The sequence below is a fragment of the Rutidosis leptorrhynchoides genome, chromosome 4 (assembly GCF_046630445.1).
Source record: "Rutidosis leptorrhynchoides isolate AG116_Rl617_1_P2 chromosome 4, CSIRO_AGI_Rlap_v1, whole genome shotgun sequence".
Classification (NCBI taxonomy): Eukaryota; Viridiplantae; Streptophyta; class Magnoliopsida; order Asterales; family Asteraceae; genus Rutidosis; species Rutidosis leptorrhynchoides.
The window spans coordinates 499,865,899-499,937,987 of record NC_092336.1 but is presented as its reverse complement, the minus strand read 5'-3'; the positions used below and the strand labels follow the sequence as shown (position 1 = coordinate 499,937,987).

At 34.1% G+C, this 72,089-nt stretch overlaps 1 long non-coding RNA gene and 2 pseudogenes across 1 annotated transcript; all 3 read right to left on the bottom strand.

The window, feature by feature from the left end:
• Positions 1-24,637: 24,637 nt before the first annotated feature.
• LOC139844752 (uncharacterized) lies at positions 24,638-25,197 on the bottom strand. Its single transcript, XR_011758086.1, has 2 exons — positions 25,017-25,197; positions 24,638-24,924 (listed from the first exon to the last, which is right to left on the bottom strand). It is a non-coding gene; the product is annotated as an uncharacterized lncRNA (long non-coding RNA).
• A 7,448-nt stretch (positions 25,198-32,645) lies between these two features.
• On the bottom strand, positions 32,646-33,767 carry LOC139844751 (probable inactive purple acid phosphatase 29; annotated as a pseudogene).
• A 27,914-nt stretch (positions 33,768-61,681) lies between these two features.
• LOC139842427 (probable inactive purple acid phosphatase 29) lies at positions 61,682-63,771 on the bottom strand (annotated as a pseudogene).
• Between the last annotated feature and the right edge of the window lie 8,318 nt (positions 63,772-72,089).

Genomic DNA, 72,089 nt, shown 5'->3' with positions numbered 1-72,089 from the left:
AATTTCAAACTCCGCGACTCGCGGAGTTTGAAGAGCAAAAATGCCGCGAGTTGCGGAGCTCACCTGGACTCAATTCCCTATAAAAGCAAACGCAGTTTGATCGCAAAAACCATCAAAATTCAATCTCTCTCTATATATGTATACGTAAATATATTTATATTTATATTTTAATTTTAATTTTAATTATAATTCTAATAATAAGGGTATGTTAGCGAATGTTGTAAGGGTGTAAGTCGAAATTCTGTCCGTGTAACGCTACGCTATTTTTAATCATTGTAAGTTATGTTCAACCTTTTTAATTTAATGTCTCGTAGCTAAGTTATTATTATGCTTATTTAAAACGAAGTAATCATGATGTTGGGCTAATTACTAAAATTGGGTAATTGGGCTTTGTACCATAATTGGGGTTTGGACAAAAGAACGACACTTGTGGAAATTAGACTATGGGCTATTAATGGGTTTTATATTAACTAAACAATACCTTGTTAATTTAATATACAAACTTATAATTCGACGTATTTATATATAACCACATACGCTTGACTGGGTACGGTGGGCGGGATATCTATAAATACCAATAATTATTCATTTTACCGGACACAGAACTGGATTAATAGTTAATAGACTTGTTGAAACAGGGGTGAATTACATTCAAGGGTAATTGGTGTAATTGTTAACAAAGTAGTAAAACCTTGGTTTACACGCAGTCGATAACCTGGCGTATTCATTAAACAAAGTATTAAAACCTTGTTACAATTCGAATCCCCAATTAGTTGGAATATTTGACTTCGGGAATAAGAATAATATGACGAAGGCTTTCGCTCTTTATATTTATGACTGATGGACTATTATGGACAAATCCGTATGGACATATTAAATAATCCAGGACAAAGAACAATTAACCCATGGGCATAAAACTAAAATCAACACGTCAAACATCATGATTACGGAAGTTTAAATAAGCATAATTCTTTTAGTTCATATTTAATTTCCTTTATTTTATATTTAATTGCACTTCTAATTATCGCATTTTTATTTATTGTTATTTTATTTAATTGCACTTTTAATTATCGTACTTTTTAATTATCGCAAGTTTATTTTATCGCACTTTTATTATTCGCAATTTCATTATCGTTATTTACTTTACGCTTTAAATTAAAATCCTTTTAATATTTTACATTTGGTTTTAACTGCGACTAAAGTTTTAAAATCGACAAACCGGTCATTAAACGGTAAAAACCCCCCTTTATAATAATAATATTACTTATATATATATTTGTATTTTTATAAAAGTAAACTAATATAGCGTTAAGCTTTGTTTAAAGATTTTCCCTGTGGAACGAACCGGACTTACTAAAAACTACACTACTGTACGATTAGGTACACTGCCTATAAGTGTTGTAGCAAGGTTTAAGTATATCCATTCTATAAATAAATAAATATCTTGTGTAAAATTGTATCGTATTTAATAGTATTTCCTTCTAAAATTTTATAGTATTTTATACCCCTTAGCTCTAACTATCATATATATAAATCAATTGAGAGAGTTTAGAGAAATATATTTTCAAGTTTCTAAGAAATAATGAAAACTATTGAATTCTATTTATAATAGATTTTTGAATTATAAAAGTGAATTATTAAAGTATGAATTATTAAAGTGAATTATTAAAGTATGAATTATTAAAGTGAATTATTAAAGTATGAATTATTAAAGTAAATTATTAAAGTATGAATTATTAAAGTATGAATTATTAAAGTGAATTATTAAAGTATGAATTATTAAAGTTAAAGTAAAGTAAAAGTAAAGTAAAGGTAAAGTTAAAGTATAGTAAAAGTATAAAAAACTATGTATGTATAATACGCGTATAAATATATATAATATTAATTTAAATCGTTATATATATTTAATAAAATAAAATATAAATATCGTTATATTTATTATACTGGTTAAGTAATGAGTTGTCAAAAGTGATTCTAGATATTTATACAAGTTATATACGTTTTAATAATAAAGTTCTTTTTAAACTGAAAACGTCTTTGTACGTTTGAAAATAGATTAATAGAATATTATGGAAACCAATTCTCCACTAACTTTTGTCTAACTTTCGTAAATGACACTTTTTGTTTTTATTTATAAATAGTTTTACAAATTATTCTGAATATCGTTAAGAGGAATAGATTTTCTCAAATCATAGTGAACCTCTCAACAGAGACTTGTAATCATAATTCAATGTTTCTGATAATTCAATCATTTAATATATTATTTTTTTTCGTCGAAAATCATATTGAAACAAATACATTCGTGTAAAGTATTATACGTTTAATACTTTATTAATATTCTCAAGTTATAATATATATATACATATACATATCTATTTATATATAACGGTTCGTGAATCGTCGGAATTTGGTCGAGGTTATAATGAATGTATGAACACAGTTTAAAATTCTTGAGATTTAACTTAACAAACTTTGCTTATCGTGTCGGAATAATATAAAGATTAAAGTTTAAATTTGGTCGGAAATTTCCGGGTCGTCACAGTACCTACCCATTAAAGAAATTTCGTCCCCGAAATTTGATAGAGGTCGTCATGACTAACAATGAGAATGTTATTATAATGATTATAGAGTTTTATCATGTTAATGAAGAATGGATAAAATAATTCGATTACTCAAAGCGTGTGAGTGAAGTTATCGTAAATGAATGAAATAAGATAATAGTGATTCGTCGTATCTTTTGACGTCATCACGATTGATCTCCGAAAAGAAAATCTTTGTAATCTATATTGGATTTGATTATTCAGCGATTAAGGAAATTATGATCCTCTTCGAATTAATGCGATAATCCATTTTGATTTCTCTGTCGGATATTTCACTATAAATCCACCTCATTTGTTTTCTTACAACTCACACCTTCTCAACTCATATTTTAAAGTATTTGTCAATATGCTTCATCCAGTGCTGATTCTTGATATACTCCTCACTTTCATATCTGTCGATCTTCTTTTTCATCTGCCTCCGGAAGAATCTATTTACTTCTACTATACTCTTGGTTTTATAGTGTTTTTAGTTCTCCCGTGTCTTTATATTGCTATATGCATTGATATATACGGTTTGTGATTTCTGGGTTGTTGTTGGGTTTTATATCTTCCCTTATATTTCAAAGTCCTTGCTTCTTCTATAATCATTGTCATCCACAGTTAACGCTCTCTTCTATTTGCTATGATTTATACTCCCATTTCTAGTTCGGAGCTTTGTCCTTTCGTTTCTTCTTTTTGCGATTAAGCACCGCTTGTAATGGTCCAGAATTCGCAGATATAAATTTCAGAATGAACATTGTTAATGTTCTAGGAAGAAAATTGTAATGACACGATCTTGACTTGTCAAATTACCAGAATACCTCGGAAAAGGCCGAATCATCAAGAAATATTTTCTTGATATTTAGAGATCAAAGAGAATACAAGAGTCGTGTAACATAGCACATGATGACGTTATGATCTGTGAATCATCATGCTCCATTTAGAAACTCAGCATGAATTACTGTAATATAATCACGTTGATCAAGTGTCATTATATTATACTAACTCATGCTTCAGCTCCCAACACTTCTTCAAGAATATTCCTATTTTAAACTCGAATGTTTCAGAATTTAGAAACTAAAATAGTTTCTTTTATGATATAATACAGATAGCGCGAAGAGGTAAATGATTTCAGATAAGAATAATTATAAAAATATCTTCAGAAGTATGGATGATATTTATAATGAAAGATACGATGATATCTTAGAATGTCTAATATCAGAGGATGATGAAGGATATTGTCCGCAGGAATTTAGAGTCTGGAGCAAGGTATTCGTTAATGACTTTAACAAGTACTGAATCATTTGGATTCTTTGAAGGCAGGTTCAGCCTTTGTGATTTGTCCACAGCCTCCTTCATACTTTGCTCAATCCGTTTTCCAGTTCCAAAGCTTCTCTTTTTCTGAGCTTTGCCAATATACTATCCTTTATCATCCAACTTTTTACTGTTAAGGTCGTTTACAGTTTTTGCTGCTTCATCAGCATTTTTCAAAATTTCGAGAACTGGTTCGCAGTTTAGGGTGTTTTTCAGAAATTTCTCATTCAAAGAATGTAAGTCTTGGAGGTAGACGTTGTGTGTATATGTAATTGTTGATGTAGACATGCTGCGAGGTTTCAAAATACTGATTGCTGATTCTCAATAATTGGTATGGCAATTCTTGTTATAAGGTACGAATGAGTATATGATAGGGTTTCGATAATTATAATGATTTTTTTTTTTGGAAAGTCAAAGATCAATGAAGTTGTTGGTAAGTTTATTGCTAATGTGGTGAATATAAACAATTCCCCGGTAATGTTGGCGAAAGGGCAACGTATCTATCGAGGTTATAATAAGACTGTTTTGATTGAGAAGTCAAAGATGACTTGCTGGAGCTGTGACAAAACTGTCTATTTTGAAACGGAATTGAAAAGTTATTTTAGCTAGTAAATGCCAAAGGGTCTAACACGGATACGTATCGAACTATGACTTAGGTTTTGAGAGTTTTTCAGGTGTATAACTGTGGATAACATGTGGTTGGATCATCATCTCGATTGTTCCTTAGTTGAAGTGTCTTCAGGAATTTCGAAGGGTTTGAGCACATATTGTAATCATTAATACATATGATGTTCTAACACAGTTTTGAAGTCAAAGTATAGCTTTGAAAGATATAGGAATCTAAGAGTGATGATACTGGTTATATTTCGAATTGAATTATGCGATTTCAAAATCAGAATATGTAATTAAATTTGAATGAGTATGATTGTTTTGATTTATATGAAAGAATGGACATTGTTGTGAAAGTAGGGAGTGTAGTTGATGATTGCTGAATCAGTTTCGAAAAATGTAATATATTAATTGTGAATTTATATATCTCTCGGGTATTACCTACCCGTTAAAAAAAATTTCACAATTAATATTTTGTACAAAAGAAGTTTATTACAGTCTTTATGAAAATATATGTGTATATTTTCTTTAGATGTAATATAGATTTAATGAGTTAATATTAAATTAAACTCATTTGTTTTATGGTTGGAACTAGATTTGAGTAATCCCTAAAACTTTATAAATTGCATAAGTATTTCTTCAATAATATTGAAATTATGAATCATTACTTTGTTACTTGTTGGTTTTCGTGAAATTCTTGTGAACTTCGCAAGGTACGAATGATGTTATTTGAAAAGTTTCGAGTACATCGATGATGAAAGTGTAAAATCAAACATATATTCGAATAATACACTTGATTTATTATGAATTGGATTTTTTATTGAATTGAGACAGAGATTGTAATTAACGATGGTTAAGTTGCGGACGAAGGACGTACATCATTGCATATTTGTAATATGAATTAACTGAGTAGTTAAGATTCACACATAATAGCTTAGTACGGGAAGATTTATTATGGTTTAAAAATTTATACATATAAAATATACATATAAATCTTTCGATTGGAAATGAGTTAATACTTCATAACTCATTGATACAATATATTTGTTGTTGATTCGTAATGATGTATACAATGATTCTTGAACTGACAGAGTTTGTGATGTTACAGGTGCTGTTGATTCTGACGATACTGACGGCACTGACTGTGTTGATGAAGCTACGGTCCTGTTGATGCTGTTGGTAAAACAATTCTAGCTTGTAAATCGTACACCATTTTCGATCAAAGTTTCTACTCTACCATCTCTGTTCACTCATCCGATTTATGGTCAGAATTAAATAATCTCTAAGATTTTGGAGATTACATAACTGCCGCAGAGATATCTCTTCAATGAAGTTTATGAATTAATACTTCATCGTTTGTTGTTGTTGATATTCCTGGATATTTACAGGGCGTATGACGTTGATGTTTGAGATACATATTGTGATGTTGCGGTGTGGGATGTGGATGTTGTTGTTGGTGGTGGTGATGGTACTGTTAGTGTTGCTGATGGTGGTACTGTTTATGCTGCTGGTGCTGCTGCTGGTGTTTGTAACCTTTGCACCATATTCTCCAAAGCCACTACCCGAGCGCGAAGCTCGTTGACTTCTTCTATTACATCGGGGTGATTGTCGGTTCTGACGAGCGGATAAATAAAATCTAGAATTTGGTGTAGTATGTAATCGTGATGAGATACTCTAGAAATAAGAGAGAAAATGGTGTTTCGGATAGGTTCGCCGGTAAGTGCTTCAAGTTCTTCGCCAAGAGGGCAATGTGGTGGATGGAAGGGATCACCTTCTTCTTATCTCCAATGAATAAGGAGGCTACGAACCCATCCCCAATTCATCCAGAATAGATGATGACTAATTGGTTGATCCATTCCGGTCACACTGCTTTCGGAACTTGAGTGGGATTCCATTTCGGAATCCGAGGGACTTGAACTAATGACGAATTCCATTTCGTACGATTGAATAAAGAATTTTTCGATATGAAATGATTTTTCGGCTATCGTGTGGTATTCTAATTATATAGAGCAAAAGGTTTCGTAGATTACGGAGGAATTTACGGAATATGTCAGGCAAAGTTTATAGTAACAGATACGCTAAGATATGAATTAGCAGATACGCTAAGATATGAATTTTGTCTATACACTATTCATGCAATCAATGCAATAAGATGTGTCTAGACTAAGAATGATAAGCAGGTAATTTCCGACAAGAATGATGAGCAAAACTTTTGAAATGCAGACACGGTCGAAGTCCAGACTCACTAATGCGTCCTAACGACTATCAGTTAGACACACTAATGCAGACCTGGTTCGCTAAGACCACCGCTCTGATACCAACTGAAAGGACCCGTTCATATACATTATAAACGATTCACAATAGTTGATTACATCGCGAGGTATTTGACCTCTATATGATACATTTTACAAACATTGCATTCGTTTTTAAAAGAAAAACTTTCTTTACAACGAAAGTTGACGGCATGCACACCATTTCATAATACATCCAACTATAATTGGCTTTATAATAATCTTGATGAACTCAATGACTCGAATGCAACGTCTTTCAAAATATGCCATGAATGACTCCAAGTAATATCCTTAAAATGAGCTAATGCACAGCGAAAGATTTCTTTAATACCTGAGAATAAACATGCTTTAAAGTGTCAACCAAAAGGTTGGTGAGTTCATAGGTTTATCATAACAATCATTTCAATATATTAATAGACCACAAGATTTCCGTTATAAATATATGTACACTCGCAAGTGTATAAAAGTATTCTATAAGTTGTAGGCACCCGGTAACAAGCCTTAACGTTCATGTTTTACCCTCTGAAGTACACCAGATCAGGTGTGTTTAAAATAACCTCGAAGTACTAAAGCATCCCATAGTCAGGATGGGGTTTGTCAGGCCCAATAGATCTATCTTTAGGATTCGCGCCTACCGTACATAGACAAGTAGTTTAATGTTACCAAGCTAAGGGTATATTTCTGGTTTAAACCCACGTAGAATTAGTTTTAGTACTTGTGCCTATTTCGTAAAACATTTATAAAAACAGCGCATGTATTCTCAGTCCCAAAAATATATATAAAAGGGAGCAAATGAAACTCACAATACTGTATTTCGTAGTAAAAATACATATAACGTCATTTAATAAGTGCAAGGTTGGCCTCGGATTCACGAACGTATCAATATTGAGATTCAATATTGCAGGAAAGTACGTAGAAGCAACGGAGATGATAAACACTAGATTGACCTCACGAGCATACCCATGAACCATACCCATCACCTCCATAGCTATAACCCATAATTTCCTTAGCTTCGACTCATTCAAAAAAACTATTTTGAAATCACTCGGATAGCACTCCGTCGTAATATTTTATGTATACTAATAATATCTTGAAATAATATAGAGCATATATATATATATATATATATATATATATATATATATATATATATATATATATATATATATATATATATATATATATATATATATATATATATATATATATATATATATATAAATCAATTGAGAGAGTTTAGAGAAATATATTTTCAAGTTTCTAAAAAATAATGAAACCTATTGAATCCTATTTATAATACATTTTTGAATTATAAAAGTGAATTATTAAAGTATGAATTATTAAAGTGAATTATTAAAGTAAATTATTAAAGTATGAATTATTAAAGTGAATTATTAAAGTATGAATTATTAAAGTGAATTATTAAAGTTAAAGTAAAGTAAAAGTAAAGTAAAGGTAAAGTTAAAGTATAGTAAAAGTATAAAAAACTATGTATGTATAATACGCGTATAAATATATATAATATTAATTTAAATCGTTATATATATTTAATGAAATAAAATATAAATATCGTTATATTTATTATACTGGTTAAGTAATGAGTTGTAAAAAGTGATTCTAGATATTTATACAAGTTATATACGTTTTAATAATAAAGTTCTTTTTAAACTGAAAACGTGTTTGTACGTTTGAAAATAGATTAATAGAATATTATGGAAACCAATTCTCCACTAACTTTTGTCTAACTTTCGTAAATGACACTTTTTGTTTTTATTTATAAATAGTTTTACAAATTATTCTGAATATCGTTAAGAGGAATAGATTTTCTCAAATCATAGTGGACCTCTCAACAGAGACTTGTAATCATAATTCAATGTTTCTGATAATTCAATCATTTAATATATTTTTTTTTTCGTCGAAAATCATATTGAAACAAATACGTTCGTTTAAAGTATTATAAGTTTAATACTTTATTAATATTCTCAAGTTATAATATATATATATATATATATATATATATATATATATATATATATATATATATATATATATATACATATACATATCTATTTATATATAACGGTTCGTGAATCGTCAGAATTTGATCGAGGTTATAATGAAGGTATGAACACAGTTTAAAATTCTTGAGATTTAACTTAACAAACTTTGCTTATCGTGTCGGAATAATATAAAGATTAAAGTTTAAATTTGGTCGGAAATTTTCGGGTCGTCACATACGAATATCTCTTAATATGATATATATATATATATATATATACATTAAATGTTGTTACAACGATAATCGTTACATATATGTCTCGTTTCAAAATCATTAAATTAGTAGTCTTGTTTTTACATATGTAGTTCATTATTAATATACTTAATGATATGTTTACTTATCATAATATCATGTTAACTATATATATAACCATATATATGTCATCATATAGTTTTTACAAGTTTTAACGTTCGTGAATCACCGGTCAACTTGGGTGGTCAATTGTCTATATGAAACCTATTTCAATTAATCAAGTCTTAACAAGTTTGATTGCTTAACATGTTGGAAACACTTAATCATGTAAATAACAATTTCATTTAATATATATATAAACATGAAAAAGTTCGGGTCACTACAATCACCTTCTTCTTGTCTCCAATGACTAAGCAGGCTACGAACCTATCCCCAATTCATCCAGAATAGGTGATGGCTGATTGGTTGATCCATTCCGGTTACACTGTCTTCGGAATTCAGGTGAATATCCATATCGAAATAGCTGTCGGAGTTTAAGGAATTTGAACTAGATACGGGATCCATCTTGTATAATTAGGGAGATGATTTTTGATATGAATTAGATTATAGAATTTAGTTTGGTATTCTTCAACACATAATTTACATATGTATATATAATACCAAATTCCATAAATCACGGAGAAATTTTCGGAAGATGTCAGGAAAAGTTTACAGTAACAGATACGCTAAGATATGAATTTTTGTCTATACACTATTTATGCAATAAATGCAGGAAAACGTGTCTAGACTTAAGAATGATAAGCATGTAATTTCTGACAAGAAATGATAAGCAAAACTTTTTAACATGCAGACACGGTTGAAGTCCAGACTTACTAATGTATCTTAACAACTATCAGTTAGATACACTCATGCAAGACCTGGTTCACTAGGACCAACGCTCTGATACCAACTGTGACGATCGCTCCAAATCCATATGGACGAACACGTCATTCATCGATTTCATTGCGAGGTATTTGACCTCTATATGATACGTTTTGTAAACATTGCATTCTTTTGAAAAGGCACACCATAAATGAATATTTAAATCAAAGGTTTTCGACATCTGATGATTTCTACATATAGACAATTATCGTAAATAATAGTTTACAATAGTACTTCCATTGACAATGCAGTCAAAATAAGATACATGGTGATGATTTGGTGAATGCAACGTTTTCTTGATAAATATGCCATGTAAGACTCCATGCACATAGCTTGTCTAATATATAAGCAAACAGCGGAAGACTTCTAGGAACCTGAGAATAAACATGCTAACAAGTGTCAACACAAAGGTTGGTGAGTTCATAGTTTTAGTGTTTCGCATAATCTGTATATAAAGGTGGATCACAAGATTTCAGTTGTTTCATCCAGAAACGTTTATCAAAATATTCTACAAGATTGAGCACCCTGGTAGCTAAACTTTAACGTTATAATAAGTACCCCTGTTTTAACATACATGCAACCAACATGTACAATACACGCAAACCAACGTGTACTAAACTCAAATAGCATACGTCTGTTTTATAGTTCAGGCTAGGGTTTCTATACCTGGAACAGACGGGGATGTCAAGCCCTATGGATCCATATATAACTACTCGCGCCCACCAGTTCTTATAACCGGCAGTTACTAGTTACCAAAGCTAAGGGATTTTCGGTTCAAACTCGGTGTAGAATTTAGTATGTACTTGTATCCATTGCGTTTAAAATAAAGTGCATGTATTCTCAGCCCAAAAATATAGATTGCAAAAGCAATTAAAAAGGGAGCAAATGAAACTCACCTTAGCAGCATATAAAGTCGTTCACCAAAATGTGACTGAAACTCGGATTACCAAATAATTGTAGATCTCAACCTAGAGAACATATGTTGGTCAATAAATGTCTATTAAGCTAGGTCAGGTCATGGTGTATCACAATCCTAATGCTCGAGATCGACATACAAAAGTTATCCAAAGTTGTTTCAAAAAAATCAATTTTGACAATAGTTTAACAAAACGAGACGTGCATTATATAAGATTTCATTTACTCGGCTGGTAATATTTAAAAATCCATTTTATCAATCTTGTAAACAAGTTGTTTAAATCTTAATTGCAGATTCAAAAGTAATTTCAATTAACGTCAATCATAATTCAGTTGATCATATCTTTTAATCCATTCATCGAAACTATTCGATATCTAAATGAAAAGTTATTGATTTTTCGCCAGCTTTCCAAAAACATGCATATCATATAACTTTTATCAGTAATATATGTATTTACTTCGTGATTCATCATAACTGCTTAACGACGAAATTTAGCATACAAGCATGTATAAATATATATACTCGAGCACTAGACATGGATACACAATTAATATATAAAAGATAAAATATGAGTGCTTACGTATCAATATTGAGATTCAATATTGTAGGAAAGTATGTAGACGTAACGGAGATGATAAACACTAGGTTTGACTTGCGAATATTACCCATAACCTCCATAATTATAACCCATAATTTCCTTAGTTCTATCCCGCTCAAAACCCATTTTGAAAGTGACACGCTCATAACCTCGTCGTAGTATTTTATGTATAATACTAATTAAAAATACAATAATAATAAGATTAATAATAATAATAATAATAATAATAATAATAACAATAATAATAATAATAATAATAATAATAATAATAATAATAATAATAATAATAATAATAATAATAATAATAATAATAATACGAGAGAGATAGAAAGATGTGTAAAAGAACTCGAGCAGAAACTGACCTTTTATAGGTAAATTTTTGGAATCTGATGCCCATGCGATCGCATGAGTTTTATGCCTATTTCTCATGCGATCGCATGACCCCAAAATCCAGCTCACAATTTTTTGTTGTTTTGTTTGTCGACATATTTTTATAATATATATATATAATATATATAATTTATATTAATTAATTATATATTATATTATATTCACATGCATAGTTGACTTTTAATTTTTTGTCCGATGACTCGTACGTTTACGCTCGACTAATGTCTCAGTTCCGGTTTCTCGAATGCATTTTTGTATGCTTAGAAAACTTGTACTTTACGTTTCGTGATTCGTACCTTTTTCAAAATATAATCTTAAATTATCAATAAACTATATTACTCAAAGTATAACTTATACATTTTAGTAATTTGGTCATTTGCTTCTATAAATCAACTCCTCGTTGTTTATTAAAATATATTTAATAATATCGAAACGTTTTATATCTAATTCAATTCTATGCATTATCACATTGTAAAATATATATTTTCGTTTAGAAAAATATAAATTTGTATATAATATTTATTTATCAAATGGAACAATAAATGGGTGTTACTATTGTTTACAAAAATAATTTCGAACCTTAATATATATATACAATATATATAAATACTTTTTCTATACACGTTGCAAGTTATTTATATATCAAATACAGTTAAAAAGGAAAGATTTCTTAAATCAAGGTGAACCTCTCAACAAAGACTTATCACAATATTTACGGGATTTATAATTGTTGAAATATCTACTAATCCAATCGTTGGTATTATCTTCTAATTCCGTAGATGAATATATTAAGCATATCTCGAGACAAATACGTTTAATGTAAAATATTATACATTTAATAATTTGTTAACGTTTCCTAGTTATAATATATATATACATATATACATTCATATCCATTTATATATTCGTTCGTGAATCGTCGAGCATAGTCAAAAGGGTAATTGAATGTATGAACATAGTTCCAAAATTTTCGAGACTCAACATTACAAACTTTGCTTATCGTGTTGGAATCATATAAAGATTAAGTTTAAATTTGGTCGAAAATTTTCGGGTTGTCACACCTGGCCGTCCATCTCTTCCCATTTTTCATCAGTGACTTCGGCAGAACGTCCACTGATGGCTGCCAAACACTTATCCTTTCTCAGGATAACTTTCATCTTTAATTTTCATAACGAGAAATTACTCCCGTTAAATTTTTCAATTTCAAATTTTGTAGACATTGCTATAATTACAATCTTCTTTTCGACAATACTATTTTTCGAGAAATAGTACTTGAGAACTTTTATCGAGTGAAAATAACCTTACTTATTTTCTGATGTGAAAGTCCACCAGCGTGGAAACCATAGAGCATACGATAAGTAGATTAATACACACCAGATATTAGGACCTTAGCTCTGATACCACTTTGTAACATCCCGTTTTTCCCGTACGTGACTAAAGGTACATATTTAACCATTTGTACGTTATGATTCGGAAGCTTATGCGTAATTGTATAGATAAACGTATATATATAATTTATTGTGTGCTAGTTAACATGTGCGTATATAAGTGTACAAATGAGCTTGTGTAGTGTTAGGTCTCGTGAGACTTAGATGTGAGGCTTAGACGTGTATTGGGAACGAGAATGAAGGAATTAGTTGTGAAAACCTTGGAAATTTGACTAACTAGTCGAAGTGGCCAGACCCAGGCGTATGTCGCGCCGCGACAAACGGGTCCGCGCCGCGACCCATCAAGCGTTTCCAGATCAGAACAGGACTTAAGCATGGTGAATTTTACTTTGATTCGTCGCGCCGCGACGTTTAGTGCCGCGCCGCGGTAGGCCTGCTGGCCAGGTCCCGGTTTTAGGTTAAATTAAGAGATTTTGAGGGGCAAAATGGTAAATGGACGTATAGATCAGATGGGAGCATTAAATCTGGTCCACTAGTTCATTTATTTCATTTTCCTTTTTCATTTTCTTTCAATTTCTCTCCCAAAACTCTAACACCCATTTGGATTCAAAGTGAGATTGAGAGAGGAAGGATTTAGGGTTGATCTTTGGAGCAAGTATTAAAGTTGTTCCTTGTGACTCTAGCTACGTGGTGATAGTCTCGGTAAGTTCTAACTCTAAGTTTCGAGTTTTAATTGATTATGGCTAGGGTTTTGGTTAATAGAAGCTTGTATGACCCATTTGGGAGTAAAATGGGTGAATTTGGGTTAGGTTGTTGTAATGAAACCCTAATGGCCATAATCTAGGGTTTTGGCCTTGTAATTGTGAGTTGAAAGTGTTAATGATATTAAAAGCATTAAACATTTGTTAAAATTAAAAGAGATGTCATTTGGGTTATGTTTGACTAGTTTGGATGTGAAAGTGTCAAAATGGGTCAAGAATGTACTAGTTGACCTAGTTTGGGTAAAATGGGTGTAAATTACCCTAGGTGGATGTCAATTGAGGCTAGTAGACTTTAATGCACTAATGTTGGTAACTAAAGTCGAGTCTTGGCCATTACGAGGGCGGTTGTGATGTAGTTGGGTCATTTAATGCGAATTGAGTCATTAAATGCCCAAGTAATTGTAATGTGGTTAATTCCACTAGTTTATGTATTGAATTGGTACTTAATGTATTAGGTACTTGGCTTTGAGTTTGGAAGCGAATATTCATCATCCTTGTGTCAAGGTGAGTGGAATAATTATGCGTGAACGTATATAATGTATTTATTTGTGTGGTATGAATGTGGAAGTGTCGCGGTGTTCAAGACACCACATTCTAGGTAACGAGTAGTATTGTCGCGGTGCTTAAGACACTACTCCTTGTGTAATTGACTTGTGGGATTGTCGCGGTGTTTAAGACACCACAATGTCGTGAGAGTGGAAGTGTCGCGGTGTTCAAGACACCACTCATTGTATTGAATGAAGTGTGGATTCGTCGCGGTGTTTAAGACGCCACATTGTTGTAAGGGTGAGTTAGTCGCGGTGTTTAAGACATCACCTGGGGGACTAGTGATTACGTGGTGTATAAGTAACACTAGTGGATGTTATGAACTCCAACGGACTTACATGTACCGTTCTCTTGTATACTTGGTTAACCATGGTTGTGCGAATTGTACTTAGCATATTATATTGTGAACTATATGCTATTATTGTTGCTAGCATAATGTGGAACGTGGATAGTAGTTTATGCATGATGGATTGCATGTTTGTTGAATTGCTAGCTCGTATGTGGTATTGTGTAAGTGTATGCAAGTAAGTAGGTTATATATGATCATGTATAATTATTGCATTCACTAAGCGTTAGCTTACCCCTCTCGTTGTTTATCTTTTTAGTTGCAGGCGAGGATAAAGAGAAGGGGATTGCCGGACACTAGATGTCCTTGATGATGTGCTTGTAGGAGCTTTTGGAAGTTGACCACCTTTTGGGTAGTTTAGTCCCAAACCATGCTCGTTGGGTCGTTTGGTTTATAAACTATCATTGTATTCGGTCAAACTTATATTTACTTAACTAATGGCCTTTGTGCCCTTTTGTAAACATTGGTAATGGTTGTATGGTTTAATGGAACTTGTGATTTGGTCTACATATTTAATTGGCGCGTAAATGTGTATTATAAAAAAAAAATTTATCGTACGGAGTACGGGTTGGGTTGTTTCAAGTGGTATCAGAGCATGGTCTAAGGGATTTAGGCGACTTGAGATAGGTGCCTAGACTTAGACTTTTATGTGTATGCGCTTTTAGGCGGGACTTGTACGACTTCGGGTCGAATCGGGAATGGTAGTGCGTAGGTTTATATGGACTAACCATGCACTCATTGTTTTGTGTTGTAGTTGGAATCATCAAGCGAGATAGACGTTGTACTAGCAAGTTAATGCGACGTGTTCGTGTAGCAATGACTAGCTACCCTTGCTACGGGTGCAAATCGTGTCAAACGAGCGATGTATGACGATTGTTGAGCGAGATGGGGTGGTATGGTATATATGTGTCATGTCTTTGGTTTCGTTGTTTAATCTTTCCCGTTTTATAGAATGAAGATGAGAAACGGACACGACACCGATAATGGGGGCACGAGCGAGGACCCCGAGTTCACGGCCAAGGTTGAGGCCATCTTTCAACGCCAAAGGGCGGATTTTCTTGTTGATATTAAGAAGATGTTTCTAGACACTATTGAAGAACAAGTCGTCGATATGGTTAAGGAACAAATTAAAATTGTTCTTCAAGAAGAGAATGTGGGGAGGCGAGACTTTTTCTTTAAGAACTTCAAGGATGCTCAACCTCCTACCTTTGATGGTGAACGGGACCCACTTAAGAGTGCCCGGTTTATCTCCGATATGGAGGGGGCTTTTCGTACATGTGAGTGCCCTAACGATAAAAAGACAAGGTATGGTTGTAGCATGCTAAGAGGTGATGCCAAGCTATGGTGGGATGCAAAGATTCAAGTCTATGGCGAAGAACAATGCATGAACTTTTCTTGGGATGAGTTTAAGGTGGAATTTTTCGAAGAATACCGAACTTCGGCTAATCTCACTAGGCTAAAGGACGAGTTACGTTCCTTGAGGCAAGGGTCGATGGACTTGAACACTCTCAAATCCGTGTTTTTGTCTAAAACTCAATTTTTCCCGGAGTATGTCGGGAACGACAAGATGTTAAAGGAAGATTTTTATCGGATCTTGAATGATAGTTATCAAGAGAAGATAAGTGTGAATGTGGTGAAAAGCTTTGATGAATTGTTTAACATGGCCAAGGGTTTCGAGGCGCTTGTGATGAGGAAGAATAGCCTTACCTTGGGCAAGAAAAAATTTGAAGCTACTAGTCAATCTAATTTTTCTAGCAAGAAGTTTAAGAAAGGCTCCGAGAGTGTGGGGAGTGTGAAGAAAGGTGCTTCGGGGGATTTCCCCTATTCTTGTCATAATTGTGGGCGAAGGGGACATATGGCCCGTGATTGCACCAAACCATCTTCTACTACAAAATTCACTTGTTACAATTGTGGGAAGGAAGGACACAAGAAGACCGAGTGTCCCGAGTTGGTTAATGATCATGTCAAGCGGTTAGAGAAGGAGGCGGGTACGGGCCGGGGTCGAAATTATTTGATGACTAATGATGAAGCTAAACAATCGAACGAAGTTGTCTCAGGTACTTTCTTGGTTAACTCTAAACTGGCCAAGATATTATTTGATAGCGGTGCTAATTTGTCTTTTGTGTCGCCTCGATTTGTATCTAAGTTAAATAAACCGCTAGTTAAGTTGAGCCGTCCGGTTGAAGTCGAAATAGCGGATGGCAAGACGGCGCTAGTGGTTGATGTTTGTAAGAATTGTGATGTTGTGTTTGGTACCGAAACGTTTAAAATTGACCTCATTCCGATGACTTTGGGTGAGTTCGATATTGTTGTTGGTATGGATTGGCTCGATCGTTATAGAGCCGATATTGCATGCCATGATAAGTTCATTCGTGTTAGGACCCCAAGTGGGGGAGAGTTGATTATTCATGGCGATAGACGGAGAAGACTCGTACCATTGTGCACTTATGCAAGGGCACGACGTTTTCGCAAGAGCGGTGCCTTGTTTTATCTTGCTCACGTAGTTGATACTCGTGATGAGCCACCACCTATTCCTAAGATTCCGGTGGTTAACGAATTTGAAGATGTCTTTCCGGATGAATTACCGGGTGTTCCGGAGGAAAGATAAGTCGAATTTCGCATCGAGTTGGTTCCGGGAGCTACTCCCATTGCTAAAACCCCTTATCGTTTAGCGCCGACGGAGATGCAAGAATTGCTTAATCAAACCCAAGAGTTGCTTGAGAAGGGTTTCATTCGACCAAGCTCCTCGCCGTGGGGTGCTCCGGTTTTGTTTGTGAAAAAGAAAGATGGAAGCATGCGAATCGTTATCCATTACCTTGGATCAACGATTTATTTGATCAACTCCAAGGTGCCACGTATTTTTCTAAGATCGATTTACGGTCCGGCTATCATCAAGTGCGGGTCCGTGAGGAAGACATCGAGAAAACGGCCTTTCGAACGCGTTACGGGCATTATGAGTTTGTGGTTATGCCTTTTGGTCTCACAAATGCACCGGCGGCATTCATGGATCTAATGAACCGAGTGTGCCAACCTATGTTGGACAAGTCGGTAATCGTGTTCATTGACGACATACTCGTTTATTCCAAGAGTATGAAGGAACATGAACACCATCTACGTGAAGTGTTGAAGACGTTGCGAAGGGAGAAATTGTATGCTAAGTTCTCCAAATGTGAATTTTGGCTAAGGGAAGTTCAATTCCTTGGTCATATTGTGAATCAAGAAGGTATTATGGTAGACCCGGGGAAGATCGAAACGGTGAAAAGTTGGAGTCGACCGACTACGCCTACGGAAATCCGAAGTTTTCTCGGATTGGCCGGTTATTATCGTCGGTTTATTCAAGACTTTTCTAAGATTGCTTCTCCTTTGACGAAGTTGACGAGGAAAAATGTTAAATTTAATTGGGAAAAAGAACAAGAAGTCGCCTTTCAATTGTTGAAAGAAAAGTTATGTCAAGCTCCGGTGTTGGTGTTACCGGAAGGGATTGAAGACATGGTGGTTTATTGTGATGCTTCGTTGAATGGGCTCGGGTGTGTTCTGATGCAAAGAGGTAAAGTCATCGCTTATGCCTCTCGACAATTAAAAGAACACGAAACGAGATACCCGACTCATGATCTTGAGATGGCGGCGGTAGTGCACGCGTTGAAAATTTGGCGCCATTACTTGTATGGTGTCAAGTGTACGATATATTCGGGTCACAAAAATTTGAAACATCTTTTCACTCAACGAGATTTGAATTATCGTCAACGTAGATGGATGGACGTGGTGAAAGATTATGATTGCGTGATACTTTATCATCCGGGTAAGGCGAATGTTGTTGCGGACGCCTTGAGTCGAAAGAGTACACATCCGGCGATAAAGGTGGGATCGTTACGTTTGATTATCACTAATGACTTTCTTGAAAAGATGGGTGAAGATCAAATAGAGGCTTATGTTCATAATAAGCACACGGAACGAATCGTTGGCCAATCGGAGTTCATTACAATGGGCTCGCGTGGCTTGTTGTCCTTTCAAGGAAGGGTATGGGTACCTAAGATGGGGGATTACCGGCGAGTGCTACTTGATGAAGCACATAAGTCCAAATATTCCATTCATCCGGGTGCAACGAAAATGTACTATGATTTGAAGAAAGATTATTGGTGGCCCGACATGAAGCGTGACGTGGTTAAGTATGTTGAACAATGCGTCACATGTTTACAAGTCAAAGCCGAACAGCAAAAGCCTTACGGTAAGTTACAACCATTGGAAGTCCCGAAATGGAAATGGGAGCACATTACCATGGACTTTATTACCAAGTTACCGAAGACGGCGCGAACCCAATACGATACGATTTGGGTGATTGTTGATAGATTGACGAAGAGTGCCTTGTTTCTTCCCATTCGGGAAACAATATCATCGGAGACTTTAGCTAAGTTGTTTATAAAGGAGGTGATATCAAGACATGGGGTTCCGGTATCTATTGTTTCGGATCGAGATACTCGCTTTACATCTCGGTTTTGGAACAAGTTTCATGAAGATATGGGTACTCAATTAAAAATGAGCACGGCGTATCATCCTCAAACGGACGGTCAAACCGAGCGTACTAACCAAATGCTAGAGGATATGTTGAGGGCGTGTATTATTGATTTTGGTGGAAGTTGGGACGAGCACTTACCCTTGATGGAATTCTCATACAATAATAGTTACCACGCTAGTATTGGGATGCCACCATACGAGATGCTCTATGGGTGTAGATGTCGAACTCCCATTTGTTGGGGAGAAGTGGGTCAACGAGAAATCGGAAGTTCCGATTTGGTTTTGGAGACGAATAGTAAAATTGAAATGATTCGGGCTCGACTTAAAGCGGCGCAAGATAGACAAAAGTCTTATGCCGATAAAGGTAGAAGAACGATTGAGTTTCAAGAAGGTGATATGGTGATGCTTAAGGTTTCTCCATGGAAGGGTGTGATTCGGTTTAGAAAGCGAGGAAAGTTAGCTCCTCGGTTTATTGGTCCTTTCAAGGTATTGGCACGTGTTGGTGAGGTTGCTTATCGATTAGAGTTACCCGAAGAACTTGTGGGAATTCATAATACGTTCCATGTTTCCCATCTTCGCAAGTGTCTTGTGGATGACTCGACTTGGGTGCCATTGGATGAGATTACTTTGAATAACAAGTTAGAGTATGTGGAAGAACCGGTTGCAATCCTTGATGAAAAGGTTAAGATGTTGCGGAACAAGGAAGTTAGAACCTTCAAAGTGCAATGGCGACATCGAAAGGGTTCCGAGTTTACATGGGAATCCGAAGAGTTTGCTTTGGTTTATCTTCCGGCTTGTCATGCGGCTTGGATCGCGAGGACGCGCTCCGATCTAAGTGGGGGAGAGTTGTAACATCCCGTTTTTCCCGTACGTGACTAAAGGTACATATTTAACCATTTGTACGTTATGATTCGGAAGCTTATGCGTAATTGTATAGATAAACGTATATATATAATTTATTGTGTGCTAGTTAACATGTGCGTATATAAGTGTACAAATGAGCTTGTGTAGTGTTAGCTCTCGTGAGACTTAGATGTGAGGCTTAGACGTGTATTGGGAACGAGAATGAAGGAATTAGTTGTGGAAACCTTGGAAATTTGACTAACTAGTCGAAGTGGCCAGACCCAGGCGTATGTCGCGGCGCGGACCCATCAAGCGTTTCCAGATCAGAACAGGACTTAAGCATGGTGAATTTTACTTTGATTCGTCGCGCCGCGACGTTTAGTGCCGCGCCGCGGCAGGCCTGCTGGCCAGGTCCCGGTTTTAGGTTAAATTAAGAGATTTTGAGGGGCAAAATGGTAAATGGACGTATAGATCAGATGGGTGCATTAAATCTGGCCACTAGTTCATTTATTTCATTTTCCTTTTTCATTTTCTTTCAATTTCTCTCCCAAAACTCTAACACCCATTTGGATTCAAAGTGAGATTGAGAGAGGAAGGATTTAGGGTTGATCTTTGGAGCAAGTATTAAAGTTGTTCCTTGTGACTCTAGCTACGTGGTGATAGTCTCGGTAAGTTCTAACTCTAAGTTTCGAGTTTTAATTGATTATGGCTAGGGTTTTGGTTAATAGAAGCTTGTATGACCCATTTGGGAGTAAAATGGGTGAATTTGGGTTAGGTTGTTGTAATGAAACCCTAATGGCCATAATCTAGGGTTTTGGCCTTGTAATTGTGAGTTGAAAGTGTTAATGATATTAAAAGCATTAAACATTTGTTAAAATTAAAAGAGATGTCATTTGGGTTATGTTTGACTAGTTTGGATGTGAAAGTGTCAAAATGGGTCAAGAATGTACTAGTTGACCTAGTTTGGGTAAAATGGGTGTAAATTACCCTAGGTGGATGTCAATTGAGGCTAGTAGACTTTAATGCACTAATGTTGGTAACTAAAGTCGAGTCTTGGCCATTAAGAGGGCGGTTGTGATGTAGTTGGGTCATTTAATGCGAATTGAGTCATTAAATGCCCAAGTAATTGTAATGTGGTTAATTCCACTAGTTTATGTATTGAATTGGTACTTAATGTATTAGGTACTTGGCTTTGAGTTTGGAAGCGAATATTCATCATCCTTGTGTCAAGGTGAGTGGAATAATTATGCGTGAACGTATATAATGTATTTATTTGTGTGGTATGAATGTGGAAGTGTCGCGGTGTTCAAGACACCACATTCTAGGTAACGAGTAGTATTGTCGCGGTGCTTAAGACACTACTCCTTGTGTAATTGACTTGTGGGATTGTCGCGGTGTTTAAGACACCACAATGTCGTGAGAGTGGAAGTGTCGCGGTGTTCAAGACACCACTCATTGTATTGAATGAAGTGTGGATTCGTCGCGGTGTTTAAGACGCCACATTGTTGTAAGGGTGAGTTAGTCGCGGTGTTTAAGACATCACCCGGGGGACTAGTGATTGCGCGGTGTATAAGTAACACTAGTGGATGTTATGAACTCCAACGGACTTACATGTACCGTTCTCTTGTATACTTGGTTAACCATGGTTGTGCGAATTGTACTTAGCATATTATATTGTGAACTATATGCTATTATTGTTGCTAGCGTAATGTGGAACGTGGATAGTAGTTTATGCATGATGGATTGCATGTTTGTTGAATTGCTAGCTCGTATGTGGTATTGTGTAAGTGTATGCAAGTAAGTAGGTTATATATGATCATGTATAATTATTGCATTCACTAAGCGTTAGCTTACCCCTCTCGTTGTTTATCTTTTTAGTTGCAGGCGAGGATAAAGGGAAGGGGATTGTCGGACACTAGATGTCCTTGATGATGTGCTTGTAGGAGCTTTTGGAAGTTGACCACCTTTTGGGTAGTTTAGTCCCAAACCATGCTCGTTGGGTCGTTTGGTTTATAAACTATCATTGTATTCGGTCAAACTTATATTTACTTAACTAATGGCCTTTGTGCCCTTTTGTAAACATTGGTAATGGTTGTATGGTTTAATGGAACTTGTGATTTGGTCTACATATTTAATTGGCGCGTAAATGTGTATTATAAAAAAAAAAATTATCGTACGGAGTACGGGTTGGGTTGTTTCACACTTGTTGAGAAAAGCGACACCGAATTATAGCAAACCGCTAGTAATAAATGAAATAGCGACAATAAAGAGACACCGAGATTTAACGTGAAAAACCCCAATAGGGTAAAAATCACGGGCAAGGAAAGAAACGTTTCACTAATAAGAATAATAGGAATTACACTTCTCTCTAATTACAAGGATAAACACTAATCTTTATATCTCTTGTAATTAGGAAATTAATACTCACTAACTCTCTATTTAACTTTTTTAGTATACAATGGAGAATGTGTTTTTGAGATGGATTGAATGTGCTTCATGGTGTCTGTATTTATAGTGCTAGAATTGTGGTTGGTGAGAGTTAGGCACGTACAAATCTTCAATGGAATGTGGCCTCAATATTTGACCACACCTACCATCGTTCACCAACCATTCACCAACCTTCACTTATTATTTTAACAACAAGCAAGTGGTACTAAAATTCAGAATGAACTCGGTTCCTGATTTAAGCATAACCAATTAATCTAACCAAATATGTGAAGAAGCGGTAGTCGCATTATATCACTCCTATCCCACACAACAAATAGTATATCGATCATTTTTTTTTTTTCTAATTCAACAAATTATCTTTTCATTGTCTAATCATCAAAAGTTTTTCCATATAAAGTCTAATCAACAACAACAACAACAAAAAAAAAAAAAGATTTAGGGGGTGTTTGGATTTGCGTTTTAAAAAATAATTATGCGTTTTAGATACTTATAATCAAATAATTAACTATACAAAACGGGTTATAGATTAATAGTGTTTGAATGTGATTATGTTGATTGAAAACGCAATAATCTAATATTCAGTTTTGTACGTGTTTGGTAAATCAAATTATTTGATGAATTAACAAACAAATAGGAACAAAAATAGGTGAAAAAGGAAAGAATCGGAAAATCTAAAAATCACGTTTTGCTGTAGTAAGGGGTGACTTACTTTTTCATTTTCACGTCTCGAGCTTCCCAAATCGCAATTAACTGATTTCAAAGTTAAATTTGCCAAACACTCTTATTTAATTATTTGCGATTTTAAAACGTAATAATCAAATAATTACTTTCAAATAGCTATGCCAAACACCCCCTTAATCATTTATATTTATTTCATAATCGTACAATCATCGATGCTTCATCGCTTAATCTTCAATAGATCCTCCAAACGAACCTTGATAAACTGAAACAACTCAACTTCAAAGCTGTGAAAATCAATGGTTAAGAATCAATTCAATCTTACCAATATATCAATTCAACAATTAACATACTTTGATTCGGGAAGATAATCGATTACACGAGTAGTTCCACATACAGAATCGATTATTGTGAAATATTTTAGGGAATCCTTGAACGTACTATATTGTCGATTGTTGATGATATGAGATTACATGACAAAATCAATTAACAGTCGAAATCATAGTCAATAGTTTGAGGCAAAAGCTGATTGTTAGGGTGACCAAATTTAAATTTTGATTTTCATTAAAATGATTTGCTCATATATAATAATGAATGAATACACATTCTCCGTATTACCGTAGAACCTATATAAATTAATAACGTTGAGACCGTGATATTTCATTAATTTAGCGACATATTATTATATCGATAAATTAATAAATTATTAATTTAAAAAAATTGGCTTATATTTGTGAGCCAGTCTCAAATTAATGTATCAACATTCAAAATTACCATGTCCGTTCACTTTACCTATTTGAATAAAATATAAACAAGGATCTTCAAAAATCTCATGTATGTACATTCATACATTAATGAACTCGTCAAGTTCAATGTACATTGAGATTTCAAAAACAATTAATAATTATTAACTTTTAATTTCGCTGGAACTAATATATTTACATTGAAATTTTAAAAAAATTATTATCTTATTATTATATCGATTGAGGTCCAATTTTGTACTAGTCTCAAATTATTAATTTTATCGAGGTTATTAATTTATCGAGTATTAAATTACAGAGAAGTTCTACTATAGTTTAAATATTTAAATACTTATTTTATATTTTAAATCACTAATCTAAATTTTCTGCTAGCTAATCTTGTGAATGAATGGTTAGAATTATTATAATTCTTCTAAGGTAATTAAGGGTTCCCACTATTATAAGAGATGGATTTAAAATCCTCTTTTAATATATAAACAATACAATAATATAATACAATATACAATAAATAATATAAAAGAGTTGTATAAAAGATCTTCAATATTTTATGTTCGATCTCGCGTATTGAGCCACTCCTGCAGCGGTGGCAAGAACACCCGTTCCCAATACATGTAGACCAACATTAAAAAATATAGTAACACCTGCTTGGTTAAGTACCCCCGGGTCCCGATCCTAACAGCTGTAAAAAATAAAATAAAAAAACAAAAAAAACGGCTTGTATGCTCGATGAAATTCAGATCCCTCTTCAATTAGCGAAATGAAAAAAGAAGATCTGCAATCCAATTCAAAAAACCAATCGAAATTTAACAAGATACATGATATTGGAAGAGAACAATATGTTGCTTTTGGAAATAAAGAACGAACCATCTTGAATCACAAGAGGATAATCCGAGGCACTAAGGTTTATAAACCAATCCCAATCCCAATACTTATATTTCTTGAGAAGAATGGCACACGCGTGAAGTGTATTCGACACCATCGTGAGCCGTCTATATGTAACCATATTAGCTTTCGGGATCACATAAACGTTCCCGACCGTAGCAAAAACGGAATCATTCTCAACTCGTGAAGCAAACTCCGTTATTTCTTAAAGTGGAGACTCAGGATCAAGATGAAGAACATAATAGTTCCATGGATATGATACAACGCACTAAGTGTAACTATCATCAAAGATTGTATTTTTTTAGCATGCACCTCTCATTTCCAATCCTAAAATTATTTATACTTTAAAATTTAATATTGAGTCTCAGCTGTGAGCGGTTACATTAAGATCATAAACCCTTAAATAAAAATAAAATAAAATAAAATAAAAAAAGAGAAACTATTTAATGACGTAAATAATTCCAAGGCATAGTCGTAAATAAAAAAAGAGAAACTTTCATTTATATATATATATATATATATATATATATATATATATATATATATATATATATATATATATATATATATATATAAACAATACAATAATATAATACAATATACAATAAATTAAATAATAAATAATATAAAAGAGATATATAAAAGATCTTCAATATTTCATGTTCGATCTCGCGTATTGAGCCACTCCTGCTCCGGTGGCAAGACCACCCGTTCCCAATGCATAATGATACCGCAACCCGCATGCGCAATGAGTGTGTACGCGGGCACTCGCTAGCATGCGTATGTGTGCACTTGTATGCGGCATGCGGTATGCGGATTCGTATCGAATGCCTTTGTCCCCGGTACAGCGGTTACTTGGTTACCAAGTAAATATCTTTTCCATAATTATATCCGTGATTCAGGGGAGTTTGTTATGGAAAGGATTACCATTATCTCGGATGGTTCTAGAATTAGGGTTTGCCTATATATACAAACCCTAATTATCATTCTAACCACAATCACGTTACGTAACCATCATCTACTACACGTCTTACGTAACCAGCATCATCTACCATCTTCTCAAGGTTAACAGGTTAGTTTCTCGTTAACTAGCACCTACAACCTTACTTGGGGCCTTCTGATCGACGATCGTTATCGAAGGTGGACTTAATCACTTGGCCACCCCACCGACATCATCATGTCGGCCAGGGTTATTCACGGTAGCCGGACCGGAGAGCCTTGTTCTAAGATCCTTAAACCCCACTTTACGCATTGAACAGGCATATTAACCCTATGGTCAAAATATGCATGATCAAGTGGTGCTTTCATTGAGAGTCGAACTAATTCAAGACGTGTTTAATTGTTTTTTCTTTTAAAGTTTTGAATTATAAGGCTTGTTATTCACAAAATTGTTTGAATTTTTTTTAACAGTATCATGGCTTCCGGGGACTCATCGGAACGTACTCAAACAGATAATCAAAACACGTCGTCTGGTAATCAGCAGACGCAAGCTATGGCTACGGGGAAGGGATACGCGCCATATCCTCCGCCTGTATCCGGCGAGCCTTTTCAGAGGTATAAGCCGATATATCCAGATGGGATTACACCACCAAGGGCAAACTCGCCAGTCATAACCACACGGTTGAATTTTTCCTCGGTGGATCCAAGGGTCATCTTGGTAGGCACTAGCGGCGAAACAGTAGGCCCGCATGTGGTATGATGCGGTCAGGTACCTATTTATTGTACAACGGTTTTAATCCCTTTGCAGACGCAAAGTGTTCAGCAGAATTCGTCGTTTACGCCATTACAACCTTGGAAACCACCGCGTCCAGTTTCACAATTTCTGACTCCTGCGGATGCGCAGGCATTACTTAATAGTTGGAGGTTTGGTGTCATTCCAGACGCAAACTCTCATTGGACGCCGATAACTGCGCAACAGCAAAGTACTGCGCATACGTTTGGGCTCTTAACAGCGTATCCTCAAGTTTCGCAAATATCTGCACCACAGGTTTCGGTCCCTTTGCAACCACCTGTATACTCTGCGCCTTCAAGTCTTCCTTATTTTCCAACGCAGCAGCCTTGGTTATATCCGCAGATGCATGTTCAACCTTGGCAAAATATTCAGGGGCAGGCAAATCTTGCAGGTCAATTTATGCAGGCCGCACCTCCTGATATGGTTCACTTATTTTCACAGCCTGACTTTGTTCAGGACATGATGAAGCATTTCTTTGCGGGATTGAAAGGGGACCTTGTTAAACCACCTTTTGAGCATCCAACTACTTTTGATAAGTTTTCTCCGCATATAACTGCATATCCGTTTCCATCAGCGCCAAAGATACCCCATACACTGGGCACTTATAATGGTTTGACTGATCCGGATGACTTCCTGCAGCATTTCGAAGGCGCAATGCGCACCCAAGGCTGGGTGGATCCGGTTGAATGTCAGATATTTCCCATGACGCTGCAGGGCATTGCTCGCGAATGGTTTAATAAGCTCCCATCAGGTAGCATATCCGGGTTCATGGATCTACGGACGAAGTTCTTGCTGCAATATCAGAATCAGAGGCCACGCAAACGCACTCATATCGAATGTCATGATATTGTGCAGAAATCCAAGGAATCTTTGGGTGAATTTCTCACAAGATATACTAATGAGTGTCTGCGCATACCAGATCTTAAGCCAGAGCAACAGATTTTCGGACTCATACATGGTATAAACTCAGAACATCATCCAACACTGGTAAGGCGTCTGCGCCATACAGTCCCAACAACTTATGCTGAAGCGCTTAATGAATGCCATGACTATATGCGGAGTGGTGAAGATAATGATATTCCAACAGCTAGCTCACGTAATGAGAGGAAAGACGATGATGATCGTTCGCGCGATCAAAATCGTGGTAACAAGTCTCACGGGAGGTATCCTAGCGGTGGTCCTATCAGAAATGATAAAGGGAAATCAAGTGGCAATTATCGAAACAGTAACCAACTTGAACGTGGTTAGGAGAGCCCGTTTTGATTCTACCCAAAAGACATCTGACCTTTTGTTCTGGCATAGTCCAGGGTCAACCATCAATGGCATTGCCCTTTTGGCCTTGCATACACGAAAAGTCGTATACATATAAAAAAATGTTTAACGTGTAGTGCAAGTCTTAAAATTTGTATGAAGCTTACTCTTTCCACCCTAAACGGCTTGTATGCGAAGTTGTGATGTAGTTCAGCGGTTGGTGACCTGCCTCCTTTAGGGGAGGTCAGGAGTTCGACCCCCGTTGGCTACACACCCATAATTTCATCCCTGCAATGAAGTTCCACCCATGGCACCTTTCCCACATCGCGTAGGGGGAGTTGTAATGGAGAGGGGGCATTATTATTATTATTATTATTATTATTATTATTATTATTATTATTATTATTATTATTATTATTATTATTATTATTATTATTATTATTATTATTATTATTTAAATAAAAAAATCAAAGTTAAACAAAATTTAGCAGTGACCCAGATTACACTAAGCCCCAAAGTCCCAAAGACCCAAACCCAATTTTTTTTAAATGATGATGATGATGATGATGATGATGATGATGATGATGATGATGATGATGATGATGATGATGATGATGATAATAATAATAATAATAATAATAATAATAATAATATACGTAGTAATAATTACTCCATAAATACTGTAGTATTAAATAAAATCTACTATTATTATTACATTTTGAAGCATTTAAAAAGCAGATCTCTCTTCTTATTATAACAAAAGCAAAAATAAGAAATAAATTTTTAAATTCAACTTTTAAATTAAATCTTGTCCATTAAATCAAGATTTAGAATGAAATCCAACCATCCATTTAATACTCTAAATTTAAATTACTAATAATTTTTAGGCTTTTCTATGCAAAGACAATTATACCCTTAAAACATAATAATATTACGATTAGCAATTAATAGCCACGTAAATTTCGGAGTTTTACAATTAATACGGAATCAAATCAAATAAAAAGTTGTTGCGCCTTCTTCTTCTCCATCTATTGCTATTTCTCATCCGACCTTCATTCAAAATGATTAAAAATACTATCCTTAGCAGCTTCAATCCCGTCTTCTCTTCGTCCCTCAATTCCTTATTTCGATTGAAGCTATGTTGAATGGGTTTTACACGGTATTTTGTTTAATTTGGTTATTCTTATTTATTTATTTATTTATTTATTTATTTATTTATGATGATGATGATGATGATGATGATTTGAGTTTTCAGGTTGGATTAATTGATTCACGTTAGTTCTTGATACAAAAAACACAGATATTTCGCTTTTACATCAATGAGGGTCATTCTAGGGTTTGATCTTGCAGATGTTAATCTGAAATGGGGTTAAACGAAACCAAGAAAATTAACACAAATCATATAAGCAACCATTGTTGGGGATATCAGGATATGGTTCTTGCATCATCTTATGCTCATGACTCATGAGCTACCCCAATATGGTCTCAAAGATGTTTTTATAAACTATGCTGCAAGTATGTTTTTTGAAACCATTTGTTTCATAATTTTATGTCGTACCAGTTACTTTTATTTAACTTATGACTATTGAATTCAGCTAATTGCACTTGACTTCTATTAGCTCGGGAATGTTGAAGAATCTTGAGATGGATGAGGAGAACAGTGAAATATTAAGGTATGGTTAACCAATAATGATAATGTGATTGTTTCATTTCATTTTTTGTTTTGCAATTTTCTTATTTGCATAAATTTTTAGTAAATACCCTGTGAAGATTTCTCTGATGAGCCAGCAGAAAGCAGGAGGCCATTCATTGCTCTTCTTTATGTTGGTATTCTTAGAACCACTACTAGAAATTGATTTTTTAAAGCTACCTGGATATTTGGCCTGTAACTTTATTTTTTACGTGCATAAATATAGAGACACAAATATTGCAAGGTTTTTTAATGGTTTGTTGGTTACAGAAAGGATGGTAAGAAAGTTAAAGATGAAGTACACCTCAAGTGCATCTATGGTGGGTACGTTGTTGCCTACATCAATTTGAGTTTAGCAGACTTTTTGTTGGTAAATTATGTTTTGTGGATTTATTAATTTGTTTTGATTTTATACAGCAGCATGATAACTGAGTGGGCATCCCTTTTAATCCAAAATCTCAATGTAAAGGAAGTTGGTGTATTTACATATTCTATAAAGGCCACATCTAAGAAAGGTCAAAAAGGTATAAATTTTTTTTTTTAAAAAAATTGCAGTGATACTTATACATTCTTTTGTCCAGATATTGCAAACACATAATATATAACTGGAGCTGTACAATTTTCAATTGAAGGGTGATGATGGGGGGTAATAGGCAAAGTTGTTAATTTTTTAGGGTAAAAGTGTGTTTTGGGGGTGATATTACTCTGAAAGTACTGTGTGTAAACCTTTTTTCATTTTCATTGTGTTATTATCATAAAATTCAAATAATATGCAGAAATTATTGGGTTGAAGTATATACGCTTGATAAGCTTTTGTTGTAACCATAAATTGTCTCTTTTCGTTTTGAAATATACGACCTACATCTTTGTGAACATTTGTGCAAGCTAAGTGAATATATAAAGATTTACACGGCAATTTGAAATGAATCGTCTTCATTGATCTTTTATCTTACAATACAGGATTTGTGGATGGAATAGCAATGCAAATAGCAAATAGCAAATAGCAAATAGCAGACGTTGTAGATAACACATTGGGGATGGAATACAAGTATAATATTGGTCCTACATTGAAAAGGGTATTGAGTATTTTGCTCATGCGTACGGCTACCATATTCAAGAATGTTCTCGTGCAGCTACACCAACATGCCTGATTCATGTATGGTTCTTATTGATCAAGAGGTATTAAAACACTCGTGTACATTATTGCTTAATTTTATGTCTATCTTCTAATTATTGATGGTCAAAAAAGTTAATGTCTTTAGTAATAAACTTATTTATAAAATTATGCTGACTTTATAGAATATTAAGTACTACACAACGTATAGGCCTCATCGTGTTTGAATATCCAAAGAAACTCCATGAACTTTTAAGTTAGAAGACATTTAAATTTTTAATACTTAATTACCTCCATGAGTTCCATTCTAATCAAAGTATATCACTTTGTTAATATTGTATAAGAATATGATGGGTAAAACGATTTTATGCTTAGCATGATATTGTACTATTTCTTTGATACGATTTGTTGATTCCTATACACAAATTGGACAACAAAATGTGTAAGATAAGGTGAACCCATCCCATACTTTAGCTTGCGATCTCCCGAAATTGTGTTGTCTGTTCAGGAAAAGATACCAAGCTTGCTTCGCAAGAAACATCTTGTGACAGATTGAAGACTATGCTTGATTTTGGTATGGTTATTGAAGATTGGAATGGTTTAAGGAGGACATGTTTTGAAGACAATAAGATGTTTCAAGAATTGTTTGTACTTCTGAATTATCATAGTTTGTATGGTACATTATGTTATTTCAAACTATGTTTTAATATTTTTATAGTAGGAATTGTATATAAAGATACTTTTTATCAAGCCACAAGATAAAATGTGGTTTAATACTCAAAACAAATTAGTATCTCTGAAAAGATTCCAACTATTTTGATGGCTCAGCTTAATATGTGATTAATATTTTCCTTTTTATTGTAACTATTACGGAGTAATATGTAATGTTTCAAGTATCATAGATGCCCCAGATGCTCAAAACAAAAAATACCAAATGGGTCATATGCTTTCTATACCATAAAGAAAATTGATGCTTCCGACTATTTTGACACTTGACCCGTTTAGGCCGAAAAAGGTCAAATTGGGTAACGGTCAATGTGAAGACGTCCCATATGTCGAGTTAAGTATTTTAGAAGTTTTGGTGTCTTGAAAATGAGTTTTGGGTATATGGATGTTGAAATGAGAGAAATTATGACTCATATGGGTTATAAAGATATATTTGGATGGTAGTAAAAACAATGGTGAATATATCAATACCCATATAAAAATCATGAGCTTTTGTGATTAATGGAAATACTCTTTTGTGTTAAAAAAATTAACTTTCTACTTGATCATTGTTTGTAATTTATATGTTGGCGACTCGATTATTTTATAAATAATTTGTGATACCAACCACTTGAAATCATGGCTTCGAAGGCAACAATAAACTTAAGAAAACATAAGTTAGCGATCCCATCATTAGATTGTTCTAAGTCAACCATAAACTTAAGAAAACATAAGTTTATTGTTGATCGAAATTATTAAAATTATTGGTAGTAATCTCATATTTCGCTCAACACTTCACAACTATCTCAAAAATTGAAGGTGTTTAGTAAACAACGGAAAACTACACCTATATAAAGTTCAGTTAATTCATTTTTAACATATATTTTATTTTGAATAATTATAATTATTGTGTTCCAACATTATTAAATTTATATTTGATTACTCATTTATGTTATTTAAAGTTCAGCATTTCAAAATTCATATAACGTATATTAATCATTCTCATACAAAAGCCGTGTTTCTACTTTTTTACTATAACAATTCTTTTTAAAGAATCCCGCGAATTCGCGGGTCTTTAACTAGTAATTTATTATTACAAAGTTGTTGCCAAACAATTCGAAACAACTATTAGTGACGTCGTAAATAATTCCAAGGCATAGTCGTTGAAAAAGCCGGCTGCGTCTCATATCTCCAAAGAACCTGAGCATCAATACGGGTTAAGTTTTCATCATCGAGTCGCTTCCATGTTTTTATGGAGTCGACTTCACCCCATTCACCATTTGGTGATTCCTTTTCTAAAGAAGCGACAACCATCCTAGCCCTTCTTGACCATCCAGGCTTCCCATAACCATGATATCCATCCAGATCCACCACCATAACAAAGATGAATATTATTTAACTTGCCACAGAAATCGTTAATATGATCATGACCTGTGAAAACAGCCTTTATATCACCATTATCAACTAACGTTTTAAAAAAATCCGAATTCACAGAAGCAGAGCTAATCTCTTCTTGTCTTGAACCTGTTAAGTTTGACGAATCCAAATTTGCATACTCGGGCAATGGAATATGAAAATATACAAGTCCAGGAGGATCGACGACGCCTCGTGAGAGCTCCTTTAGTGAGATCTCAGTAGACGTTTTGTAGAACCAAAACTTTTGAGACGGTTTGATCCATCCATAGCCAGGAACGCAAGGGTTTGTTGAGTAGTCTCCACTATCAAGGAAGTATAAGTTTAATATCGAGTTATTAACATAACTTGACCCTTGAGCTCCATGAACTTCAAGGTTATAATTCCCAAAACCATCAATATCATCAAAACCACCACCTGTTGGATTTAACTGGGATAAAGTGTTCTCCATTCCAACAATATGCCTCATAACATCTTCTCTTGACAAGTTTGTTGATTGTTGGTCATGATTCCCTAAAACTGCAGCCCAGGGGATTTTCGACTTTATAGCAGGGGCAAATGCTGCGTTCATGGACTGTACTGCATCTGTCGCATCCGGTCCGTAGATGTTATCTCCGGTGAAAACAATTAGGTCTGGTTTCTCAGCTTCAATCATGCGCTCAATGAAACGGCTTGTCATCAAATCACTACAATTTTCTTGTGGAAACTGATTTGGTAATACGTCCTTGCAACCACTCTTGCTGCCATCAGCATAATGCATATCAGCTATTTGCAAAACCCTAAACTCTCCGTTCTTTTCATTAAACCGTAACTGTTGTTTCCCAACACTACCGTTACTTGACGTTATTATTAGACTCGAGAAGACAAGAACGATAATCAACAGAATTCTCGACATCTTTATAGCGAATCAACTCAAAGAAACAATCCTGAAAAAAGGTTGAAAATACAATAATGATGATGAAGTCAGTTATTCTGCTGCTGGTATTTGAATAAGGTTAAAAATAAATAAATACTACAACAATATTCATGAAAGATAAATTTGTCGGTAACGAAAATAAATTGAAAAAAACGTAATAATGTTTTGTTAAGTAAGTATTAGGGCTGGTTGGACCAGGTATAGGTAATCCTAGACCCAAACCCCGGACCCCATATCCGGCGGGTCCCTTTTAGTTACCATTCGTCGGGATCCCCATTCAAATGTTTCTGTTTTAAAAGGCTCAACAAAATTATGACTAACGTTTATTGAACATATATAACACAACAATAACTTATGTATAATAATAAATAAATATAAATTGGACTGAAAAGAAATCATGCTACATATTACTACCCAATAAAAATAGTGTACTCGCAACCAATTTCAAACTATATGGTATCTACATGCAACTAACTGATGAACACATTATTATATCTCATATTTGTATTATTAATTATAATTATTATTATTAAATTATTAATTACCATTACTATTATTAATTATCAATTATTATGAAGTAAATATATTGAAAAAATAGACCCGGTATACTGGCGGGTATACGGTCCGGCTAAAACCAGTCTAATTGTATAAAATCAACCAGATGATGATCGGATCTAATAACGGTGAAAGCAAAGTCCATTCATAGGTCGAACAAACCTAAATATTTTCCAGAAGAAAACTAAAGCCAGGGATTTTAACAAATTAACTAAATAGCAGCAAATTGATTGATTAAGTTTACTTACAGTATGTATAGATACTTGGGTGCAAAACAGTTAAGTTTGATAATTGGGTGCCCGCGATACAAACAATAACTTTGGAATGCAAATGATTTTGATAATCATCTTATATTAAATCTTGTGGTTCAAGTACAACGTTTACTAAAACCTATGATTTCACCAACGTTTTTCGTTGACAGTTTTTTTATATGTTTCTCAGGTTCATACATGGCTATTTGATACATGCTTCCGCGTACACTCGTACTTGCTTGGGGTCAAGCATACATGCATACACTTTGATTTCTTGCTTGGGGTCAAGCATACATACATACATACATACATACATACATACGCTAGTGATAGCACCTTTGGATTCAAACTTTTGTTTACATACTTACGCTATTTATAGCAACTGTGATTTTCAACTTATATTATGTCGCAAGTTTATTTCACTTATACATTATACTTTTGTAAACTTAAACTTGTTGTCGAACCGTTTGGTAAACTAAACTTTTCAAGTCTTGTACTTTTCAAATGAATGCGACTTAATTTTGATCAAACGAGTCTCATATAGGGACTACGACCACGTAACGGGACCTAAGTTAGCGGCGCCGTCAATGACGATTTTGTCGGGTCGCCACAAGCAACACGCCAAAACGCCCCTTCAGGGATAAAGATGGTCTAAGGCATGGTTTTCGTTCAGGACCTGTCAATATCAGTGTTGACCAATGACCATAGACATGTATATTTGCTTATACAATATACCTGCTACGTATTTCTGTTTTTTGATGTAATATAACTTAATTTGTTTGCTAAACCTTATGTTGTAGGGAATGTGGTAAAGCAAGGTGTAAGAATAGCTTGCCCTTCGTAACCACGTGGCGCTGCATGGTTTGGACTCGTTTTGTGGTAACTATTTCATTATGTCGAACCAAGGATATCATGTTACATGTTCGTTTATATTCTTTACTTTTGTTCTATGTCCTTATCATGTGGATCCTGTCACAGTGATCTTCTATTTTAGAGTCACTTTTATACACGTACAAAATAACTAGAATGTATTTAGTGTTAGACAGATTAGGATTATGCCCGGCCCGTTTGTGGGTTTAGGGTTTCTAGGGTTATGTACTGTATAAATAATGGTTAATGTAATAATAATATTCACGGGGAATTCATATTATTCTTACATGGTATCAGAGCAGGTTCATCCGAGACCTAGTCGGCCGCCTTGAGCTGATTTCTATGCCGCCCCAGTCATTTATCAAACCCAAAAAAAAAACATCAGCTAGTACCCGTAGCCTTCTTCCTCCCAATCCCAACTTATTATTATTTTTTATACTTTATGTTCTTCATTTTTATCTTTTTTCTTGATGTGATCAAAGCTAAGCAGCCGCCAAAGTCACATGTATATGTGAACAACCATTATCTATTTCTATTTTTATGTTTTTCCCTCACCAGAAATTTCCGAAAAAAAAGTATATTGGAACGAATACAACAGCACCCAAGTCACATATTATATAACCTTTATTATTATGGAGCACGCGTGTATGTTCACTTTTGAAGCCACCACCTACTTCATCCGCACCATTATTCTTATTATCGGTTTAGCGTAGCGTTTTTATTCTTATTATTTTCTTTTATCTTTTTGCAATAAATTGGCGTGGGGATGAGCCGCCTAGCTTGATTAGGTTCCAAACCCCGAAAAAAAGAGTAATATATAAAAAAAGAAAATCTGTTTTGCAGCGTTGAAGATGACTGTTATCGTCGACAAAAGTTCTATGCCCAAGTCCTGCTCAATCCTTAGGCAAAGCAAGCCACGGTGTAAAAGAAAAAAAAACGCTACGGAAAAGGAATACGCAGTCAAGCAATATGCAACCACATCCGTGAATATCTGTCTATTTGGCACATCAAACAAGAGAAAAAAAAAAGTTATTTTTATTTGTTTATTTTGTATTTAGCATTTTCTTCCAGTCCGAGCTTTCGCGATTTCGCCGCTCGGACTGCGGGGGAGTGTTAGACGGATTAGAATTAGGCCAGGCCCATTTGTGGGTTTAGGGTTTCTAGGGTTATGTACTGTATAAATAATGGTTAATGTAATAATAATATTCACGGGGAATTCATATTATTCTTACATTTAGTGGAATGTTTTCCTCTTCCTGAGGCTTAAATGATATTTTAGAATTTTATATATTGGTTCAAACTAGTTGTGGAGCCCTCGCTTCGCGCCGGGGACTCCGTTTTGAATGCGAGTTAAAAAAAAAGTCTTCATCTATTTTGTAAAAAAGAATTTTTTTTCGACATCTAACATTGAAGGGTTGTTCTTTTTGTGAAAGTTGTTTCTTTTAGCGTTAAAGTTAGTTGATCTATTTTGTAAAAAAGAATGTTTTTCGACATCTTTTGGTAGCATTGAAGGGTTGTTCCTTTTAAGAAGGTTGTTTTTTTTATTGTTGAGACAAAAAAAAAGAAAAAGAAATGTAGCGCAGTAGTGGCCTATGTGGGTCCTACTGTTTGAGCACATTGTATAAGTCGGTAAAGCGTGTTGGGTGTTATTATTCAGTATTTTTGGTGTTAGTGATGGGATAAATAATAATTTAGAATATAGGTATAAAGTGAGAGGTTCGATTTATATTTTAATGGAAGTTAGGGGGTTAGATTTGTAAAAAATGAAAAATCAAATAGTACTATTCATAATAAATAAGACAAATTTTGTCTATTAGTTATATTGGTAATGGTAATATTGAAAACAAGGGCTTATTGAACTCTTTTGCTACCGTAGTTCTTTTGTTGGTATAATAATATAATCATCATTCTGGATACTGATTTTTTTATTATCATATTACATTATGAGTTTGCAAAAGGATCGATTATTGACCCAGTGTGGAAATGCAATGCCAAACAACCCTGCAAGTTAATGTTGTCCAACATCCCTTGTTCTTGTTACATACAAGTTTCTTTTTGCATTCATTATAACAAGATTTAGAACAAGTTCATGATTGTATACAAAAGTTAGAAAATATTAAGGCATTTTTGGATAAACCTGTGACTGATACCAAAAAATTGAGAGGGTTGTAGCCACAATGTGTTGGACTCAATTGGAAATGGTTGCTGCTTGGTTTAGGATCACCTGTGTTTGTAGTTATGTGACTAATGGTCTTTTGTGCAACCATGTTCATGTGCATCATCTTTTTTAGCTATTAAGAATTTGTGCATCTACCTAAAGTTTGAAGCTCCCATATCTTGTCATTGCATAAGGTGTACACCGTTTGATAATAAAACGAAGAAGAGAAATACTAGTTTTGTTATATAACATGCTCTAAACTTCTACTTGTTACCTGTATGCATTTGAAGGAAAATTTGGCAACTATTATCTTGTGTTGCATTGATGTCTCTGTACATCTTGATCATTTTACACCGGTGACAAAAATCTGGTGACTTGGCATCTCTATAATTCATATAATCAACCATTTTGATCTGATATATGATTTTGTTTTTACATGATGAAAATGATATAAACCAGTCAACAGATGGTATACATGTAGCTCAAATTAGTTTTGTTTAGCTATCACATGTGTTATGCAAATTGTGGATTGTATCCTACAAATAGAATACATAATTAATTCCCCAAATATGAGGCTCCATTCATTTACTAAAATTTATTTGGTGGGGGCAAGTAAACTGAACAGAAATGTGGTCTCAACATAATAATAAGGTTGACATGAAAATGAAACACGTATTGTGTCCTGTATTTGCAGCCATTCTAATTTAAACTATTGTTGGGTTTCAGCAACGACATGATGATGTTTCCGGTTGTGTAAAACGTACTTGACCACTTCGTAAAAGGATACTACGATTCCAACTGATGGGCCTGCACGTGCTACACGAGGCCCAACTCCCATGAATAGTCCCTTCATTCCCCCATCCCTGCTACAACAAACAGATTGATTAATCAATCCTATGTTTCTACCTTTAAGAGCCAACAAATGCTATTATGAGTTTTGCACAATTTTTACTAGAAAATCCCTTATGACTGCATTGTTTTACTATAGTAAAGTAATTGAATGAGTGATAACGGTGGTGGTACCCTGTTTACCTCCATATTTCAACCAATGTTTGTCTTGTGGTCATTTTGTCATGTGGTCATTTTTAGAGCTCGTACTTGATCTTTCTGTATGTGTCAAAGAACAAAATCTTACCATCATAACACGCCAGTAATAGTAATGGTAAACACAGTCAAACAAATATTATGAGGTAATAGGATTATTTCTAACAAAGGATACAAAACCAATCTGTAACTAGCACTAGCCCTAATTTTAACACGTACGTCCTTATTTACTAAGGCTTCTGAGTCATAAATACTTGTAACCATAAAGGTTATTTAGATTTGAATCATTTTTCAAAATATTCTATTTCATCATTAAGAACTCTAACCTTGAAAACCACAAAGTTCTGGTAACATCGCTTTCGATCAACACAAAGCTTTTTTTTTTTTTGTTATTAATGTTTATATTCAACAGAATGTGACATAGTAATTAGTAAAAGGTAACTCTATTTGACGCCGGGTCTTAGCGACATCCAACGGACACGTAAACGCAGCTGCAAGGCATCCTGCAACAAAACCAGCAGAGAAATTTGCACCAACAACAGTAACAGGGCTAGTTCTGTCACCTGACATCGCCAATAATTTGCGTTGAACTTTATCTTAATATAAACATGAATTTATAGGTTACAACTCTCACTGGCTCAAGTGTAGCCCAGCAAATCGCGGAGAATGGAACATTACGAGCTAATTGTGCTCCAAGCCCAGTCCATAAGAATCGAGAGCTATGTAAGGCTGCATAAGAATGTGATACACAATCACTTGGTGTTGTAAAATCCAATTTAGATAGGTGTTGCCAGTTTGCAACATGAACCAAGATTGACTTACAACTTGGAAGGTTATTTGTGCTTCGGTTTGTGGTGATGACCTCTACGAGTGTCTTCCACACTCCAGGTGGCCTTTTACCACTATGTGTATCTTTAAACGCCTGTGAAAAAGGTTACCTTAATTAAAACTTTCGCATTACATACCAAATGCAAATGAGTACTTTGGGTATGTTTGGTAAAACTATCTGGTAGCTAGCTGGTAACTTTTTACATGTATTGGGTGTTTGGCAGAGTAGCTCAAGCAGTTAAATAAAGAGTAAATGATAACCCCCTGAATGTTTTCCTATTTATTAAGAATTGCATGTTACTGATCACTAGGATTGATTACTACTTGCTATCCCTAGTAACGAATTCTGGATTTACCGTTACTATACTATTGCATGATTTGGTACACTTGTTATAAGTTATGTGTGATGACCCGAAAATTTTTGACTTATTTAAACCAATTCTCTATACGATTTATTATTTTAACACGTTAAACAAAGTCTGTTAGATTGAGTCTCAAAATTTTAGAACTGTTACATATATACAATTACCTTTGACTACTCTCGACGATTCATGAACAATTATATGTATGCATATATATATGTACAAGTAAAAACGACTTTCCTACAGTAAAAATTACTTTGCTACAGTAAAACACAATTTGCTACAGTAAAACACTATTTGCTACAGTGAAACCGTATTTTGCTACAGTGCTACAGTGCTACAGTGCTATTTGCTACAGTGCTACAGTGCTATTTGCTATTTGCTACAGTGCTACAGTGATTGCTACAATAAAACACTATTTGCTACAGTAAAACACTATTTGCTACAGTAAAACACTATTTGCTACAGTAAAACACTATTTGCTACAGTAAACACTATTTGATGTCGATGAACTAGCAAACAAAAACAGAAAAGGCGGCCATGCGATCGCATGGCAAAAACACTGAAAACTCATGCGATCGCATGAGCTATAGTAAATCGAAAAGTACTATAAAAGGTCAGTTTTGCTCGACGAAATATTTCATAAATATATATGTACGTTATTTTATAATTATAATTATAATTATAATTTTAATTTTAAGTTTAATAATAATAAAGTATATTCGAGGGTATTTTTAATTCGGGTTTCAAACCGTTTTAAAATAAGAAAATATTGGGTATTGTTCGGGGTATTGTTCTTGAATCCAAGACCAACCATACAGTCGTCTACCATCATTACGTCTACGCAATTTGCCTACAATATTGAATCGCAATATTGAACTGTGAGTTATATTCTCCCTTTTTAAATACTTTAAATATTTTTGGGCTGAGAATACATGCAATTTATTTTAAACGCAATAAGACACAAGTACATACAAAATTCTACACTGAGTTAAACCGAAAATCCCTTAGCTTTGGTAACTAGTAGCTGCCAGTACATAGGATATGGACTGGTGGGCGCGAATAATTGTATATGGATCCATAGGGCTTGACATCCCCGTCCGAGCTAGAGCGCTAGCCTTTCAACGGACGTATGTTATTTGAGTTTAAGACACGTTGGTTTGCGTGTATTAAAACGAATGGGGTAATTATCACTATAGCGTTAAGTTTAGTTACCAGGGTGCTCTGTTACGTAGAATCTATTGATAAACTTTTGATGAAATCTTGTGGTCTATCTTTATATATGTTTATGACTCGAGCAATTAAACCTATAACTCACCAACATCCGTGTTGACTTTTTAGCATGTTTTATTCTCAGGTCCTTAGAATGCTTCCGCTGTGATGTGCTTGTTGCCTGCATGGAGTCTCTCATGCTTTGTACAAAGTTTATTGCATTCAAAATAAAACTGCGCTGTGTAATAAATAATTGGACTGTGATGTCAACCTGTAAATTAAAGACTTATGTATTTTGGGGTTTTGCTTATACCTAAGCACTCGCCCACATGTTTATAACTTTCTATGTTTAGAAAGTCACTTATTTTAATGAATGCAATATTTTATCAAAACGTATCATATAGAGGTCAAAACCTCACTGTGGAATCAATGATTAACGTGCCGCGTCAATAGCGATTTTGACGGGTCGTTACAGTTGGTATCCGAGCTTGAGGTCATAGGGAACCAGAAATTACATTATTGTGTTTAACTGGTAATTGTTAGGATGCATTAGTGAGTCTGGACTATGACCATATCTGTTTTTCCTGATTTTTGCTTATTATTTGGTCAAAAACATTATATGTGATATATTTATATGCTAACGTAATTGTTGTTTCAATTATGTGATAGATGATTTCCTCTAATCCTATCATTTTGTACGACTCTGAATCGGACACTGAATCTATTCTATCCACAACTGAAAAGGGCGTTCCAATACCTATTAAAGAAGAAATTGTGTTAGCCGGGGAATCTCAACTCCCGGTAAACCCAGAGGAGGTTCCAGCTCCACCCAGCTTTAGTTTTCCGGAGCCACAGTATCGTTGGCATGGACCCATGATCCCTGGAGTAAACGAGGATCATCCATTTCTAAACAAATATGGACATTGGTTCAGATATACCGCCGACGGGCGGGTTGTGCCGATTACGCCTGGCAGATTTCGGTTCATGACCACCGGTACATATTCTTGCAGTTCGTCATCATATTCTCCTACACATGACTCAGACAGTTCGTCGTCAGACGAGATCAGTAAGGAGGAGGATTTCGCTAATGAAATAAAAGAGATCACTAAGGAGAAATTCCAACTTGCTATAGATAATAAAAACAACCACAATAATAAAATGTCCTTAGTTATTAAAAAAGAACAGGACCATTCGATCCGTAACCACCCTTATTGTATAAAACCCACTGAGGTAACGGGTACCTCAAAACCCCAACTAAAAATAAAATACACTGCCAGAATGTCTGTCGGACCATGTGCACACAAACAATTGGCAGAGAGAACCAAATGGGAAGAAGTTTCTGATAGTTCTGAATGAACGACCTCGCAACCATAAATCTTCCATGCGCTATTTTATTACTTATGTGTGCTACTCTATCTTGTTATGTAAAATAAGCATATGTAAAATATCAGTATTGTATGGTATTGTATTATTTTGGTTTATTAATAATAAATGCATGGAATGATTATTTGTATTATTACTACTTCTTATTATTATTATTACATAATAATGTAGTAACTCGCTATAATTTTTCATAGTGGAATATTATTAGGATTTTAGTAGTTAATTCCTTGTACTAGCTATTATGTATGAACTTAACGGGTAGGTAATACCCTAGAAATAATTATAAAATGCTAATAAGAAGAAAAGGCTTTTATAATAATCGGTTCATATTATTAATATGCTACGATTAACTATTGACAACTCATTTTACCTATAATATTCTATATGATTAAATTATATATGTTGTGTTTATTGAAGAAACATGTCTCAAATGTCGGATGCTGAGTTTGAGCAACTAGTCGAGAAACGTGTGAATGAAAGAATTGCTGCAACCGAAGCAGCAAAAGCAACATCCGAAGCAGCAGCCAAAGCAGCAGCCGTAAACACAAATTCACGAAACGGATGCTCATACAAAACTTTTCAAGGATGCAAACCACAGACGTTTAGTGGAACTGAGGGACCAGTCGGTCTAACCCGATGGTTTGAAAAGATGGAGTCCGTTTTCAAAATCAGTAATTGTGCGAACGAAGACAAGTCAAAGTATGCTTCGTGCACGTTGCAAGATGGTGCACTTACTTGGTGGAACAATTATGCTAAAGCAGAAGGAATAGATACGGCATATGATATCTCTTGGGAAGAACTGAAAAAGATGCTAATCGAGGAGTACTGTCCTCGAAACGAGATCAGAAAAATGGAATCTGAGTTACATAATCTGAAGGTTATCGGCGCGAATCTCAATAACTATGAAAAGCGTTTCATGGAACTAGCCTTGTTGTGTCCCGAATTGGTGCCAAATGAGAAACGAAAGATAGAAATGTATATTGACGGTTTATCGATCAATATCAAAGGAAATGTTACATCGTCCAAACCGAATACGATGCAGGAAGCCATGACAATGGCACACCAACTCATGGACCAGATCACAGAGATTTCGATTAAGGCACCAATTACCGAAGTCAAGACAACTGAAGGAAAGAGGAAATGGGAAGACTATAAGGGCAAAAGTACTCACCTGAAGAAACAAGAAACTTTTAAAGGTAAACAAGATGGGGCAACTGCAAGTCCAAACTATAAGGGACCCCATCCGTTCTGCAAAAGATGTTACACACATCATGCAGGTTATTGTCAAGTGGTCTGTGATAAGTGCAACAAGAAAGGACATGTGGCGAAAGATTGTTATGCCACCGTTTCTGAAGTAAAGACAAAACTGACCGATGTCAAGAATGTTTTGGATGCGGGAAGTCTGGTCACTTTATAAATCAATGCCCTGATAAGGAGAAGAACAAAGAACCCGCACGTGGGAGGGCATTTAATGTTAGTGCCAGTAAAGCACGTGAGGATCCTAATCTTGTCACGGGTACGTTTACCGTTAATAATCAACTAGCTTCTATTATGTTTGATACGGGTGCTGATAGAAGTTATATGTGTAAAGACTTTAGTTTTAAACTAAAATGTGCATCATTACCTCTAGACGATAAATATACTATTGAATTAGCTAATGGTAAACTGATAAAAGCCGATAAAATTTGCCATGGTTGCGAAATGAATCTCGCTGGTGAAACCTTCAAAATCGATTTGATACCCGTAGAATTAGGAAGTTTTGACGTAATCGTTGGCATGGACTGGATGTCCAAAACAAGAGCGGAAGTTGTTTGCGCTGAGAAAGCAATCCGCATCCCTCGTAAGGATGAAACGTCATTAATGATTTATGGGGAGAAGAGCAACTCAAAGCTGAACTTTATCAGCTGTATGAAGGCCCAGAAACTTATAAGAAAAGGTTGTTATGCTATTCTGGCACATGTAAAGAAGATCGATACTGAAGAAAGAAGCATTAATGACATGCCGGTTGTAAGAGAATATCCCGGAGTATTTCCAGAAGAATTACCGGGGCTACCTCCACACAGATGTGTTGAATTCCAGATTGATCTCATACCAGGAGCTGCACCTGTAGCCCGATCTCCATATAGACTTGCACCTTCAGAAATGCAAGAATTACAAGACCAGTTGCAAGAATTATTGGACCGTGGATTTATTCGTCCTAGTTTTTCACCTTGGGGTGCTCCTATTCTGTTCGTCAAGAAGAAGGATGGATCTATGAGAATGTGCATAGATTACCGAGAATTAAATAAATTAACGATCAAGAATCGGTACCCATTACCGAGGATTGATGATTTGTTTGATCAATTGCAAGGATCAAGTGTTTATTCTAAGATTGATCTACGCTCCGGATATCATCAACTGAGAGTGAAGGAAGAAGATGTTCCTAAAACCGCGTTCAGAACCCGTTACGGTCACTATGAGTTTCTAGTCATGCCTTTTGGATTAACTAATGCTCCAGCAGTATTCATGGATCTAATGAATCGCATCTGTAGACCGTATTTAGACAAATTTGTCATTGTTTTTATAGACGACATATTGATTTACTCGAAGAACAAGGAAGAACATGAGCAACACTTAAGACTGGTACTGGAGATACTCAAGAAAGAAGAATTGTACGCAAAATTTTCGAAGTGTGATTTCTGGTTACAAGAAGTACAATTTTTGGGCCATGTTGTCAGTAAACATGGAATTAAAGTTGACCCCGCCAAGATCGAAGCCATTAGTAAATGGGAAACCCCGAAGACTCCAACATAAATTCGCCAATTCTTAGGTCTTGCTGGTTACTACCGAAGATTCATTCAAGATTTCTCTAGAATCGCCAAACCCTTAACTGCATTGACTCAAAAGGGAAAGAAGTATGATTGGTCCACAGAACAGGAATCCTCATTCCAGTTATTAAAGAAGAAGTTAACGTCTGCACCCATTTTGTCATTACCGGAAGGAAATGATGATTTTGTGATCTATTGTGATGCTTCACGCCAAGGTTTAGGATGTGTATTAATGCAACGCACAAAAGTCATCGCATATGCCTCACGACAACTAAAAATTCATGAAAAGAACTATACGACGCACGATTTAGAACTTGGAGCAGTAGTTTTTGCACTCAAAATATGGAGACACTATCTATATGGCACCAAGTGTACAGTGTACACCGACCATAAGAGTCTTCAGCATATTTTTGATCAAAAACAACTCAATATGAGGCAACGTCGCTGGGTAGAGTTGTTAAACGATTACGATTGTGAAATCCGTTACCACCCCGGAAAGGCTAATGTTGTAGCTGATGCCCTAAGTCGAAAAGAAAGAGTAAAACCTCTTAGGGTCCGAGCTTTGAATATTACAATTCGTACTGATCTCACAAAGCAAATTCAAGCAGCACAGTTAGAGGCTTTAAAAGAAGAAAACGAAAAAGGCGAAATAAGCAAAGGGTTAGAAAAACAACTTGAAGAAAAAGCCGATGGAACCCTGTATTTTGCTGGTAGGATATGGGTACCAAAACATGGTAACCTAAGGCAACTAGTACTGGATGAAGCACACAAAACGAGGTACTCAATTCACCCAGGAAACGGAAAAATGTACCACGATCTCAAGAAGTTTTATTGGTGGCTTAATATGAAAACAGAAATTGCTACTTATGTAAGCAAATGTTTAACGTGTGCAAAGGTCAAAGCTGAGCACCAAAAGCCGTCAGGATTACTGCAACAACCAGAAATTCCGCAGTGGAAATGGAAAAGAATAACCATGGATTTCATTACGAAATTGCCAAGGACTACAAGTAGTCATGATACTATTTGGGTGATAGTTGATCGTCTAACTAAATCAGCTCACTTTCTACCAATAAAGGAGACAGACAGTATGGAGAAATTAGCACGCCTATATTTGAAGGAAGTAGTTTCCAGGCATGGTGTACCTATCTCCATCATATCTGATCGTGACACCCGATTCACATCACGTTTCTGGCAGTCATTACAAAAAGCATTGGGAACTCGATTAGATATGAGCACCGCTTATCACCCACAGACAGATGGTCAAAGTGAAAGAACAATACAAACATTGGAAGACATGTTACGGGCATGCGTGATTGACTTCGGAACCAGTTGGGATCGACACTTACCGTTGGCAGAATTTTCATACAATAACAGCTATCATACGAGCATCAACGCAGCGCCATTTGAAGCACTTTACGGTAGAAAGTGCAGATCTCCTATCTGTTGGAGTGAAGTAGGAGAAAGACAACTTACTGGACCAGAAATTATTCACGAAACCACCGAAAAGATCATTCAAATACAACAGCGATTGAAAACGGCCATGAGTCGCCAAAAGAGTTATGCCGATGTAAGAAGAAAACCGCTAGAATTTCAAGTGGGCGACAAAGTCATGTTGAAAGTGTCACCCTGGAAAGGCGTTGTACGATTCGGTAAACGAGGAAAGCTAAGTCCTAGGTACGTAGGACCCTTTGAAATCACTGAAAGAATTGGAGCAGTTGCTTATCGATTAAGGCTACCACAAGAACTTAGTAGTGTTCACGACACATTTCACGTGTCAAATTTGAAGAAATGTTTAGCTGAAGAGGATGTCGTAATTCCTCTTGACGAAATACGAATCAATGATAAACTCCATTTTATCGAAGAACCTGTTGAAATCATGGACCGTGAGGTCAAACAATTAAAACAAAGCAAAATACCGATAGTTAGGGTTCGTTGGAACGCAAGACGAGGACCCGAGTTTACTTGGGAACGTGAAGATCAGATGAAGCAAAAATATCCACATTTGTTCACTGATATCGCTCATGAAACAGGTACTACTCAAAATTTCGGGACGAAATTTTCTTTAACGGGGAGGTACTGTGATGACCCGAAAATTTTTGACTTATTTAAACCAATTCTCTATACGATTTATTATTTTAACACGTTAAACAAAGTCTGTTAGATTGAGTCTCAAAATTTTAGAACTGTTACATATATACAATTACCTTTGACTACTCTCGACGATTCATGAACAATTATATGTATGCATATATATATTTACAAGTAAAAACGACTTTCCTACAGTAAAAATTACTTTGCTACAGTAAAACACAATTTGCTACAGTAAAACACTATTTGCTACAGTGAAACCGTATTTTGCTACAGTGCTACAGCGAAAACGAGTTTGCTACAGTGATTTGCTACAGTAAAACACTATTTGCTACAGTAAAATACTGTTTGCTACAGTAAACACTATTTGATGTCGACGAACTAGCAAATAAAAACAGAAAAGGCGGCCATGCGATCGCATGGCAAAAACACTGAAAACTCATGCGATCGCATGAGCTACAGTAAATCGAAAAGTACTATAAAAGGTCAGTTTTGCTCGACGAAATATTTCATAAATATATATGTACGTTATTTTATAATTATAATTATAATTATAATTTTAATTTTAAGTTTAATAATAATAAAGTATATTCGAGGGTATTTTTAATTCGGGTTTCAAACCGTTTTAAAATAAGGAAATATTGGGTATTGTTCGGGGTATTGTTCTTGAATCCAAGACCAACCATACAGTCGTCTACCATCATTACGTCTACGCAATTTGCCTACAATATTGAATCGCAATATTGAACTGTGAGTTATATTCTCCCTTTTTAAATACTTTAAATATTTTTGGGCTGAGAATACATGCAATTTATTTTAAACGCAATAAGACACAAGTACATACAAAATTCTACACTGAGTTAAACCGAAAATCCCTTAGCTTTGGTAACTAGTAGCTGCCAGTACATAGGATATGGACTGGTGGGCGCGAATAATTGTATATGGATCCATAGGGCTTGACATCCCCGTCCGAGCTAGAGCGCTAGCCTTTCAACGGACGTATGTTATTTGAGTTTAAGACACGTTGGTTTGCGTGTATTAAAACGAATGGGGTAATTATCACTATAGCGTTAAGTTTAGTTACCAGGGTGCTCTGTTACGTAGAATCTATTGATAAACTTTTGATGAAATCTTGTGGTCTATCTTTATATATGTTTATGACTCGAGCAATTAAACCTATAACTCACCAACATCCGTGTTGACTTTTTAGCATGTTTTATTCTCAGGTCCTTAGAATGCTTCCGCTGTGATGTGCTTGTTGCCTGCATGGAGTCTCTCATGCTTTGTACAAAGTTTATTGCATTCAAAATAAAACTGCGCTGTGTAATAAATAATTGGACTGTGATGTCAACCTGTAAATTAAAGACTTATGTATTTTGGGGTTTTGCTTATACCTAAGCACTCGCTCACATGTTTATAACTTTCTATGTTTAGAAAGTCACTTATTTTAATGAATGCAATATTTTATCAAAACGTATCATATAGAGGTCAAAACCTCACTGTGGAATCAATGATTAACGTGCCGCGTCAATAGCGATTTTGACGGGTCGTTACATTATGTATTAGTTAATTGGTATTTTCTGGGGTAATTTATATAACCTGATTTAGCACATAAAGTTTTTGGCGACGCTGCCGGAGAAAGTTGTTGCAATTTAAGAGTGTTTACTAATTTGCGATTATCTTAGATTTATTTATTTTGTGTCTAGTAACTGTTTTGTTACCAGTCATCCGACATCAACACCACATATTGAATATCGCATCGCATTTCTAATAATAAAAAGAGCATTATTGGTACTTTGGTGGGTTTTTAGTGTTATATAACCTAAAGGACAATATTTTATTGAGACAAACAAAATTTGTAAGGTGAACTATTTTTTGAGAACGGAAGGAGTAATACAATTAGTATCTCGAGTCATATCATTAAAATAAAGTCTACCATAATAACATGTTAAACAACTTCGATTAGCCAAACTAACATATTTTTAGCCGTAGTGTGCAAAGCTCCCGTCAAAAAGAGTGTTCTCAAGCTTCAGATCTCAATGGCAAATTTGCTATGAAACACTAACCAAATTATATAAAATAAATAAAAGTATATAATATAGGCATACACATAAAAACATTGTACTTTTATCAAGAAATGGTATTAGTAAACGCCTGAAATAAGTTGATTAGTGAAGTATCTAGGCTGAAATAGTAACCAGTAACTATCAATAACAACAACGATTTAAAGCAAACCTCGACAACATAGATCCATTTTAGCCACATAAAGCACCTCGAAAACTCATCTTCACTGAATCTTCTAGCATTACAAATCCTTTCAAAAAGCTCACCTTCTGCAGCATTCTCAATGACAATGGAAGATTTAGCATTCTTAACAGCAAGGTGGGATGGATTAAGTACCACCTTTAAAAACAACATGGAAGATTTAGCATAAGAATACAATTAATAACATCACTAGTTCACTACAATCACCTTTTATGAGATATTACCTGTTATATATGGTTCATCTTGTGTTTCTTCGGTTGGTTTCGCTCCTTGTAATTTCATCTATTCGATTTTTGTTTGGTTAATATGTTTGTATTTTTTTTTTCGGGATGTTTAGGGAGACTCGCTTATAAATAGTTTTTTTTAGTTTAGTTGGGTATTTTCTATGTGCGAGCCTTCCCGTTTTTCCTCCTAATCCTTTTGTATCGCCTGTTGAGGGCGTTTTCCATTTGAAAACGACTTCGTTTCTATATAAGTATTCGTTTTTTTGCCAAAAAAAAAAAAAAAAAAATGCTATCTCTATCTACAGGATTCCTATTAGCAACAACAGAAAAATGTTAATGAAACTATGACAAATAAATCACTTTAAGGTATTTCTGTTTATAAATATATACACGTGGATGCTTGATGAGTTCGTGAAGGTATTTAAGAATTTCTTGATAATCATTTATTTCTCCACTTGCACCAAGGAGACTATGTTTGCCAACTTACTTCAATCCACTCTCTTTTATCGAAATATGCACCTGTGAGTGCATAATGTCAGCAAGTGGTACTAAAATTCAGAATGAACTCAGTTCCTGATTTAAGCATAACCGATTAATCTTACCAAATATGTGAAGAAGCGGTAGTCGCATTATCACACCTACCCCACACAACAAATAGTATATCGATAAAAAAATTTTTTTTTTTTTTCTTTCTAATTCAACAAATTTTCTCTTCATTGTCTAATCATCAAAAGCTTTTCCATATGAAGTCTAATCAACAACAACAAAAAATTTAAGGGGTGTTTGGATTTGCGTTTTAAAAAATAATTATGCGTTTTAGATATTTATAATCAAATAATTAACTGTACAAAACGGGTTATAGATTAATAGTGTTTGAATGTAATTATGTTGATTGAAAACGCAATAATCTAATATTCAATTTTGTACGTGTTTGGTAAATCAAATTATTTGATGAATTAACAAACAAATAGGAACAAAAATAGGTGAAAAAGGAAAGAATCGGAAAATCTAAAAATCACGTTTTGCTGCAGTAAGGGGTGACTTACTTTTTCATTTTTGTTGGAGGTTTTTATTAAATTCTTTCGTGTAGGGTAAAATAATCGATAGCCGGATAAATCACTGAATCGTGGTATCACTTTCCGAAAGTAATTATTCGACCCTTATAGCCTGGGTTACACGAATATCACTTTGGGATAAGACAGAGATTAAATTCTTGTTTTGGCAGAAACAAGAATTCCTTTTGCAGAAGAATATTTTGGTGTTCGTAACTTGTGTGTTTTCTCATGCATATTGGTTAATATATTTATATACACCCTTATCATGAAAGAGTCTTTTATTAAAATCAATTGGCCGATTGATTAATAAAAGTATCTTCTATAATATTCAAAAGTGGTTACAGGAAGAATATTTCTATAAACAAATATTATCACTTCCATCATTAAAGTAAAAGTTGTTACTTTTACAATAAATAAATATTATATTTTACAACTATTAAAGCATGAGTGATCACTTTATAATAAACAAGTATTATTCCTTCAACCACTAAAGCAAAAGTGGGTGCAAGAATAATTCTTCCGTAATCACTCAAAATTGTGTTAAGTGTTTTCTTACTGCTGTCTCTTAAGAACCAGCACTGCAAAAGGACCAGCAGCGCAAAAAACAGCAAACAGGACCAGCAGCGCAAAAGTCAGCATACAGGACCAGCAACGCAAAAGTCAGCATACAGGACCAGCAGCGCAGAGGAACCAGCAAACAGGACCAGCTGCGCAGAACAACCAGCACAGGGACCAGCTGCGCAGAACAACCAGCACAGGGACCAGCTGCGCAGAACAACCAGCACAGGGACCAGCTGCGCAGAACAACCAGCACAGGGACCAACAATGCAGAACAACCAGCACAAGGACCAGCAATGCAGAACAACCAGTACAAGGACCAGCAATGCAGAACAACCAGCACAAAACACTTAGCCAAATTTCAGCTTACTAAGAAAACTTAGTACTGAAAACACTTAGTCAAATTTCAGGTAGACCAAGTCATGATAGTAAATAATGGAAAATCACTTTTGGGTCCAGGTAATCTATCACTTAATGGGTGTACACTCCGTACCTCCAAACCCATTTACAAGTGTAGATTAAAACCCAAAATTACACTAAATTTACAACAATTTTCACGTCTTGAGCTTCCCAAATCGCAATTAACTGATTTCAAAGTTGAATTTGCCAAACACTCTTATTTAATTATTTGCAATTTTAAAACGTAATAATCAAATAATTACTTTCAAATAGCTAAGCCAAACACCCCCTTAATCATTTATATTTATTTCATAATCGTATAATCATCGATGCTTCATCGCTTAATCTTCAATAGATCCTCCAAACGAACCTTGATAAACTGAAACAACTCAACTTCAAAGCTGTGAAAATCAATGGTTAAGAATCAATTCAATCTTACCAATATATCAATTCAACAATTAACATACTTTGATTCAGGAAGATAATCGATTACACGAGTAGTTCCACATACAGAATCGATTATTGTGAAATATTTTAGGGAATCCTTGAACGTACTTATATTGTCGATTGTTGATGATATGAGATTACATGACAAAATCAAATAACAGTCGAAATCATAGTCAATAGTTTGAGGCAAAAGCTGATTGTTAGGGTGACCAAATTTAAATTTTGATTTTCATTAAAATGATTTGCTCATATATAATAATGAATGAATACACATTCTCCGTATTACAGTAGAACCTATATAAATTAATAACGTTGAGATCGTGATATTTCATTAATTTAGCGACATATTTTTATATCGATAAATTAATAAATTATTAATTTAAAAAAATTGGCTTATATTTGTGAGCAAGTCTCAAATTAATGTATCAGCATTCAAAATTACCATGTCCGTTCACTTTACCTATTTGAATAAAATATAAACAAGGATCTTCAAAAATCTCATGTATGTACATTCATACATTAATGAACTCGTCAAGTTCAATGTACATTGAGATTTCAAAAACAATTAGTAATTATTAACTTTTAATTTCGTTGGAACTAATATATTTACATTGAAATTTTAAAAAAATTATTATCTTATTATTATATCGATTGAGGTCCAATTTTGTACTAGTCTCAAGTTGGAACCAGACAAATTATTAATTTTATCGAGGTTATTAATTTATTGAGTATTAAATTACAGAGAAATTCTACTGTAGTTTAAATATTTAAATACTTATTTTATATTTTAAATCACTAATCTAAATTTTCTGCTAGCTAATCTTGTGAATGAATGGTTAGAATTATTATAATTCTTCTAAGGTAATTAAGGGTTCCCACTAGGGTTAAAGCCAAAAATAGGCTACAAACTTACACAAATGTACCGATGTCGCCCACAAACTCATTTCCGTCATATTGTCGCATACAAACTTTGAAAAAATGTGCTAATATCAACATTTTGGCGTTTTGACCTGTTACATACTAATTTTGTCCGGAATTTTTTTTTTTTTTTTTAAGAATTAAGATCCAATCCACGAACGACACGTGTCAATTTTGACCGGTTTAGGCGGTAGCAAGTCATTTTTGTTTACATTGGTACACTTTTTGAAAGTTTTTGTTTACATTGGAACACTTTTTGAAAGTTTGTAGGCGACAGTAGGACGAAAATGAGTTTGTGGACGACATCGGTACATTTGTGTAAGTTTGTAGCATATTTTTGGCTTTAACCCTTCCCACTATTATAAGAGATGGATTTAAAATCCTCTTTTAATATATAAACAATACAATAATATAATACAATATACAATAAATAATATAAAAGAGTTGTATAAAAGATCTTCAATATTTTATGTTCGATCTCGCGTATTGAGCCACTCCTGCAGCGGTGGCAAGAACACCCGTTCCCAATACATGTAGACCAACATTAAAAAATATAGTAACACCTGCTTGGTTAAGTACCCCCGGGTCCCGATCCTAACAGCTGTAAAAAATAAAATAAAAAAACGGCTTGTATGCTCGATGAAATTCAGATCCCTCTTCAATTAGCGAAATGAAAAAAGAAGATCTGCAATCCAATTCAAAAAACCAATCGAAATTTAACAAGATACATGATATTGGAAGAGAACAATATGTTGCTTTTGGAAATAAAGAACGAACCATCTTGAATCACAAGAGGATAATCCGAGGCACTAAGGTTTATAAACCAATCCCAATCCCAATACTTATATTTCTTGAGAAGAATGGCACACGCGTGAAGTGTATTCGACACCATCGTGAGCCGTCTATATGTAACCATATTAGCTTTCGGGATCACATAAACGTTCCCGACCGTAGCAAAAACGGAATCATTCTCAACTCGTGAAGCAAACTCCGTTATTTCTTAAAGTGGAGACTCAAGATCAAGATGAAGAACATAATAGTTCCATGGATATGATACAACGCACTAAGTGTAACTATCATCAAAGATTGTATTTTTTTAGCATGCACCTCTCATTTCCAATCCTAAAATTATTTATACTTTAAAATTTAATATTGAGTCTCAGCTGTGAGCGGTTACATTAAGATCATAAACCCTTAAATAAAAATAAAATAAAATAAAATAAAAAAAGAGAAACTATTTAATGACGTAAATAATTCCAAGGCATAGTCGTAAATAAAAAAAGAGAAACTTTCATTTATATATATATATATATATATATATATATATATATATATATATATATATATATATATATATATATATATATATATATAAACAATACAATAATATAATACAATATACAATAAATTAAATAATAAATAATATAAAAGAGATATATAAAAGATCTTCAATATTTCATGTTCGATCTCGCGTATTGAGCCACTCCTGCTCCGGTGGCAAGACCACCCGTTCCCAATGCATAATGATACCGCAACCCGCATGCGCAATGAGTGTGTATGCGGGCACTCGCTAGCATGCGTATGTGTGCACTTGTATGCGGCATGCGGTATGCGGATTCGTATCGAATGCCTTTGTCCCCGGTACAGCGGTTACTTGGTTACCAAGTAAATATCTTTTCCATAATTATATCCGTGATTCAGGGGAGTTTGTTATGGAAAGGATTACCATTATCTCGGATGGTTCTAGAATTAGGGTTTGCCTATATATACAAACCCTAATTATCATTCTAACCACAATCACGTTACGTAACCATCATCTACTACACGTCTTACGTAACCAGCATCATCTACCATCTTCTCAAGGTTAACACGTTAGTTTCTCGTTAACTAGCACCTACAATCTTACTTGGGGCCTTCTGATCGACGATCGTTATCGAAGGTGGACTTAATCACTTGGCCACCCCGCCGACATCATCATGTCGGCCAGGGTTATTCACGGTAGCCGGACTGGAGAGCCTTGTTCTAAGATCCTTAAACCCCACTTTACGCATTGAACAGGCATATTAACCCTATGGTCAAAATATGCATGATCAAGTGGTGCTTTCATTGAGAGTCGAACTAATTCAAGACGTGTTTAATTGTTTTTTCTTTTAAAGTTTTGAATTATAAGGCTTGTTATTCACAAAATTGTTTGAATTTTTTTTAACAGTATCATGGCTTCCGGGGACTCATCGGAACGTACTCAAACAGATAATCAAAACACGTTGTCTGGTAATCAGCAGACGCAAGCTATGGCTACGGGGAAGGGATACGCGCCATATCCTCCGCCTGTATCCGGCGAGCCTTTTCAGAGGTATAAGCCGATATATCCAGATGGGATTACACCACCAAGGGCAAACTCGCCAGTCATAACCACGCGGTTGAATTTTTCCTCGGTGGATCCAAGGGTCATCTTGGTAGGCACTAGCGGCGAAACAGTAGGCTCGCATGTGGTATGCTGCGGTCAGGTACCTATTTATTGTACAACGGTTTTAATCCCTTTGCATACGCAAAGTGTTCAGCAGAATTCGTCGTTTACGCCATTACAACCTTGGAAACCACCGCGTCCAGTTTCACAATTTCTGACTCCTGCGGATGCGCAGGCATTACTTAATAGTTGGGCGTTTGGTGTCATTCCAGACGCAAACTCTCATTGGACGCCGATAACTGCGCAACAGCAAAGTACTGCGCATACAGTTGGGCTCTTAACAGCGTATCCTCAAGTTTCGCAAATATCTGCGCCACAGGTTTCGGTCCCTTTGCAACCACCTGTATACTCTGCGCCTTCAAGTCTTCCTTCTTTTCCAACGCAGCAGCCTTGGTTATATCCGCAGATGCAGGTTCAACCTTGACAAAATATTCAGGGGCAGGCAAATCTTGCAGGTCAATTTATGCAGGCCGCACCTCCTGATATGGTTCACTTATTTTCACAGCCTGACTTTGTTCAGGACATGATGAAGCGTTTCTTTGCGGGATTGAAAGGGGACCTTGTTAAACCACCTTTTGAGCATCCAACTACTTTTGATAAGTTTCCTCCGCATATAACTGCATATCCGTTTCCATCAGCGCCAAAGATACCCCATACACTGGGCACTTATAATGGTTTGACTGATCCGGATGACTTCCTGCAGCGTTTCGAAGGCGCAATGCGCACCCAAGGCTGGGTGGATCCGGTTGCATGTCAGATATTTCCCATGACGCTGCAGGGCATTGCTCGCGAATGGTTTAATAAGCTCCCATCAGGTAGCATATCCGGGTTCATGGATCTACGGACGGAGTTCTTGCTTCAATATCAGAATCAGAGGCCACGCAAACGCACTCATATCGAATGTCATGATATTGTGCAGAAATCCAAGGAATCTTTGGGTGAATTTCTCACAAGATATACTAATGAGTGTCTGCGCATACCAGATCTTAAGCCAGAGCAACAGATTTTCAGACTCATACATGGTATAAACTCATAACGTCATCCAACACTGGTAAGGCGTCTGCGCCATACAGTCCCAACAACTTATGCTGAAGCGCTTAATGAATGCCATGACTATATGCGGAGTGGTGAAGATAATGATATTCCAACAGCTAGCTCACGTAACGAGAGGAAAGACGATGATGATCGTTCGCGCGATCAAAATCGTGGTAACAAGTCTCGCGGGAGGTATCCTAGCGGTGGTCCTATCAGAAATGATAAAGGGAAATCAAGTGGCAATTATCGAAACAGTAACCAACTTGAACGTGGTTAGGAGAGCCCGTTTTGATTCTACCCAAAAGACATCTGACCTTTTGTTCTGGCATAGTCCAGGGTCAACCATCAATGGCATTGCCCTTTTGGCCTTGCATACACGAAAAGTCGTATACATATAAAAAAATGTTTAACGTGTAGTGCAAGTCTTAAAATTTGTATGAAGCTTACTCTTTCCACCCTAAACGGCTTGTATGCGAAGTTGTGATGTAGTTCAGCGGTTGGTGACCTGCCTCCTTTAGGGGAGGTCAGGAGTTCGACCCCCGTTGGCTACACACCCATAATTTCATCCCTGCAATGAAGTTCCACCCATGGCACCTTTCCCACATCGCGTAGGGGGAGTTGTAATGGAGAGGGGGTATTATTATTATTATTATTATTATTATTATTATTATTATTATTATTATTATTATTATTATTATTATTTAAATAAAAAAATCAAAGTTAAACAAAATTTAGCAGTGACCCAGATTACACTAAGCCCCAAAGTCCCAAAGACCCAAACCCAATTTTTTTTAAATGATGATGATGATGATGATGATGATGATGATAATATTAATAATAATAATAATAATAATAATAATAATAATAATAATAATAATAATAATAATAATAATAATAATAATAATAATATACGTAGTAATAATTACTCCATAAATACTGTAGTATTAAATAAAATCTACTATTATTATTACATTTTGAAGCATTTAAAAAGCAGATCTCTCTTCTTATTATAACAAAAGCAAAAATAAGAAATAAATTTTTAAATTCAACTTTTAAATTAAATCTTGTCCATTAAATCAAGATTTAGAATGAAATCCAACCATCCATTTAATACTCTAAATTTAAATTACTAATAATTTTTAGGCTTTTCTATGCAAAGACAATTATACCCTTAAAACATAATAATATTACGATTAGCAATTAATAGCCACGTAAATTTCGGAGTTTTACAATTAATACGGAATCAAATCAAATAAAAAGTTGTTGCGCCTTCTTCTTCTCCATCTATTGCTATTTCTCATCCGACCTTCATTCAAAATGATTAAAAATACTATCCTTAGCAGCTTCAATCCCGTCTTCTCTTCGTCCCTCAATTCCTTATTTCGATTGAAGCTATGTTGAATGGGTTTTACACGGTATTTTGTTTAATTTGGTTATTCTTATTTATTTATTTATTTATTTATTTATTTATTTATGATGATGATGATGATGATGATGATTTGAGTTTTCAGGTTGGATTAATTGATTCACGTTAGTTCTTGATACAAAAAACACAGATATTTCGCTTTTACATCAATGAGGGTCATTCTAGGGTTTGATCTTGCAGATGTTAATCTGAAATGGGGTTAAACGAAACCAAGAAAATTAACACAAATCATATAAGCAACCATTGTTGGGGATATCAGGATATGGTTCTTGCATCATCTTATGCTCATGACTCATGAGCTACCCCAATATGGTCTCAAAGATGTTTTTATAAACTATGCTGCAAGTATGTTTTTTGAAACCATTTGTTTCATAATTTTATGTTGTACCAGTTACTTTTATTTAACTTATGACTATTGAATTCAGCTAATTGCACTTGACTTCTATTAGCTCGGGAATGTTGAAGAATCTTGAGATGGATGAGGAGTACCAGTGAAATATTAAGGTATGGTTAACCAATAATGATAATGTGATTGTTTCATTTCATTTTTTGTTTTGCAATTTTCTTATTTGCATAAATTTTTAGTAAATACCCGGTGAAGATTTCTCTGATGAGCCAGCAGAAAGCAGGAGGCCATTCATTGCTCTTCTTTATGTTGGTATTCTTAGAACCACTACTAGAAATTGATTTTTTAAAGCTACCTGGATATTTGGCCTGTAACTTTATTTTTTACGTGCATAAATATAGAGACACAAATATTGCAAGGTTTTTTAATGGTTTGTTGGTTACAGAAAGGATGGTAAGAAAGTTAAAGATGAAGTACACCGCAAGTGCATCTATGGTGGGTACGTTGTTGCCTACATCAATTTGAGTTTAGCAGACTTTTTGTTGGTAAATTATGTTTTGTGGATTTATTAATTTGTTTTGATTTTATACAGCAGCATGATAACTGAGTGGGCATCCCTTTTAATCCAAAATCTCAATGTAAAGGAAGTTGGTGTATTTACATATTCTATAAAGGCCACATCTAAGAAAGGTCAAAAAGGTATAAATTTTTTTTTTTAAAAAAAAATTGCAGTGATACTTATACATTCTTTTGTCCAGATATTACAAACACATAATATATAACTGGAGCTGTACAATTTTCAATTGAAGGGTGATGATGGGGGTAATAGGCAAAGTTGTTAATTTTTTAGGGTAAAAGTGTGTTTTGGGGGTGATATTACTATGAAAGTACTCTGTGTAAACCTTTTTTCATTTTCATTGCATTATTATCATAAAATTCAAATAATATGCAGAAATTATTGGGTTGAAGTATGTACGCTTGATAAGCTTTTGTTGTAACCATAAATTGTCTCTTTTCGTTTTGAAATATACGACCTACATCTTTGTGAACATTTGTGTAAGCTAAGTGAATATATAAAGATTTACACGGCAATTTGAAATGAATCGTCTTCATTGATCTTTTATCTTACAATACAGGATTTGTGGATGGAATAGTAATGCAAATAGCAAATAGCAAATAGCAGACGTTGTAGATAACACATTGGGGATGGAATACAAGTATAATATTGGTCCTACATTGAAAAGGGTATTGAGTATTTTGCTCATGCGTACGGCTACCATATTCAAGAATGTTCTCGTGCAGCTACACCAACATGCCTGATTCATGTATGGTTCTTATTGATCAAGAGGTATTAAAACACTCGTGTACATTATTGCTTAATTTTATGTCTATCTTCTAATTATTGATGGTCAAAAAAGTTAATGTCTTTAGTAATAAACTTATTTATAAAATTATGCTGACTTTATAGAATATTAAGTACTACACAACGTATAGGCCTCATCGTGTTTGAATATCCAAAGAAACTCCATGAACTTTTATGTTAGAAGACATTTAAATTTTTAATACTTAATTACCTCCATGAGTTCCATTCTAATCAAAGTATATCACTTTGTTAATATTGTATAAGAATATGATGGGTAAAACGATTTTATGCTTAGCATGATATTGTACTATTTCTTTGATACGATTTGTTGATTCCTATACACAAATTGGACAACAAAATGTGTAAGATAAGGTGAACCCATCCCATACTTTAGCTTGCGATCTCCCGAAATTGTGTTGTCTGTTCAGGAAAAGATACCAAGCTTGCTTCGCAATAAACATCTTGTGACAGATTGAAGACTATGCTTGATTTTGGTATGGTTATTGAAGATTGGAATGGTTTAAGGAGGACATGTTTTGAAGACAATAAGATGTTTCAAGAATTGTTTGTACTTCTGAATTATCATAGTTTGTATGGTACATTATGTTATTTCAAACTATGTTTTAATATTTTTATAGTAGGAATTGTATATAAAGATACTTTTTATCAAGCCACAAGATAAAATGTGGTTTAATACTCAAAACAAATTAGTATCCCTGAAAAGATTCCAACTATTTTGATGGCTCAGCTTAATATGTGATTAATATTTTCCTTTTTATTGTAACTATTACGGAGTAATATGTAATGTTTCAAGTATCATAGATGCCCCAGATGTTCAAAACAAAAAATACCAAATGGGTCATATGCTTTCTATACCATAAAGAAAATTGATGCTTCCGACTATTTTGACACTTGACCCGTTTAGGCCGAAAAAGGTCAAATTGGGTAACGGTCAATGTGAAGACGTCCCATATGTCGAGTTAAGTATTTTAGAAGTTTTGGTGTCTTGAAAATGAGTTTTGGGTATATGGATGTTGAAATGAGAGAAATTATGACTCATATGGGTCATAAAGATATATTTGGATGGTAGTAAAAACAATGGTGAATATATCAATACCCATATAAAAATCACGAGCTTTTGTGATTAATGGAAATACTCTTTTGTGTTAAAAAAATTAACTTTCTACTTGATCATTGTTTGTAATTTATATGTTGGCGACTCGATTATTTTATAAATAATTTGTGATACCAACCACTTGAAATCATGGCTTCGACATTGGTAATAAGGCAACAATAAACTTAAGAAAACATAAGTTAGCGATCCCATCATTAGATTGTTCTAAGTCAACCATAAACTTAAGAAAACATAAGTTTATTGTTGATCGAAATTATTAAAATTATTGGTAGTAATCTCATATTTCGCTCAACACTTCACAACTATCTCAAAAGATTGAAGTTGTTTAGTAAACAACGGAAAACTACACCTATATAAAGTTCAGTTAATTCATTTTTAACATATATTTTATTTTGAATAATTATAATTATTGTGTTCCAACATTGTTAAATTTATATTTGATTACTCATTTATGTTATTTAAAGTTCAGCATTTCAAAATTCATATAACGTATATTAATCATTCTCATACAAAAGCCGTGTTTCTACTTTTTTACTATAACAATTTTTTTTAAAGAATCCCGCGAATTCGCGGGTCTTTAACTAGTAATTTATTATTACAAAGTTGTTGCCAAACAATTCGAAACAACTATTAGTGACGTCGTAAATAATTCCAAGGCATAGTCGTTGAAAAAGCCGGCTGCGTCTCATATCTCCAAAGATCATCGAGTCGCTTCCATGTTTTTATGGAGTCGACTTCACCACATTCACCATTTGGTGATTCCTTTTCTAAAGAAGCGACAACCATCCTAGCCCTTCTTGACCATCCAGGCTTCCCATAACCATGATATCCATCCAGATCCACCACCATAACAAAGATGAATATTATTTAACTTGCCACAGAAATCGTTAATATGATCATGACCTGTGAAAACAGCCTTTATATCACCATTATCAACAAACGTTTTAAAAAAATCCGAATTCACAGAAGCAGAGCTAATCTCTTCTTGTCTTGAACCTGTTAAGTTTGACGAATCCAAATTTGCATACTCGGGCAATGGAATATGAAAATATACAAGTCCAGGAGGATCGACGACGCCTCGTGAGAGCTCCTTTAGTGAGATCTCAGTAGACGTTTTGTAGAACCAAAACTTTTGAGACGGTTTGATCCATCCATAGCCAGGAACGCAAGGGTTTGTTGAGTAGTCTCCACTATCAAGGAAGTATAAGTTTAATATCGAGTTATTAACATAACTTGTCCCTTGAGCTCCATGAACTTCAAGGTTATAATTCCCAAAACCATCAATATCATCAAAACCACCACCTGTTGGATTTAACTGGGATAAAGTGTTCTCCATTCCAACAATATGCCTCATAACATCTTCTCTTGACAAGTTTGTTGATTGTTGGTCATGATTCCCTAAAACTGCAGCCCAGGGGATTTTCGACTTTATAGCAGGGGCAAATGCTGCGCTCATGGACTGTACTGCATCTGTCGCATCCGGTCCGTAGATGTTATCTCCGGTGAAAACAATTAGGTCTGGTTTCTCAGCTTCAATCATGCGCTCAATGAAACGGCTTGTCATCAAATCACTACAATTTTCTTGTGGAAACTGATTTGGTAATACGTCCTTGCAACCACTCTTGCTGCCATCAGCATAATGCATATCAGCTATTTGCAAAACCCTAAACTCTCCGTTCTTTTCATTAAACCGTAACTGTTGTTTCCCACCACTACCGTTACTTGACGTTATTATTAGACTCGAGAAGACAAGAACGATAATCAACAGAATTCTCGACATCTTTATAGCGAATCAACTCAAAGAAACAATCCTGAAAAAAAGGTTGAAAATACAATAATGATGATGAAGTCAGTTATTCTACTGCTGGTATTTGTCGGTAACGAAAATAAATTGAAAAAAACGTAATAATGTTTTGTTAAGCAAGTATTAGGGCTGGTTGGACCAGGTATAGTTAATCCTAGACCCAAACCCGGACCCCATATCCGGCGGGTCCCATCTAGTTACCATTCGTCGGGATCCCCATTCAAATGTTTCTGTTTTAAAAGGCTCAACAAAATTATGACTAACGTTTATTTTGAACATATATAACACAACAATAACTTATGTATAATATTATATAAATATAAATTGGACTGAAAAGAAATCATGCTACATATTACTACCCAATAAAAAGAGTGTACTCGCAACCAATTTCAAACTATATGGTATCTACAACTAACTGATGAACACATTATATCTCATATTTGTATTATTAATTATAATTATTATTATTATTATTAAATTATTAATTACCATTACTATTATTAATTATCAATTATTATGAAGTAAGTATATTGAAAAAATAGACCCGGTATACTGGCGGGTATACGGCCCGGTTAAAACCAGTCTAATTGTATAAAATCAACCAGATGATGATCGGATCTAATAACGGTGAAAGCAAAGTCCATTCATAGGTCGAACAAACCTAAATATTTTCCAGAAGAAAACTAAAGCCAGGGATTTTAACAAATTAACTAAATAGCAGCAAATTGATTGATTAAGTTTACTTACAGTATGTATAGATTTAAATGAATACATACAATAAAAGAAGAATCGTACCTGATAATAAGATATTGTGAAAGAGGAGCAGCAGATTTGAATGAAAAACCCTTTGATGGAAACTTCGATTGTCAATTTCTCATACCGTATTCATGAATTGGCGGTTCGGCTTAGAGGTTTTTGATGTTGGAATCGCATCGCAATATATATATATATATATATATATATATCCTTTAAATCTCTAACGTATGTCATCATTCGACTAATCTTCCTTTAATTTTCCTTAATCATGCCATTTGTCACAATTTCATAAGCCAAAGTGATGTCATCATCTGATAAATAAATGGTAATTAATAAGTAAATAGAAAAACGAAAATTAAATGCTAAATGGCATACAAATATGTAATACAAAAACAAACAAAATAATCCAAATTAATATAAATAAAATTTCAAATTAAAAAATAAATAAACCACCTACACATTTTAATACGTAATAGAAAAAATAATAAATACTCCAAATTAATAGGAATAACTAATAACTAAGGGCTTAAAAACATAGTCGATCCACATCTCTGTCTATTCATACGAAAATTTTCTCTCAGAAATATCATTTCAAAAATCGTGTATGTACATTTTATTATGTACATCTTTATTCCAAATTAATAGAAATAAATATGTTTTTAGCGAGGTTGAAGTAGGTATTTAGAAGATTCATCTATTAATGTTAAGTAACAACATATATATACACTAATTTTTTTTTTTTTAATCTTATATATAAATTGTACTTATTCTACACTTTTCACTTTGATTGAAGTTGTTTACACTCGGGAAAATGTGTTCTCCCTCATGCACACATAAGTCTCAAAATTAGGAATATGTTGCTTCAAGTAAAGAATGAAAAGTCTTGGTCTTTCACTTTTTTAGTTTTGTCTGAATGTTTGTTTAAAATTGAAAGATTGTGTTATGAATGTTTGGATGCTTTTATTTTGTTACTTGATGACAATGACAATAATTTTGAACCTTTTTAATTCTACAAGAATTCTTACTTGATGATCATGTCATAGACGATCATACAATTGTAAATTGTCACATTTTCAAATTTGCAGTACAATTGGAATATGCACTAATTAATTCTACATTTGATATTGTATCTTAAACGAATTTAATTTAGTCTTTTGGCCTTGGTGTTATAATTTTAAATTTTTTCGAGTGGAAGTTATTATCTATAGTTTCTATTAAAATGCTATAATAATGATGTTATATTAGGCAAATTTCTTTGTTAAGAAAAAATCAAAAAAAAAAAAAAAAATATAAGCCATCTTGATGATGTCATTAACATTAATTAAATATTTTATTATTTGTTGGGGATTTTATCATATATACCCTTCTTAACTTTAATAATAACATATTTACCCACTTAAATATGATTATATCATATGAGCCCATTTTAAATATATAAACTCATCATATTTACTCATTTATTCAATCTTAATATGACACGTCTTTATACCCTAATTTTTTTAGCGGCAATTATTCATGTTTACTTTTTTTTTCCCTTCTCCGAGCTATGTACAATGATATTAACTACCATAATTGATACATGCTAATCATCTAATTCTCCTCAACGGTATAAAGCTATTATAAGGTGAGAATACATAAATGTGATCACTATTAGTTATCTTTATATATCTTCACCGGTCCGAGCGTTGCGGCGGGGGCTTTCGGGCTGCGTATTCATATTTAATGTAGCGTTGTGTATTTACAGAGGAGAACACGGCCAATATGTTAGGCGCCGTTTTAGATATCGTTGTGTTAAGCGTTTTTTAAAAAGTATCCATTTCGAACGTAGTTAGTTTGTTTTGCTCAATAAATTTTTTCGAGTGTAACGGTGCTGTCGGAAAAATTTAACTCGCGGCGAGCAGAAAGATACGGGTTGTCATTGTGTTTAGCGTTTTTTAAAAAGTGTCCGTTTCGAACGTGGTTAGTTTCGTTTTGTTCATAAAATTATCTCGAGTCTGATGCTGCCGTCGAAAAAATTTAACTCGTGGCGAGCGGAAAGATACGGGTTGTCGTTGTGTTTAATGTTTTTTTTAAAAATTGTCCGTTTCGCGTATAGTTAGTTCCGTTGGGTTCGTAAGATTTTTCTAAATTGAACGGTGGTCTCGAAAAAATTTAACTCGCACCGAACGAGAAGATAGAACCCGTTATAAATTCGGGTGGAATTAGTTTCTTTTATTTTTAATAAAATTATACATTTACACTTTTAACCCCTGAAATAGTGTAAACTTGAGGGGTCGTTGTGTAAATATAACCGAAGTTGAGGGATCGGTTATAATGTGAACACAAACTCAAAACTACAATCCGATATAACTGAAACTACACACATTTTCACCACATTTAGTATATATAAATAAATAAATAAATAAATTTCTCTTAATTGATAGGCTACGAATACTATAAATCACGTTTTGTCAAAAAATTGATATGTATATCTAACTAATTACAGTTGTTTACTTCTTTTGCTCACATCACCAGTAGCACTTCAGTTTTTGTTTTGACCAACAATACGATGAGATAACAATACTGCTTTACATACATATACAACAATATTACTACAATAATGAAAATTATGATAATGATCCACCTTTCTATTTCGGGATGTCCTATTTCAAGTATCTACTTGATGTTTCAACCAATGGTTATTCTGGCGAGAGAAGATTTCTGATTCGTGGAGAATGAAGTTAGTGGAATTTGCTAAAACTTTGTGCAAAAAGTAACTGGACACTTGTAGTGGGACGGAGGGACTATTATTATATTATTCTTATTATTCAAAATATAGGTTTTCTTTAAGGGATTAATTATGTTACATATGTATGCGAAATATATGTCTCAATAAAATGTTATAATGTAACTTTTATGATAAGAAAAACAATAATTGTAATCAAAATTGAAAGAAAATGGTGGGAGAATAAATGTAGTTCATTTATTCTGAATAAGTTAAGTATATCAATATGTTTGTAAAAACACCGACAAGTTTCTTAGTCGGAATATGTGGTTCCACGGGTAATAAACGAAATGACTTTGGCATTTACGTTCACTTAATACCTAAAACATATCATTAAACTGTTTCGTTTAAACAAACTCGTGATTTCACGGGTCATTTCACTAGTCTATTTATAGTATCTATTAAAATTCTAAAATGATGACATCATAAATAAGTTTTTTTCTTCATTAAAAAAAATAAAAATAAAAATAAAAAAATTTAAACCATCTTGATGATGTCATTAACATTAATTAAATAAATTTAAAAAAATAATAAACAAAAACGCAATTCTCGTTCTCTTAACCCTTGTTTATATTGTCTAAAGTGTAACCGTAGTTTAAAATAATTGTCTAGTTCTCTCTCTTTCTCTTGAACTCTAACCAAAATCAATCAACCCCTATATCTGATTTCAAAACCCTCACAACAAACCACCGTTTCCATTTATAACCGTCACCCTCTCCACCATCATCTACAGGCATCACCACCGCGACTGCCATCTACAGTTGCTGTCAATTTCATAACCCTAACAGCAACATTTAAAATTTAGGGTTTTAAATTTGGGGATGATAACTGTCTTTAGTTTCGCAATGACCATCGTTATCTCCGCCTGTAACCTTCTCCATCGCAACAACCGTCATCGTCTTCAACGTCGAGTATGTGATTTTTAGTTACGAATTGACATTTAAAATTTGCTTTTCTTTCAAATTTTGCTTTTGTTGATTTTATTGTAGTTTTTGTAAAATTTGTGGTTTCGGGTTCGGGGATGATTACGACTGAATAAAAGGTCAATAATCATGGTCGTCTACACAGTAAAAAGTACATGTCTAAATTGATTTCATACAATTTCTAATGTTTATAGGACATGATATGATTCTAAATAAAAAAATACATATGGTTATAGATGTGTGAAGCTTGAATTTAGTAATTTGAGTTTAATTTGTGGTTGACTGTAATAGATCAAAGAAGTTGGTGGTCTCACTGTTTAGGTTTGCTTTTTTCTGTTTGTTTGAAATTAAATTTATGAATTATGATTGTTGTTAGTTTTGTTGTCATTATTGCATCACCTAAAAGTTCCCTTTTTTATAAGATTAGGTACTTAAAATTATCTTTTAGGTACGCAAAAGATGTTGTTTTTACCCGAAACATGTTGTTTTTGACCCGAAACATGCTGTTTTTGACCCGAAACATGTTGTTTTGACCAATCATATGCTGTTTTGACCCAAAACATGCTATATTTTAACTTGAAACATGCTGTTTTTGACCCATTAGATGTTGTTTTGATCCCAAACATGCTGTATTTGACGAAAAACATGTTGTTTTTACCCGAAACATGCTGTTTTTGACCTGAAACATGCTATTTATGATGAAATCTGATGATGTTGTAGTTTCTACTTTCTACGCATAATAAAGATGATACGAGTTGTATGTGACATGAGATCAAAATAATATTCTTGCCATTTTCTGAATGTTTATGTGATAATATGTGTTCAAATAGCTTTGACTAATAGAGGAATCGAATGGTGAACTGGAAATGTATGTTCATCACGACATTCTTTTACGTGCATTGCTTTTGTGTAATATATGAAATATTGTAACTCTCATTTTATACCCTGTATATTTAGGTGGTAAATTGTTTTAATAACTCAACAACCTGAATTTCGCTACAAAACTACAAAGTAGTGAGTCGGAGGCTATTCTTATCTTTATAACAATCATGTTGGTTTCTTTTCATTTTCTTATGTAGCTCTGACCAATGCACATGTATGATCAGGGTGATTATTTAAAGAGCTTGGAAACTGAAAAGATAATCAGTCAGATAATCACTCAGATAATCAGTCTGATTATTGACATCTGTAGTGACCCGAACTTTTTCATGTTTATTTATATTAATTGAATTTGATAATTACATGATTAAGTGTTTCCAACATGTTAAGCAATCAAACTTGTTAAGACGTGATTAATTGAAATAGGTTTCATATAGACAATTGACCACCCAAGTTGACCGGTGATTCACGAACGTTAAAACTTGTAAAAACTATATGATGACATATATATGGTTACATATACAGTTAACATGATATTATGATAAGTAAGTATCTCATTAGGTATTTTAACAATGAGTATATACATAAAAATGAGACTATTGAATTAAGAAACTCGAAAACGATATATATAACGATTATCGTTATAACAACGTCTTATTAAATACATATGAATCATAATAAGATATTGATATACTATGTTTAATCATGAAATGATAAGTAAACATGTCATTAAGTGTATTAACAATGAACTACATATGTAAAAACAAGACTACTAAACATATGTAAAAACAAGACTACTAACTTAATGATTTCAAAACGAGACATATATGTAACGATTATCGTTGTAATAATATTTAACTGTATATATATCATATTAAGATATATTAATACATCATGTTATCATGATAATATAATAACTTAACATCTCATTTGATATAATAAACAATGGGTTAACAACATTTAACAAGATCGTTAACCTAAAGGTTTCAAAACAACACTTACATGTAATGACTAACGATGACTTAACGACTCTTTTAAAATGTATATACATGTAGTGTTTTAATATGTATTCATACACTTTTGAAAGACTTAAAGACACTTATCAAAGTACTTCTACTTAACAAAAATTCTTACAATTACATCCTTATTCATTTTCATCAACAATTCTATTCATATGCACTCGTATTTGTACTCGTACAATACACAGCTTCTAAATGTATTTACTATTGGTATATACACTCCAATGATCATCTTTTAGCAGCCCATGTGAGTCACCTAACCATGTGGGAACCATCATTTAACATCTAGTACGAAATATCTCACAAAATTACAAACTAATGGAGCCTATATGGAGAGTGTAAGTTCACGTGAACACATTTCCATTTCAATTTTCTTGAATCAAATTACTCTCTCTCAAGTGTTCTTCCTTTGTTCCAAGTGTTCTTCATCATCTTCATCAAAATCTAGCTCAATCTAGTTCATAAATCCATACATAAACCAAGTTATAAAACAACTACTCAAGAATACACCAACAACACTTCCAAGTTTGTTAGCTTACTTCCAATCTTGCAAATCCACTTTGAGTGTGTAGTAACCCGAACTTTTCCATGTTTATATATATTAAATGAAATTGATATTTACATGATTAAGTGTTTCCAACATGTTAAGCAATCAAACTTGTTAAGACTTGATTAATTGAAATAGGTTTCATGTAGACAATTGACCACCCAAGTTGACCGGTGATTCACGAACGTTAACACTTGTAAAAACTATATGATGACATATATATGGATATATATATATATAGTTAACATGATATTATGATAAGTATGTATCTCATTAGGTATTTTAACAATGAGTTATATACATAAAAATGAGCCTATTGAATTAAGAAACTCGAAAACGATATATATAACGATTATCGTTATATCAACGTCTTACTAATTACATATGAATCATATTAAGATATTGATACACTATGTTTAACATGATAAAATGATAATTAAGTATATCATTAAGTATGTTAACAATGAATTACATATGTAAAACAAGACTACTAACTTAATGATTTCGAAACGAGGCATATATGTAACGATTATCGTTGTAACGACATTTAATTGTATATATATCATATTAAGATATATTAATACATCATAATATCATGATAATGTAATAATTTAACATCTCTTTATATATAATAAACAATGGGTTAACAACATTTAATAAGATCGTTAACCTAAAGGTTTCAAAACAACATTTACATGTAACGACTAACGATGACTTAACGACTCAGTTAAAATGTATATACATGTAGTGTTTTAATATGTATTTATACACTTTTGAAAGACTTCAAGACACTTATCAAAATACTTATACTTAACAAAAATTCTTACAATTACATCCTCGTTCAGTTTCATAAACAATTCTACTCGTATGCACCCGTATTTGTACTCGTACAATACACAGCTTTTAGATGTATGTACTATTAGTATATACACTCCAATGATCAGCTCTTAGCAGCCCATTTGAGTCACCTAATACATGTGGGAACCATCATTTGGCAACTAGCATGAAATATCTCATAAAATTACAAAAATATTAGTAATTATTCATGACTTATTTACATGTAAACAAAATTACATATCCTTTATATATAATCCATATACCAACGACCAAAAACACCTACAAACACTTTGATTCTTCAATTTTATTCATCTAATTGATATCTCTCAAGTTCCATCTTCAAGTTCTAAGTGTTCTTCATAAATTCTACAAGTTCTAGTTTCATAAAATCAAGAATACTTCCAAGTTTACTAGCTCACTTCGAATCTTGTAAAGTGATCATCCAACCTCAAAAAATCCTTGTTGTTTACAGTAAGATATCATTCTAAATCAAGGAAATACTCATATATAAACTTTGATTCAATTTCTATAACTATAACTATCTTAATTCGAGTGATAATCTTACTTGAACTTGTTTTCGTGTCATGATTCTACTTCAAGAACTTTCAAGTCATCCAAGATCCTTTGAAGCTAGATCATTTCTTGTTACTTCCAGTAGGTTTACCTACTAAACTTGAGGTAGTAATGATGTTCATAACATCATTCGATTCATACATATAAAACTATCTTATTCGAAGATTTGAACATGTAATCACTAGAACATAGTTTAGTTAATTCTAAACTTGTTCGCAAAAAAAAGTTAATCCTTCTAACTTGACTTTTAAAATCAATTAAACACATGTTCTATATCAATATGATATGCTAACTTAATGATTTAAAACCGAAAAACACGAAAAACACCGTAAAATCGAATATACGCCGTCGTAGTAACACCGCGGGCTGTTTTGGGTTAGTTAATTAAAAACTATGATAAACTTTGATTTAAAAGTTGTTCTTCTGGGAAAATGATTTTTCTTATGAACATGAAACTATATTCAAAAATCATGGTTAAACTCAAAGTGGAAGTATGTTTTCCAAAATGGTCATCTAGACGTCGTTCTTTCGACTGAAATGACTACCTTTACAAAAATGACTTGTAACTTATATTTCTGACTATAAACCTATAATTTTTATGTTTAGATTCATAAAATATAGTTCAATATGAAACCATAGCAATTTGATTCACTGAAATCGGATTTAAAACGAAGAAGTTATGGGTAAAACAAGATTGGATATTTTTTTATTGTTGTAGCTACGGGAAATATTGTAACAATTCTATACAAATCATATCCTAGCTAACTTATATTGTATTATACATATATTCTAATATATTATGTAATCTTGGGATACCATAGACACGTATGCAAATGTTTTGACATATCATATCGACCCATCTATATATATTATTTGGAACAACCATAGACACTCTATATGCAGTAATGTTAGAGTTAGCTATACAGGGTTGAGGTT